Source organism: Mobula birostris, chromosome 5 (genome assembly GCF_030028105.1).
Source record: "Mobula birostris isolate sMobBir1 chromosome 5, sMobBir1.hap1, whole genome shotgun sequence".
Classification (NCBI taxonomy): Eukaryota; Metazoa; Chordata; class Chondrichthyes; order Myliobatiformes; family Myliobatidae; genus Mobula; species Mobula birostris.
Window position 1 is genome coordinate 57890770 of NC_092374.1, and position 54998 is coordinate 57945767.

A 54998-nucleotide genomic window follows, 5' to 3' on the forward strand; every position below is an offset into this window, starting at 1 on the left:
TTCCAAATAGTTCCATGCATTTACCACTCTCTGTGTAACAAAACCTACCTCTGACATCATCCTCCTCAAACTATACTTTCTTCCAATTGCCTTAAAGGTATGATCTCTCGTTAGCCATTGCCACCCTGGGAGAACGGTGCTGACTGTCCACTTTAAGTCTCTTATCATCTTTTACACCTTCATTAAATTTCCTGTCATCCTTCACTGCAAAGTGAAAAGTCTTAGCTTGCTCAACCTTTTCTCATACAACGTATTCTCTAATCCGGATGGTAAATCTCCTCAGCACATTCTCTAAAGTTTCCACATACTTCCTATAATGAGATGACCAGAACAGAACACAATACTCCAGGTGTGGTCTAACCAGAGTTTTATAGATCTGTAACATTATCCAATGGCTCTTGAACTCAATACCCCAATGCACAAAGGCCAATCTTAACCACCCTATCAACTTGTGCAGCAAGTTCAACCTTCCAAAGAGTATTACTTCAAACTTTTCTGGATTGAACTCCATTTGCCACTTCTACACCCAACTTTATTGAGATACAGCACAAAGAGTAGCCCTTTGAGCTGCACCACCCAGTAATCCCGATTTAATCCCAGCCTAATCATGGAACAATTTACAATGACCAAGTAGCCTACCCACCGGTAGGTCTTTAGACTGTGGGAGGAAACTGGAGCACCCAGAGGTCATGGAGAGACCATACAAGCTCCTTACAGGCAGCAGTGGGAATTGAACCTGGGTTGCCTGTACTGTAAAACATTGTGCCACTTTTACACTATGCACAGTATCATCAACCTTCGTGTCCTTACATAGTGGCTCTGGAACTCAGTATCCCAATGCAGAAAGGCCAATACTCCATATGCCTTCTTAACAACCCTATCACGTCAACCTTCCACATTCTCATCTGAGCCATTAATAAAAATCACAAAGAACAAGGGTTGCAGAACAGATTCCTGCAGAGCACCACTGGTCATGGACCTCCAGGCAGAATATACTCATCAGCTAGTACCCTCTGTCTTCTGTTGGCAAACCATTTCTAAATCCTTACTGCCAAGTTTCCTTGGATCCCATGCCTCCCGACTTTCTCAATGAACTTTGCTAAAATCCATGTACACCAAATGCCCCAGTCAATTTGTTTGGTCACTTGAAGAATTCAATCAGGCTCGAGAGACACAACCTGCCCCTCTCAAAGCAGGGCTGACTATCTCAAGCAGACTCTGTTTCTCCATATATTCGTAAATCCTGTCTCTAAGAATCCTCTCCAATAGTTTGTCTTCCACTAATGTAAGAATCATGGGTCCATAATTCCCAGGATTATTTCCATTACCTTTCTTGAACAACATTTGCTCTCCTGCCAGTGATGACGCAAAGATCATTGCCAACCATGAAGTAATCTCTTCCCTTGCTTCCCATGGTAACCTGGGATATATCCAGTCAGCCCCCAGGAATTATCTATCCTAATGTTTTTCAAAAGTTCCAACACTGCTTCTGTAACCTCAAAATGTTCCAGCACATTAGCCTGTTCAACACTGACCTCACATTCATCAAGGTCCCTCTGGTGAATACTGAAGCAAAGTATTAATTAAAGGACCTCCCCACCTCTACCTCCTCTGACTCCAGGTACATGTTTTTACTTTTATTCCTGATCCCTGATCAGTCTTGCCCTCACTCTAGTCATCCTCCTGTTCTTCATGTATGTGGAAAATGCCTTGGGGTTTTCCATAATCGTACATGCCAAGCTTTCTCATGCCCCTTCTAATTCTCCTAAGCTCCTCCTTAAGCACCTTCCTGGCTACCTTACAACATTCAAGAGTCATGTCTGATCTTTGCTTCCTAAACCCGTACCTCTCTTGTCAACAATTGTTCCTTCACCCTACAATTCCTTCCCTGCCTCAATGGGGCAAAACCATGCAAGTGGTCCCCAAAACAACCTCCCATTTCCATTGTACATTTCCCTGAGAACTGTACAATTTATGCTTCCAAGTTCCTGTCTAATAGCATCATAATTAGCCCTCCCCCAATTAAACACTTTCCCACATTGTCTGCTCCTATCCAAGACTAGGCTAAAGGTCAGGAAGATGTGGTCACCGTCTCCAAAATGCTTGTCCCCTGAAAGATGTCACTTGACATCTCAATCCAGCATGGCCTCTCCTCTAGTTGGCTTGTCCATATTGCCTCAGGAATCTGTCCTGGACACACCAAACAAACTCACCCCCATCTAAACCTTTTGCAGTTAGGAGGTGCCAGTCAATATTAGGGAAGTTTTAACTTTACCCATAACAATAACCCTGTTATGCCTGCACCTTTCAAACATCTTGCCTCCTGATCTGTTCCTCAGTGTTTCTTTTGCTGATGAGGTGTGTAAGTGTGTGTGTGTGGTGGGGGGGGGGCAGGGAGGGGATCTGTGTTATATTCCCAATAGAGTGACTGCTCCCTTTCTGTTTTTGACTTCCACACACAGACTCAGTGGCACATCCCTCCACAATCTCCACCCTCTCTGCAGTTGTGATACCATTCCTGATTAGTAATGCCATTCCCCCACCTCTTTTACCTGTCTCTTTTGAAACATCTAAAGTCCAGAAGATCCAGCAGCCACTTCCACCCTTGTGACAGTCCACCCTTTGTACGCAACATCCCCTTGCTCCAAGTACTAATCCATGCTCTAGATTCCTCACTTATGTTCCTAACGCTTATGATTTTGACTGGAAGGTAAACCTGATGAGGAGATGAGATCAATTGCCAGGTTGTTATTAATATACATTGCAACCTAGTATTGTATATGGAGTACTTACCACGTCTGTAAAGACACTTAATTCTCCTTACCATAAAAAAAATCCCCCCCCCCAACATTTTACCTCTTCTTACCTACCTATTACTTGCCCGTGGGTCCCTCCTCCTTCTCTTTCATCAATGGTCCACTCTCCTCCCCTGTCAGATTCCTTCCTCTCCAGCCCCTGACCTTTCCCCCCTTTCACCTTCCAGCTGGCCTCCTTCCCCACCCCCACTTTTTTGTTCTGACATCTTCTCAGTCCCGAAGAAGGATCTCAGCTCAAAATGGTGACTGTTTAATTCATTTCCATAGATGCTGCCTGACCTGCTGAGTTCCTCCAGCGTTTTGTGCGTGCTGCTGTTAAAAAGTGTTCACTAACTTCAGGAATTCAGGGGTAATGTTAATATTGCATTCTGTATATCCACGTACAATGAATGTTATTGTACCCCCAAAACAATTGCGATTTCCTGTAAAATACCAGCCAGAGAAGTCGTTAAACTTGTTGGAACAAACTGTGCAGGTGTAAAGCAATATTACAGGTTGTTGCTGATAAGAAAGATATAATGCCATTGCATTCCAGGCAAGCACACAAACTATTGATGTTATCATTGGAAAAACTATGTTTTTGCAATATGAATTGAATGTTATTTTGTGTGCAATAAAATCCCCAGATATATAGGATGCAGTACTTAATAATCAGAAGGTTGGTTGAACAAGAAACAGTTTTGTGGACATGCAGTGACCTTTCAAATGAATTGATTACGGTCTAACAATTGTGAGTCTCTGGTGTAGGCTTTGATTTTAAGAGTAGGTTCGGAAATAATCGTTCTTTCAAGACAAAAGATCCCAATGAAGCTAATTGCCTCTCTAGTCTGCTTTTCCATTCAATCAGCTGCTGAGCAGTGCCCCCTCTAAGGTGTGTGCGCACGCATCTTTTGCTACTAGCGCAGAAAGTAATTTAAAGTCTGCTTAAAAGGTCATCACACTCTACCTCATTGGCATGTTAAGTATATTTCATGATTGTACACAATCACATTTCCTTTCCCGGTTTCTGATATGGATGGTGTTAACAATTGATTTGTCTGCAGATTTTAGAACTGGCTTATTTATACTGTTTTTAATGAAGAAATTATTCAGTGCACACATGTCATTGGGCAAAAAATTGCACAGCACAAGATTTTTGCGCACACTGGTCATTACAAATTAAGAGGAGAGAACATTGCTGCTGTGTGACCTCAGTCCCACGCTCTAAACACTCACTTTGCCTTTAAGCAACAGGTAGTCCCCGGGTTATAAATACAGAACTTATGGACAATCCACATATGAACGAGCTCCCATAATGTTACCAAATTCAAAAGTCTGATAATGTGTTCACTTTTGCAAATGGCAGAACTAGTTTCTTATCTTTCTCCTCACTTGTAGTAAGTGTTTTAAATGCCATTCATTACAGCACTGGTTACTATACTAAGTGATTTTTGTACATTTTTCAACTTATGGATAAAATTGAATATGGAATGTCTGTGAAAATGGAACCCATTGATTACCTGAGGACAGACTGTACTTAATTCCTTGTACGTTAAAGGTCCCAAGCTGCTTCACAGTTACATTATTAGACATAGATTTAACACAGTTACATGTAACACGAAGTGAAAAACTTCGTTTTGCATCCCACCCACATAGATAATTTTTGAAACAAGTACTTTGAAGGAGTACAAGGGGAAAAAAAAACAAGGGAAGAATCCGAACATAGTGTTATAGTTACAGAGAAGTTGGAGTGCAGGGGGACAATATGTGCAAAGCTTTTTCAAGGTAGATTGTGAGGTCAAGAACCTCTCTTATCATACTGGAGAACTATTCAATAGTGCTGGGATAGCCTATGTTCTTCAGCCTGGTGGGATGTGCTTTCTGGCTTTTGTATCTACGGCTGCCATGAGCAGCGAGGAGCAGTTTGGGAAAGGTCATCGTGTTGGCTGTTTTTCAAAGGCAGTGAGAAGTGTACTCAGAATCCATGGAGGGGAGGCTGGATTTCGTGATGTGCTGAGTCATGTCTATAACTCTCTGCAATTTCCTGGAGTCTTGGGCAGAGCAGCTGCCACAGCAAGCCATGTGTCTCGATAGTTTGCTTTCTGTGGTACATCTATATAAATTGATGATCTAAGGGCGGTAACACAACACTTGCTGAAAGTGATCAATTTCAGTGAGTACCTTTAGGAGAGACAGGGATTTGGGGAGGGAATTCCAGAACTTAGAGCTCTTGCACCTGAAGAGTCAGCCTAATAGTGAAGCAACTAAATTCGTGGATGATCATGAAGTCAGCGGCTTCAATATCTTAAATGGTGGTAGGGCCATTAGATGCGACAGACACAGAGGACTGCAACCATGGAAGCACGTTAAAACTAGGATTAAAATTTTTAAACTGAGGTTTTATTTAAGTGGGTCCCAGTGTAGGTCAGCAAGCAGGAAAATCATGCACATTCCCTTGATTACAAAGATATTTTAATATCTTGTTAGTCTTGATAAATTCAACTGAATTTGGGGGCAGACTGTTCCACATTTAGGCACAGCTTCATTCCCAAAGGATAAATCTCCAATCTTTCGCATACATGTTATAGTTTGCCTAATGATTGTAAATAGATTTTCTGTACTTGATCAATGCAATCCATTTAATAAGAAAAACAATCTTTAATTTCTATACAAAGGCATGATGTTGAACTCTGTCTATTTAAAACACTGTATGGTTGCTAAGTTGATGGTGTTTTAGTAGATTATTATTTGATGTCATAATCAGATATTTTCATCACTTTGGTTTATAACTAGTTTCCATTGACATTTTATAAAGTCAAGATGAATGATAAGGCAGGGTATCTTATCCATGTAAGTAAATACAATTTTCGTCAACAACCTAACTGGTATAACAGATTTCATCTACGCCTTGTGCCTACAGCAAATTGGAAGGACAGGGAGAAAAAGTAGTTTTTGTAGGTTGAGCAAATCAATTTCTTGATCATTCCTAACTTCCACTGCTCTTTCATTGAGATTATCTCTCTAAATCTGTTAATATTTCTCTTTCTTCCTCTAAGATATTCTTTAAAACCTACCTCTGTAACCAAACTCTTTGTTATCTACCCTAGTATCTTTTCGAGTTGCTTGGCATCATATTTGATCAGAACTATGGGACTAATTCCCACATTGTAGTCACCACACAAATAAATGTTACTGTTGTAACTTGGGCCATTAAGTGCAAAGGAATAATTCCTTCGGAAAATGTGACATTATTTGTACAGTCAAGTCTGATTGTTCAGAAGTGTTGATGGTTCAGCAATAATCCCTCCAACACACCAAGGAAAGAGTCCCTTGCTCTCTTTAACACACCAAGGCCCCAGTTCTCGTCCTCCCTTTAACACATTGAAGCTCTGCACCCCCTTGAAATGCATCAGGGCACTTTTCCACACTCTCCTGAAACTGGAAAATGCACCTTAATATAAAATAGCATAGTAAAAATTACGTTGGGGCATTAATTGGAATGATGGCTAATGGTCATTGAAATCTACCAATCTAACATTGGTAAAGTCCTTAGGGGTGGGGCAATAAGGGGTGACAGATAATCAAAGTTTTACTGGATGCAGTAAGTTGCACAACAGAATAAGCTATAAAGGTAACCAATGACCAGAATAAGGTGATCTTGTACCAATTAGATTGGAGCAGGGGGTAGAGAATTTGTGTTTTGCCTCGAACAGTAAATGATTGCAGAACTATGAGTGTAGTCAATTCCATTCTATTCCTGGCATCAGAAAGCAGTAGGGCTGGAGGAGAGTGGGAGATAGAGAGAAAGAGGAAGAGGTGAGGTGAGAAGGAAGAAACTACAGAGGCTTTTGATCTCTTCATGTGTTTTTGAGTTGCCTGGAAAGGATTGGCTGTGTTTAGCTAATGATAGAATTTTTTTTCAAGGAGGTGGCAAAAGTGGAGAAGAAGTTTAAACTGCAGTTGGATATTGAGGGTCTGCTTGACTGAGTGGGAGAGTGCTTAACAAAAGTACAATAATGTATTTTTGGGAGGGGCAACTAGTAAAGAAAATACAAAATTAGCAGAAGGCTATCAAGAGGTGTGGAAAGAACAGAGGGAGTCCGCAGGGAAGTGTTTGTCCTCAGGACCTTAGGGACAGCAAAGCAACTACGATTTATGGGATGCTTTCCTTTATTAACTGAGGCATAGAATACAAGTGCAGGGAGACAATGCTAGAATTGTATACAATTAGACCAGTATTTAAGCACTGCTTCCATTGGAAAAAGAGCAGAGAATATTTATGAGGATGTTGCTTAAGACTGGAAAATTCTAGATATAAGGGAAGATTAGATGGTCTTGCCCTGTTATTTTGACAAGAGAGGAAGCTGAAGGGAAACTTAAATAAGGTACACTCAATGGCCAGTTTATTAGGTACAACTGTTCATTAATAGAAAATCTAATCAGCTAATCATGTGGCAGCAATTCAATGCATGAAAGTATGCAAGCATGGTCAAGATCTTCAGCTGTTGTTCAGACCAAAACATCAGAATGGGGAAGGAATGTGATCTAAGTAACTCTGACCATGGAATGACTGTAGGAGCCAGACAGAGTGATTTGAATACATCAGAAACTGCTGACCTCCTGGGATTTTCACGCACAACGGTCTCTAGAGTTTACGGAGAATGTTATGAAAAAAACCCCCAAAAATATCAAGTATAGTAACCTACATAATGATGCATTATAATAGTGGCGTGCAGAAGAACATCTCTGAATGAACATGATGAACCTTTTAGTAGATAGACTACAGCAGCAGAAGACCATACTGGGTTGCACTCCTGTGCTTAATAAAGTGACCATTATGAAAGATGGATAGTATGAATGGAAGGACTCTCATCACATTTAAAAGGTGCTTGTATACAGAGTTATGATGTATAGGATACTGGACCTGGTTGGGTGGCTTTCTTCTAACTGGTGCAGATACAATGGACTGAAATCATCTATGCTTCTAAATATTACTATGTTAGAAATGCCATAAATAGAAGTTGTTATTAGGGTATATTTACAGTATTTTATTTATGGGGTTAACTGTCTTAAAGTAGCAGTTGTGATGTTCAGCAATATCACAGGAACTGGTACTGCAGTCCTCCTGCTCAACAGCACAGCCAGGTGACGGCTACTGGTACTGCATGTATTCAGAACTGAAATAGCCCCCCCTGCAGGCATCTGGATGTGCTGCTGAGTGTAATCATACATTCTTAAACTGTATAAAAATCACATTAAAATTAAGTGCTTTATGCAGTCCTATTTCACTGTATTTCATTTAGAGGGATATGGTCAAAAAGCAGGCAAATTACACTAACTCGGGTTGCCAACTTAGGAAAAAGCAGCAACCTAGGAAGGTTGCAATACTGGAAACGATAACAGATGGAAGAACGGAGAAGGCTACAGAAGGATATTAATGTTTTAAAACTAAGATTTTTCCAGGCAGGGATCTGATGAAAATCAATGAATAAAGTGATAATAGAGGATGAAGCAAAGAGGAGAAACAGGACTTGATACTGGCAGTGGAGTTTAATGTTCAATACAGGCTGTACCCAGGTCACAAATGGGTTCTGTTTTTACCAACCTTCAGAGTTTATTTTGTCTTTAAGTTGGAAAATATGCAAAAATCACTAGATATAGTAATAATATCTCCACAGTATTGTTATGAATGGCATAAAAAAGACTGATAACAGAACAGTTACTAAAATTGGAGACAGGAAACTAGTTCTGCCCTTCGTAGGAACAAACCTACGTATGCACATCAAACTTTTTAATTTAGTAGTATTATAGGAGCTTGTTCAGATTTAAGGGTATCTGTAAGTCAGTTTGTTACCTGAGGACCATCTTTATCCTTGAATCTGCATCTCCTGGTAACCAGCCATCAAGGGAGAAGATGGGTTCTCCTTATTTATCAAAACTCTCTATAATTTACTATACATATTCCCTTTCCTTTTACTCGGCTACAGTGCCTGAACAATTTGATGTCATTGTCCTTCACGCTTTCAGCCTCTGTGTTATCCTGCTCCCGGAATCTCCTACCTAGAATTTTGTAGATCATTCGGCTCATTCTCCCTGAGCCTGGCACTCAACCCATCAATGTTCCTGGCTTTCACAAACTGCTCATTCAGTGCCCCTATTATCAGTTACCCAATGTTTATTAGCTTGGGAAAATAAAACATGTGTTTACTGCAGCTTAGTTACTGCCTTTTTCTGCATATTATGTTATTTCCTGAACCATATCCTCTCATGAGTGTACAGTAAAATTCTCAACAACCAAGCCCCTTTGACTTGTGATGCAGGACTGGCTGATTTGCTGGACTATTGGAATGTCAATTGTATTTAAACTCCTACACATTTTAATTTACTTTTTTAGGTGCAACAGTAAACTTTCCAGGGAATCAGGTGAGCCTGAAGTGGGTGCGGGGAATGAGCGAAGAAACAGCTTAACCACAAACTACCCAAGTGTCCTGTGTTATGCTCTGCCTTCTTATCCTTTCTTTAGGTGGCACAGGCAAAGCCAGCAATTATTGTCCACCATTAACTAATCATGAGGATGTTAATTAGCTGAACCATCTTGTTCAAATTCTCTTACAGTGCTGCTTCATTGCGAGTTCTGGAAATTAACGCTGGCAACAATGAAGATGATATATTGCAACACACACAAACTGCTGGAAGAGCTCACCAGGTCAGGCAGTATCTATGGAAAAGAGTAAACAGTTGATATTTTCAGCCGAGACCACCTTCAGGACTGGAAAGGAAGGAGAGAAGACAGAGTAAGGGGGGGGGGGAGGAGGAAGAAGTACAAGGTGGCAGGTGATAGGTGAAACCAGGAGGGGGAGAAGACAATATATTTCCAAGTCACAAATGTGAGAGATCTGGTGGTGCACAACTGATTGCGAGATGAGATATTAAAAAACTGTTAATATATAGGAAATGAGCACAGTGAGAAAACCTGCATGTAGAAAGCACAGTAGTGCAGCTCCAGTGACCTAGGTTTTGATCCTGACGTCAGGTACTGTCTGTGAAGTTTGCACATTCTCCCTGCACATTTCCTCTGGGTGCCCCGGTTCCCTCCCACAGTGCACAGTCATACTGGTTGGTAGATTAATTGGTTACTGTAAATGTCCCCGTGATTCGGCTTGAGTTAAATCGGGGGATTGCTGGGCGGTGTGACTCGAAGGGCCAGAAGGCCCTTTCCGTGCTTTTTCTCAATAAATAAATTAATAAAGTTTCAAAAGTATGTAGACCACATTTAAAACTGGTGAATGGTAGAATCCGGATGAATTCATGGCAATTAAATTGGGTTTGTGTAGGATTGGTATAAATGGGTGTCCCAGTGGGCCAAAGGACCTGTTTCCTTGCTGTATCTATGTATACAGCCAATCAAAAAATAGCATGAATTTACTACACCAAAATTCATTCATTGCCTTTTTAATGTTATTTTAAATGGTTTACATCCTTCACAAATAAGTTAGTTTCACTGGCAGTATCTAATATAGAAAATAATTTCAAATCATTTACAAATCAGTAATGTATTCAAGCCAACAAAAAAAAGATTTTTTTTCTCGCTATGATTCATACTTCTGACTTTTATGACATTTGGTTACATTCCTGTTCTAGTTTGGCCAGCTTTCTTTCTAGGATCTTCAAGTTAACTCGATGCATCATCAGAAACTGTCCATTCATGTGGAAAACTGGAATATCATTTTTGTACCTCTCAAACCAGACGGAATTCTTTGGATCGGTGATGTCCACCTCCTGGAGGATAAACTATGAAATGATAAGATTATTAATTCCACAGACTTTTTATGAAACTCATCAGTGGACAGTAGATTAGCTTAGGAAGATGGGCTGAAAGGCCTGTTTCTGTACTGTTCATTTTTGGTAATGGTGGACTAAACTATGAGTGTGCTGAACAAGCTAGGGTTGTGTTTCCTTTAGTATAGAAGAGGGAGGAGAGGCACAGGAGACTGTAGATGCTGGAATCCAGAGCAAAAAATAAATTGCAGGTCGTGCAGCATCCATGGAGGTTGTGGGGCGGGGGGGCGGGTTCTGATTCCCTTTTCCTTTCACAGATGCCGCTCTGGTTGTATTTTGCCCAGTTGTAGACAAGAAGCTAATTCCTTGAGCTTCTGTTGTTTCTCTGGAACAATAAAGGAAGTAGAGGGCCCAGTCCAGTGGGAGGGACAATTAAAGTGACAGCTCTCTTAGCAAAGTTGACTTGAATTTAGTCTCCATCATGAAGGGATTAAGATAGCTACAGGCAAGATAATGCGGACAATTTTTGCAAGGGCGCTTTCCATGAAAGTATTGAAGAGAGAAGCCTTAATTATGGTATCCAGGGACCTGTGCAGAGACTCACGTTATTTCAATACATCTTCAGCTAAGAAGAACTTGAGGGAACCAAGATCTGTTCTACAGAGAACGAGCAAAAGAACTGGAATGAATAGTGTGGCTATGGGTTGAATCATAAGACATTGGAGCAGAATTAGGCCATTCAGCCCATTAAGTCTGCTCTGCAATTCGTTCATGGCTGGCCAAGAACTGAGCGGTTGGACAACACCTGCCCACTCTGACTTACAAGTCCTAGGGTGGGCCTTTGACGTACAGGACGATTACATAGCCTTTGATGGATGGATAGTTGACAACTGCTAGTTATGCAAGGAATGGCAAAGTGTACAACATTTAGTGTGAATATTATGTATCCAAATGGAATGCAATAAAAGTAATCCTTACAGGGGTTGCTTATCATTTAGTAGAAACTTTTCAGGGTTATTAGATGCAGAGGACTAAACATGGTCAAATGTTTCTGTCTGCCATATTCCAAGGTCTAGGACTATGTGCTGAAGGGTGCACTGAACCTTAGTAAAAAAGCTCCATGGGAGAAGGATATTGCACAATGCTCTCCAGTCCCTGTGCACTGAATGTCTGGAACACACATAAAAGGCCCCTTGGACTTGTGCAGTATATGCTGATGTAATGTAAATCTCATAAGCAAGAAGGCAACATCTATCAGCAGGTTGCCACCATCTCTGCCATGGTACCTTCTTACATCTACCATCAGACTTGAGGTACAGCAGGTTCAAAACCAGCTACTTCCCTTCAAGCATTCAGTTCTTGAAATGACCTTAACCAACCTAATTACTACCTCAGTATAGCAACCACATGACCAGTTTCACCACAGTGGACATCCTTTTTCTAACTGTGTTCTTTCTTGTATAAGTTTTAATTTATGATCAATTTATGTTTTCTTTCTTATGAAATGTTTTGTTTCTAATGCTATGTGCCTGTGATGCTGCTGCAAGTTCATTGCACCTGCAGGTACTTGTGCATGTGACGATAAACTTTGACTTTGAGATAGAGTGAATGCCTTCCATTATAAACTTGACAAATAAGGTATAGTTTTGGAGAGCCAGAAAAGGTTGGAATCAGATGATGAGACCTGGAGGGGATGAGGTGAAGGATGGGGCTGTGTGAGTGGTCTATTCCCCTGGATTCTAGGACTTGCGGCCTCCTATTCAATGCAAGTGGACAAAGAAAGAACAAAATAGCTAAGTTAATATAAGGGGACAGTCTGAAAAACCAGTTGGATGAGATAAAGAATAGTCAAACATTGGGTTAAGAAAGCAGAAATGGGTAACATATGCAATTCAGGAGAAATGTCTCAATAGTCTAAAGTGGAGTTGAGAGAAAGAGAGCATTCAGTATGTTGAATCAACAAGGCTCGCTGTGCTGTCAATCATGACTAAACTGTCCAGAAGGAGGGCCACATTGTACATTCCTGCTGACCTCCCACCTCACACTCTGTAAACTTCAGTCTGCTCGCACATTGATACCTGGTTCCTAACTTGTACCACTCTCTGTTCTCCTCTGCACTAACTAATCAAGGGTGTGTCCCAGTCTGGGATGATGTCTTGATCACTACTTTCCTCATACTTCCAAATTTACCCCCTCATTGCCTCATCCCCAAACCCATCTCCACCTTGTAGCTTCAAAATTGACTTTATTGTCACATGCCCAATATATGGATGCACAGAGCAGTGAGAAACTTAGCATCACAGGCACAGAGCATCAGATAAGCTAGGGAAACACAAATTATACACTGCTTTTACAAGAAAGAACACAATTAGAACACAAAAGTAAGTCCACTGTAGTGCAAAGTGAATTTGACCTTTGATCAAGCTGCTGACTTCCTCACTTAATAAACCAAATTAACTCTCGCTTGAAGTCCTCTGAGACACAGTTAATTCCGTAGAGCATATAAAAGATGCTGGTGAACACAGCAGGCCAGGCAGCATCTGACAAAATGTCGACTGTACCCCTTCCTATAGCTGCTGCCTGGCCTGCTGTGGTCACCAGCATTTTTTATGTGTGTTGCTTGAAATTCCAGCATCTGCAGATTTCCCCGTGTTTGCGTTTTTAAATTCTATAGACTGATGCAGGCTGGTGATGCTGTAGCCTTGGTCAGCAAAGTACAACAGAGGTCATAGAGTGGAGCCAGGACACTAAATTCTGGTGATAAAAAGAAAAATTTACAGAATGACCACACCCAAGCATTTGGAATCCCTGTGGGTGAATCATCAAGAATATTTGCAATATTGTCTAAAGGAAAAATAATAATGGGGGGGGTGGAGTGTGGTGAGGAGGGGTACAAAGGTCAGAAAATAATAAGTCTTTGGGAAAACTTTAATCTCATATTAAATGAAATAAAAAGACTATGATCATCTGTGTGTAACTCAGACCCTCGGCCGGCTGGTGGCGCAGTGAGATCAGCGTCAGACTCCGGAGCGAAGGTTCCCGAGTTCGAATCCAGGTTGGGCCACCCCTGAGCACGCTTTCCATCCGTGCCGGGTTGAGTGTCAAGCTAGCCACTCCGCCTCGTAAAAAATACAAGGGTTGAGTCAGGAACATTCGTAATGTGACCTGGTTAATCCTGACACCACATGTCAGACAAGAATAGCTGAATGTCTGGTACGACACCCTTAAAAATAAAACTAAAGATCAACACTTCTAAGTAAGTAAATTTTTAAGGATCTAGATTAAATTTGAAAAGTACTTATTTATTGCATTTAACTTCATACCCTGTGTCGGTATGGCTCCAAAACCTCTTTGGCTTCTTCACAAAGTGTGCAAGAATCCTATGGGCATACAAATTAAAACTTTGTTAGTAACTATTTCTAACAAGAGCAAACTAAAATTTTCAGTAAAATGATTCAATTTATCACCAGCAATTCTGTAGTACTGAATACAAGGGCTAATAGCAATAATGATTTTTCACTGATGGAAAAAAGTATTCCAAAACAATTCACAAATGGAGATATATCACAATGCTGACTGACTCGGCCATAACTACACGGATTAGTTCAGTTTAAAGCAAATAATGACATATGCAGGAAATCAGAAGAGCAGAGAATGCTGGAAATTTGCAGCAAGGCCGACAGCATCTGTGTAGAAAGAACTTTTAGATCTATGAGATATGAATATAAGATTATTTTTATTTTACTTCAACTAGTTCTCTCTAATTCTACTTATTTACTGAGATACAGTGGGAATAGGCCGTTCCGGTCCTTTAAGCCACGCCACCCAGCAGCCCCTGATTTAACTGTAGCCCAATCACAGGACAATTTACAACGACCAATTAACCTACCAACTGGTATGTCTTTGGACTGTGGTAAGAAACTGGAGCACCCAAAGGAAACCCACATGGTCACGAGGAGAATGTACAAACTCCTTACAGACAGTGATGGGAACTGAACCCAGGTCACTGGTACTGTAAAGCATTATGCTAACCACTATGCTACCATGCTGCCCAATAGATAAAATAGCTAAGGCACAGGAAATTATTTGACCTTTGGAAAAGATGTACAGTAGTGAACTCAGCTGAACAATGCTGGTTCAGCTTGTGGAATTTATTTCAATCACAATGGTCAGTGGATCCAACAAGGAACATGTCTGTGCTTGGTCAGAACAAAGTAGAGTTTAACCCAAGTTCAGTAAGCCACCTGAACAAATCAGAATTCTGAAGACGGGACATCCACCTGAAATGGTAACCAGTTCCTCTTTTCAGCACCTGTAGTTTTTTTTTGTTTTCCAAAGTAAAATCAACACTTGGCAGTGGCAGTAAGTTATAGGTTCAAGTCCCACTCCAGCCCTTGAAAACAAAATGATCAGCCAGCACTCCATCATCTATCAGTCTGTGAACTGCACTGTTACAATGAGGCCCATGCAAATTTGAGAATCGACACTTAATCTTCTGTTCGTGCAGGATGCAGTCTTCAGGACTTGATATCAAATTTTACAACTTCAAGTCACTTGATTTCTCGTCTTTATTAATCATCCATCTATGACATTGGCTCACTTTGTAATTTTCTTCCTCTGGGACAAGAATCCCTGCTCAGACTGACCTGCCGGGCATGCCATTCAGCTCTGCATTTAGCAACTCTTATATTCTTCTGTAGTCCTGAAAAGAGTCTCCAACATTGACTTTCACCTTTTTCCTCCACAAATGCTGCTTCATATTCTGAGTTTTTCCAGTATCCTATTTTCTTTGTTCCAGATTGTAGCATCAGCAATTTCTTTTGTCTCTAGTTGCACTCATTTACTCAATGACCAAATAACCTTATTTACAACTTATTCCTAAGGTCACCCCAATTTTACCCTATCAGAGGCATCCTTCTCCCAGACGTTTCCCTGCAGCTTAACAAGTTTCTTTTGTCTCCTTCCAAGTTCTGAGAAGATTCTTCTACCTGTAATGCTAATTCTGTTTCTCTTCTCACACATACAGCCTGACCTGCTGAGTACTTCCAGCATTTTCTGTTTTTTTTCCCTCAATGAAAAGAGATGGTCAGTTTGTATCATACCTTGGTAAACAACGTTAAGGTTGGCAGATCCTTCTTTAATGTAGACGTCCTTCTTAAGAAAAATTCCAATATAGGTTTTGATGGTTTACCCAGTTTTGTAAAATAATGTAAATACATTGTTCCAGTACTGCTGAATGTAATTAATATGTAATTAGATTAAGCATAGATTTGCAGATTAATAATGTAGTGAATTTCAACAAATGAATTATCCAACCTGGTAAGTGGAGAAGGTACTACAACAGATAATTCTTGAAAGATTTACTGAGAATTGGCTAAAACGGCCTTCTGAAAGCAAATGCAAATCAACCAATGAGTTCTGAAAATTCATGACTTGTACTGCAAGTGTGCATGGCTTCAACCCACTGAGAACTTGCATGTGAATAAATGGCATGCAATTCAAATACACCTTTTTGTTCCTGCAAGACTTGGCCACATAGTTTAAAGCAATGAGACTTACGGAAAAGTCCTTGCTTATAACTGATTAGTGATTATCATTAACTTGGCTCCACCTGTCCTTCCTTCTAGGCTTACATGATTAACCTCAACTTTCCCCTCAATTCCTCCACCTCTGGACTTCTGCTCTGGTTCCCACTTCCTAACCACCCCCTACCCCACTGCACCACATAAAATTAAACCCACTTGAGTAACATTAGCAAACCTTCCTGTGAGGTACCTCTCATATTTAGGTGCAACTTCTCCTTCCTGTAAAGGGCCTGCCCTAGACAAGCCCAATGATCTATGTGCCTGAAGCCCTCTCTCCAGCACCAGCTCTTTAGCCATGCATTAACTGTACCATCTTCAGTGATATCTGTTGTTAAGTTTAAAGTTAGAGTTTCAGGCCCCACACGAACTACAGGCTGATGCTTTATTATTGTACTGAGGGAGCACAACGCTGTTGGAGTTGCTGAATTGTAGTTGAAACATAAATCTACAGTTCTGCCTTCTGTCCCATGTGGGCAGAAATGTTCCCTGTATCATTTTGAAAAGGTTTCCATGGAAGTCTAATAAACAAGATGCCAGAAATCTGAAACAAATTCATGGGTGTCAACATCTCTAAGGATCTATCCTGGGCCCAACATATCCATGCAGTTACAAAGAGGGCATGACAGTGACTATATTTCATTAGGAGTTTTGAGGAGACTTGGTATATCACCAAAGACACTGGCAAATTTCTACAGATGCATTGTGGAGAGCATTTTAACTGGTTGCATCACTGTCTGGTCTGGAGGGGCACTGCATAGGGTGGGAAAAAGCTGCAGAAAGTTGTAAACTCAGCCAGATTCATCATGGGCATTAGCCTTCCCAGCATCCAGGACACATTTAAAAGGCGATGCCTCAAAAAAGCAGCATTCTTCATTAAGGGCCCCCATCACCCAGGACATGACCACCATTGCTACCATTAAGATGGAAGTATTGAAGCCTGAAGACACACACTCAACGTTTCAGAAACAGCTTCTTCCCCCTCTACCATCAGATTTCTGAACCCAAAATGAACTCATGAACACTTCCCCAGTATTTTTTTCCATCTCTTTTTGCACTACTTACAGTATTTATTTTTTTAATACATACTACTTGTAACTTGTAGCTTTTTTATGTATTCCAGTGTACTGTTGCTGCAAAACAACAAATTTCATGACAAATCCCAGTGATATTAAACCTGATTCTGATAAAATGCTGAAAACACTCAACAAATCAGGCAGCAGCCATGGATAGAAAAAATGTTAACATTTCAGAACTACGAGAGGTGATTGGTAAGTTCGTGGCCTGAAGTAGAAGCAGTCAATTTTAGAAAACCTAGCATATTTATTTTTCAACATAGTCCCCTCCTACATATACACACTTAGTCCAGCAGTCGTGGAGCATACGGATCTCTTTTGTAGAAGAGATCCAAAGCAGGGGTGATTGATAAGTTCGTGGCCTAAGGAGGAAGGAGATGAGTTATTAACTTCAAGCTTTCTGCGTTATCATGCAAAGAGTTGAACAGCATGTGCGTGTAATGAGCGTCTTGGACCTCCAGATGGTCCATACAGTAGGGGTGATTGATACGTTTGTAGCCTAAGGTAGAAGGAGATGAGTTATACAGCTCTTATTATGCGCACGTGCAGTTCAACTCTGAGTGAAAATTCAGAAAGTTTGAAGTTTCTCCTCATCTCCTCCTACTTTAGGCCACAAACTTATCAATCACTCCTGCTGTGGACCACTTCTGGAGGTCCAAGACGCCGATTTTTACAAATAAGGGATCCGTATGCTCCACGACCGCTGGACTAAGTGTGTAAGTGTAGGAAAAATAAATGTGCTAGGTTTTCTAAAATTGACTCCTTCTACTTTAGGCCACGAACTTATCAATCACCCCTTGTAAGTCGTCTTGTCAGTGATTTAATGTATGAATGCAGCATTTTCTGCTTTTTGATCTCCTTGATCTACCCCTCAAGTTCACCAAAATTCAGTTATAGTGACAAATATTCAAAGAGTTTTTATTAACACAACCACGTGTCTAATTTGATCACATCAATTAAATTTCATGGAGCAACACAGCACAGAAACAGAGCTTTTGGCCCAACTCATCCATGCTGATCTAGAGCCCATCTAAGCAAGTTCCATTTGTCTGAATTTGGCTCATGTCCCTCTTAGCCCCTATCCACCTACCTGTCTAAATATCTTTTAAATACTGTTCTTATTTGATTCTCAATCTCTGGCAGATCATTGCATATTCACACTACCTTCTGCATGTAAATATACTCCCACAGGTTTTTTTTATTCTCTCCTCTCCCTCTCCCCACCCCCAGCTTAAACCTATGCTCTCTAGGTTTTGATTCTCTTTCCCTAGGAAAAGGACTGTGTGACTTCTGTGATATTATACACTTCTATATGGCTATGAATAAAAAATGTTCCAATGATAAATCAAAAGCTAACATGCAAACACTGCTATTTTATAAGTTTTTTTCTGCTTGACCCCTGCCATGACAAGGCTTAAAAATTAACTATAAACTCATGCATTGAAAATAAGCATTATATTCTTGAGAAAGGTATACAGTTGGCAAATATCCAACAGAAGGAACATTTCCTCAAATGACAAAGTCATACATTTTGGCAACCCTACCAAAAGTCTGCTAGTTGATCATCAGTTGTTCAGTTCTCGGGTCCAGAGTGGCTGTCAATCAGACAACGTCGCAACCAACCAGTTCTTCTCAAGCAGTGGTCACTGTTCCTCTTCTATCTGCGAGCAACCCTACATGTTAAATACAATAAATGCTAAGTTTTAAGTACATTTGTGTTACCTTTACCGTCTCTGTCAGAATAAAACTGTGGCATTGCTAGCTCAGAGTCCTCTCTCTCTTTCTCAGATCTTGCGCACATTTGAATCATGTGATTCCTTTTAGCAGTTGTTATCTCACCATCTGCACTAGTTCCACATTTGTAAATTTAAAGTACTTTCTTTGTGCAGACAGAATTGGAATTATTTGCCGAAGAGCAACATAGGTAACAGTGCAATTATTTTGCCATGTGTGCTTACAGGTTAAAGTCATCACAAACTTGCCTTGTGGCATGTGACTCGATCATTTCATTACTGTTGCAAACAAAACTGCTCTGTTTTGCCTCTGTTTTAAGCTTCCTATGAAATGATGCACTGTTTGTAAAATTTATTTAATAATTTAAATTTTGTTTAAATTTAAAAATTCATGAGGGTAAATAATGCAGGTTGTGTATTGAAGATAAAAGTCTGTTTCCAAATCAGTTTTTCCACTTAATTAGTGTCTACAAGTTATCTGCTAACATCAATTTACTAATATTTAAAATTGCATTATTATCCACTGGCAAAAAATAAAACCCAGATGAAAAAAAATGTAAGTTGTTTTATTAATTTATTTTTGAAGATGTCTGAGCACTTGGCAAAATGACCAATTGTCCATTCCCAGTTGCTTTTGATGGGATGATGATGCTTTTAAACCACTGCAGTAGTTCTGGTGAATGCTATTGAGTTGGCAGTTGCAGGAACTACACCCACGATGATGGTGATCTAGTACCAAATTACGAGAAAGGCTGCAGATGATGAAAATCCAAAGCAACACACACAAAAATGCTGGAGGAACTCAGCAGTCCCAGCAGCATCTATCGAAATGAACAAACTTAGGATGTTTCAGGCTGAGACCCTTCTTCGGAACTGGAAAGGAAGGGGGAAGAAGTCAGAATAAAAAAAAGTGGAGGGAAGGGAGTGAGGATAGCTGGAAGGTGATAGGTGAAGCCCATTGTGTGGGAAAGGTAAAGGTCTGGAGAGGAGAGTGGACAATAGGAAAAAAGGGAAGGAACAGGAGATCGGGGGGGGGGGGGAAGGGAAGTAATAGGCAGGTGAAAAGTGGTAAGAAGCCAAAGTGGGGAATAGAAGAGGGGATATGAAGCAGCACCAAGGTTGTCAATGTAGTGGGGGAAGAGTTGGGGAGCATTACAGGGGAAGGCTTGGAACATGGACTGTTCTACACAGCCAACGAAATGTCAGGCATAGCTGGAGCCTGTGTGGGTGCCCATGGCCACTCCTTGAGTCCGGAGAAAGTGGGAGGAGCAGAAGGAAAAATTGTTGAGGGTGAGGACCAGTTCTGCCAGACGGAGGAGGGTGGTGGAAGACTACTGGTTGGTTTTTTTACTGAGAAAGAAATGGAGAGTTTTAAAGCCTTCTAGATGGGGGGATAAAAGTGTATAGGGACTGGACATCTATGATGAAAATGTGGCAGTCAGGACCAGGGAATTGAAAATTACTAAGGAGAAGGAGAGCATGAGAAGTGTCGCAAATGTTGGCAGGAAGGGAATAAACCAAGGGAAATAGAATGGAATTGAGGTATGAAGACACAAGTTCAGTGAGGCAGGAGCAGGCAGAGACAATAGGCTTACTCAGACAGTCAGATTTGTGGATCTTGGTTAGGAAGTAGAAGTGAGCAGTGTGGTGTAAAGGAACTATGAGTTTGGTGGCAGTGGATGGGAGTTCTCTGGAGTTTGTGAGGTCAGTGATGGTGGCGGAGACAGTTTTCTGATGGTCCTGTGTGGAGTTCTCTTCAAGGAGTAGGTATGAGGTATACAATGCTATGCGATTGGGAGCAGGTTTTCCTTCGTATCCTTCTTGGGTGTAGAGATCATTAAAAGTTCCACCAGCATTTTTTGTGAGCATACAGATGGCACACTCTGTAGTAATGGGGTGACAGTGGGAGCAGAAGTGCACATCTACAGTTTGGGATAGATCACCTATCATTTGGGCAGCTGTGTTCCTGGGTGGTCAACTCAAATCAATTTTACTGCCGTGCAGATACAAGTGCAATAAAAAACTTAATTGCAACAGCATTACAGGCACGTAGGTACAGACAACACACAACATATAAATTACAAGAGAACGATGGAGATTCCACAGATACTGGAAATCCAGAGCAAAACACACAAAATGGAGGAATTCAGCAGGACAGGCAGCATCTATGGAAATGAATAAACAGTCAAACTTTGGGCCGAGACCCTTCATCGGGACTGGCAAGGAATGGGGAAGACACGAGAAAGAGGGGAAGGACGACAAGCTAGAAGGTTAAAGGTGAAGCCAGGTGGGTGGGAAAGGTAAAGGGCTGAAGACTGAATCTAATAGGAGAATGAGTGGAGCCATACACAAAGGGAGTGCTGTTGTAGTGTGCGGAGTGACTTCTACCTTGCTGAGGCCAGGCGGCAACTCTCAAACACCTTTTATTTAACCCTTGAAAAGGACCCCACACTAGACCATCAGGCCACTGTCTCTCATACCATCACTAACCTCTTCAACTCTGGAAATCTCCCATCCACTGTCACCAATCTCATAGTTCCCTTACCCCACACTGTCTGTTTCTACCTCCTGCCCAAGATCCACAAACCTAACTGTCCGGGTAGGCCCAGTGTCTCTGCCTGCTCCTTTTGACTCCATTCTATCCTCCACGGTTCAGTCCCTTCGCACCTACATCCGTCACATTTCATGTGCTCTCGATCTCCTCAATAACTCTCAATTCCCTAGCCCGACTGCCTCATTTTCACCATGGATGTCCAGTTACCATACACTTCTATCCCATGTCAAGGCCTTAAAGTTCTCTGCTTCTTTCTCAGCAAAAGATTCAACCAGCGGAAGTGGTCCTTATTCTCAACAATTCCTTCTTCAGCTCCTCTCACTTTCTCCAAGTGGTAGCCATGGGCGCCCACATGGGCCCCAGCTATATCTGCCTTTTTATTCACTTTGTTGAAATGTACTTTACTTATGGTAACAAAATTGCATTTTTGTCTGTAACAAATTGGAATCTATATTGTACCAGAGTGCTTTGCTAATAGTGTTTGTGCACAACTATGCCAATGGACCTTGAGTATACGACAAACTGCAAAAGAGAAGTGGATTTGGTTACTAGAAGAATGCCAAGTACAATAATTAAGCAGGTGAACGGAATGAACCCTGATCTTGAAATGATGTGCAGTACCTAACACTTGGGTACAAAGGAGTGATTATGCTGCTGTTTCTTTGAAGCTATCACTGAATCTTGTGTGGTGTGGTCTTCCCTTGTAGCAAGTAAAATAAATGTGTTTACTGGTAAAACGAGTAAGTAAGAGTGGGAAATGAGCTCTTAAATTTAATCCCTACAGGATGCTGTGGTGAACAAAGGAAAGAGAAAATATGGTAAGTAGGGTGAGGAAGAGAGACTAGAAATTATTAATAATAGGAGAAGGGGAGTCCTTCCCTGTCCCAAATAAAGGGACATCAGCATGGTACATGTTTAATAATTATGGGAAAGGATCGGTGGAAGCATTACAGATGAGGAACCAATGAGTGTATATCAATCTTGGATGGCAGGAGAATTACAGGTCATTGTAGTAGAACTTTTGCCTGATCCGGACACAGGTTTGCAAAAAGCTATTCAGAAACATAAACTATAGTTTTGTGTCACAAACCTAGTATTATGAATTTGAAAACCTTAATCAGGACATGGATAGACTCCAAATTCGAATTTTATAAGGTTAAATTTCAGGATTTCAAGAAAACCGTAATAGTGCCAAGCCAGGATCATTTGTCCTTTGGGGATCCTGATGTAGCCTCCTGTCCATTGGTGAGACCCAACATAATTGGGGGGACCACTTTGTTGAGCACCTTTGCTTCACCCACCAAAAGCAGAATTTGCTGGTGGCTAACCATTTTAATTCCTATCTCCAATCCCATTCTGACATGTCAGTCCATGGCCTCCTCTTGGGCCACGACGAGACCATCATCAGGGTGGAGGAGCAACATCTCATATTCCGTCTGGGTAGCCTCCAACCTGATGACAAGACCATCGATTTCTCCCTCCGATAATTTACTTTTTCTTTCTTATTTTTCCCCTCTCCCTCTTTTCAACACTCTGACCTCTTAACTCTTCTCATCAAATTTCCAATCACCTCCCCCTGGTGCCCTCCACATCCCTTTCTCCCATCGTCCACTCTCCTCTCCTATCAGATTCCTTCTTCTCCAGCCCTCTACCTTAACCACACACCTGGATTCACCTATCACCTTCTAGCTAATCCTCCTTCCCCTTCCCCCATCTTTTCATTTTGGCATCTTCACCCTTCCTTTCCCGTTTTAATGAAGTGTCTCACCAACACGTCGACTACTTATTAATTTCCATAAATGTTGCCTGATCTGCTGAGTTACTTCAGCATTTTCTGTTTGTTGCTCTAAATTATACTAGCGAAGATGGAGAAGCAAAAACAAGACCCTAGGGTAAAAAAAGATGCAATCAGAGGGAAGTCCAGGTTAGCCACACTTCCAAAGTACTATAATGAATGGCATTAAAAGTACAGCAGACTGATAAGAAGGAACAATTACAATTAGTGAAGAGAGGGAAAGGAATCTATTTCTGCCATTCTGCCATTTGTAGGAACACAGAAATGTAGTACATCAAATTTCAAATTTAATAATATTATAGAAGCTTGTGTAGGAATGTCCTTAAGGTGGGCATTTGTAACCCTTGGACGGACTGAAGAGTGGCCACACTGTAGCAGAGCAGGAGGCCATGGCCCATGTTCTTCTCAACCTGCCTATCCATGTACCTGTCCAAATGTATTTTCAGTGTTGTTACTGTACCTGCAATGATGCTCTGTGAGAGAATGGATGGATTTGACAGCGCAATGAATGTAGAGAAATACAAGTCCCAATTATATTTTTGGAGATAATCTTTTCCTCGTGGCGGTAGTAAATTATGTTCCAGACACTAGAATGTCTTTGCAGAACTCACCAAGAGCCATCATTTGGGTAGACAATGTACACTTTGAGAGATGTGGGAAAACGGTTGCCTCCATATTATTGTCAGTCATTTCACACGCTGTACAATTGGGATCAATGTGACGGCCAATTTCAAAGGTAGTAGTGGAGAGAATGAGGATGACACAGAGGTTTGTGATAAGACATGGTACTCAAAAAAAAAATCACCTCTAATCAGCTTGAGAGATGTGATTATCCAGTAGTTTAGAGGGTCAGAAAAGGCATGGCTGTGAGTAATAGAGTATAAGGCAGAGAAGACAGGACCACCAAAGGGAAAGATAGCAAAGAGTCAGTTAATGATGCTGGAAATTCAAATCTAACTAATATTGGAACGTTGAATTCCAGTGGACATATAGATTTGGGAATAGTGGTGGTTCTATAGATAAGGCAAACCCAAAGGTTAATGTGGGTGAGATGCAATGTGAGGCTGAGGAGAAGCAGGGCAATGAGATCATACAGCCAATTGTACAGCACAGAATCCGGCCTTTCAGCCCAACCTGTCCATGTTGGCTGTGATGCCCATGTTAATCTCACAAGCCAGCCTTAAACCCATAGTCCCTTTATTCCTTGTATCTGAACGGTCTTTTAAAGAGTGTGATTATATCCTACTCCACCACTTCCTCTGGCCGCTTGTTCCATATACTCACCACACTGAGATCCCTTTTAAATGTGTCCTCTCTCACCTTAAATCTATACCCTCTCATTTCACCCTCTCCGAACCTAGTAAATAATCATGATTATCTATCCTATCTATGCCCCTCTTAATTTTATAGAAGTCTATAAGGTCACCCTTCAGTCACCTACATTCCAGTGAGAATAAACCCAGCCTATCCAATCTCTCTTGATAAGTAAAGTCATCCACTCTAGGCAGCATCCTGTGAAATACTTCTGCGCTCCTTCAAATGTCATTACATCCTTCCAGTGATGTGGCAACCAGAACTGGGCACAACACTGCAGAACTGTACAACCAGAACTGGGCACAGCACACCAGAACTGTACAACCAGAACTGGGCACAGCACTGCAGAACTGTACAACCAGAACTGGGCACAGCACACCAGAACCGCACAACCAGAACTGGGCACAGCACTGCAGAACTGTACAACCAGAACTGGGCACAGCACACCAGAACTGTACAACCAGAACTGGGCACAGCACTGCAGAACTGTACAACCAGAACTGGGCACAGCACACCAGAACCGCACAACCAGAACTGGGCACAACACTGCAGAACTGTACAACCAGAACTGGGCACAGCACACCAGAACTGTACAACCAGAACTGGGCACAGCACACCAGAACTGTACAACCAGAACTGGGCACAACACTGCAGAACTGTACAACCAGAACTGGGCACAGCACACCAGAACTGTACAACCAGAACTGGGCACAGCACTGCAGAACTGTACAACCAGAACTGGGCACAGCACACCAGAACTGTACAACCAGAACTGGGCACAGCACACCAGAACTGTACAACCAGAACTGGGCACAGCACACCAGAACTGTACAACCAGAACTGGGCACAACACTGCAGAACTGTACAACCAGAACTGGGCACAGCACACCAGAACTGTACAACCAGAACTGGGCACAGCACTGCAGAACTGTACAACCAGAACTGGGCACAACACTGCAGAACTGTACAACCAGAACTGGGCACAGCACACCAGAACTGTACAACCAGAACTGGGCACAGCACACCAGAACTGTACAACCAGAACTGGGCACAACACTGCAGAACTGTACAACCAGAACTGGGCACAGCACACCAGAACCGCACAACCAGAACACGGCACAACACTCCAAACACAGCCTTACCAATATTTAGCATAGTTGCTATATGACATCGCAAATCTTACACTCAGTGCCTCTGCCTATAAAGGCAAGTATGTCGAATGTCTTCTTCACTACCCTATTCACCCGAGTTACAATTCTCAGGGAACTAAAGTGGCAAATTGTTAAATTAAATTGGTTTAGAATAGGAGGATGTCACGACAGGAACTCTGCAGATGCTGGAAATTCAAGCAACACATGTAAAAGTTGCTGGTGAACGCAGCAGGCCAGGCAGTATCTCTAGGAAGAGGCACAGTCGACGTTCCAGGCCGAGACCCTTCGTCAGGACTAACTGAAGGAAGAGTGAGTAAGGGATTTGAAAGTTGGAGGGGGAGGGGGAGATCCAAAATGATAGGAGAAGACAGGAGGGGGAGGGATGGAGCCAAGAGCTGGACAGGTGATAGGCAAAAGGGATATGAGAGGATCATGGGACAGGAGGTCCGGGAAGAAAGACGGGGCGGGGGGGGGCACCCAGAGGATGGGCAAGGGGTATATTCAGAGGGACAGAGGGAGAAAAAGGAGAGTGAGAGAAAGAATGTGTGTATAAAAATAAGTAACAGATGGGGTACGAGGGGGAAGTGGGGTATTAGCGGAAGTTAGAGAAGTTGATGTTCATGCCATCAGGTTGGAGGCTACCCAGACGGAATATAAGGTGTTGTTCCTCCAACCTGAGTGTGGCTTCATCTTTACAGTAGAGGAGGCCGTGGATAGACATGTCAGAATAGGAATGGGATGTGGAATTAAAATGTGTGGCCGACATGTCAGAATGGGAATGGGATGTGGAATTAAAATGTGTGGCCGACATGTCAGAATGGGAATGGGATATGGAACTAAAATGTGTGGCCGATATGTCAGAATGGGAATGGGATGTGGAATTAAAAGACATGTCAGAATGGGAGTGGGATGTGGAATTAAAAAACATGTCAGAATGGGAATGGGAATGGGAAAGTTAAGGATGTCACAGGTAGGTTTAGGACACAGAGAGTGCTTTGTGCATGGAATGCATTGCCGGGAGTCCTGGTAGAGGCAGATACATGAGGACCATTCAAGAGAATCTTATACCAGCAGAAGGATGGACGGCTATGCGTGAAGGAAGGGTTAAATTGAAACGAATTTGAATATCATATGCTGAAGGACCAGCACTGTGCTGGACTGTGCTATGTTCTGTGTTCTTGCCAGGACTAATGAAGATGTAAAAATCTGTTACAGAGTCAGCGTTCTCCTCCCCTTTTTTCCCCATTGTATTTTCTGACTGATCCGGTCAGGCCAGGTTTATCAATCTTAATGTGTGCCAATATCTCTAACACTTCTAGCCAAAGACATTTTCCAAATTATCAGTGTACCCTTCCCCTAATTCTCCACTCTTTACTTCCGCCTCCATATCTACACCAATCACATTTAACAGCACTTGATCCACAGCCATCCGTGGCTTGGTCAAAATTACAGATTGTTTAATGTCATTTCCAGTACACAAGTTCAAAGGAGAACGAAATAATTGATACTCCGGATCAAATATAGCACACAAAATCTTAGTAATAAAAACACGCTATAAATATAAATACATAAGATAACTTGTATACATAGATTGATTGTATGTATTCGGAATGTCTGCACATAAGGTGACTGACAGGAAATGATAAACTAGTGGTGGTTGGTGGGTGGAGATGTTGCTCAGTCTTACTGATTGGGGAAAGTAACTGTCTTTGAGTGTGGTGGTCCTTGGATGCTACGTAGCCTCCTCCCTGATGGGAGTGGGACAAACAGCCCACGAGCAGCGTGGGTGGGATTCTTCATGATATTACTGGCCTTTTTCTGGCACCCTGACGGTGGTTAAGCTGTTGCTGGTGATGCGTGGGCAGTTTTGACTACTCATTGTAGAGCCTTCCTGTCCACTGCTGGTTCCATACCATGCAGTGATGCAGCTTGTTAAGACGCTTTCTACCAGGCATCTGTAGAATGACCTGAGTACAGATGTGCAAAGTCCAGCTCTCTTCAGCATCCTCAGCATGTAGAGGCGTTGGTGAATTTCCTGATTGTGTAGATTGTGTTCTCGGACCACGAGAGGTTGTGTGCCAGGAATTTGAGACTATTTGCAGTTTCCATTGTTATGCCACCAATATAAAGAGGGGTGTGAGTGGTGCGAGTTCTGGGATAATAGCGTTGAATGCTGAAATTAAATCCACAAAGAGCATTCTGACATAAGCGTCCTTGTTTTCTAGGGGTGCCAGGGCCAGGTCATAGAGCAATTTTGTCAGAGGGCATATTGATGAGTGCCCAATTTGGTAGGAATAGAGTTTTCGATGTGTGCCATTACTAGTCATTCTAAACACTTCAAGATGATGGGTGTCAGTGCCACCAGGTGGTAATCATTAATTCTGAAGGTGTAGAGTTATTTGATACAGGGATAATGGTGGCAGACTTGAAGCATGCGGGGACAGCAGCTTTCGGTGAGTGATGTGTTGAAGATGTCCATAAAGACGTCAGTGAGCTGGTGTGCACCTTCTCTGAGTACTCAGCCTGGGATGTTGTCTAGCCCAGCTGCATTACGGGATGATTCAAGTCCAGTATCTGCTACAGAGGGAACTTAAGCAGATGTTTTGTCAAATAATGTTGATGTGGATGGTCAGATAGTGAGTATCACAGAGGAAAGAAAAGTAAATTCTATCTCACTTGCTCAGTTGAACTGTTATGTTGGACAATAAATAAGACAAGAGTATTAAGTTGTGGTAGGCTGACCTAATTAATAATTTATTTTGTAACTGAGGTAAAGATGGCATCGAGGAAGTTAAGGCGGAGAGGGTATATGCCAAGAATGATGGTGAGGGTGTTCAGATTGACAAGTGAAAGTGTCAATGGAGCATAGAGAGACAAGGAATTGGTATACTTGGAGTCAATTTATATTGACACAAAATAGAATATGCACAGTATAAGCCTGTAAGGGAAGCAATAGACAGGTTGGTGATAGGTAGGCTTGATGGTATGACCTGGCCATTATTGATTTCTGACCTTCAGGAATACAATGGTCATTAACAGCAGGATGGTATCAGTACATTTGATCTACCGTATGTCTGAATGTTGTTAATAATAAACAATTATTTAAACTTACAGAAGTTGCAGAATTAAGGAAGCAATTGTCAACTTTAAGAGAAGTTAATTAAAATCAAACATTGCTTCTTAACATTCACTCATGATCCTTGTACTAATAACTGAAAGCAGATTATGATTTGATAAATTTTATTACAAGCTTTATTAAAATTCTATCTAAAAGATGATCTAATGTATTGATACTAAACCAATGAAGTTGCAATGGTTGGTTGCAAAAAAAATATTAAATAAAATAGTGGGAGGTAAAGAAAAAGCCATTTTTCCTCTGTGGTTTTTGTCAGCTTGGCTAAGAATTTTGATTCCAATGTGTATAGTTTAATATGCAAGTCACTGACTTATCAGGGGATTAGTAGAACTATGATGGGTCATGTTGGTGACATTTACTGCAACTCTGAGCGAAGTCGGGCTGCGCTGATGATGATTCCCACCAGGGTGTGTACAGGACAGGATGATCTGCCATCACCTGCTTTAAGTTACATCGTGATAATTACCCTGCTTTGCATGTTAAACAGTGAAGCTTCTGCTTTTTAGTCTTCTGAAGGCATGGTTTGGGGCACATTTTTCACTTCTGTCAAAGCTGAAAATTTCATGAAAGGGCATGTTGAAGAATTTTAATAAATAGTGCTGTCTTGTGCAAGAACAGGGATGAATAAATCTCTCATGTTTTGTATGATATCCAAAACTAAACACTTGTTTTCAATAATGTATAGATCTGCCAGATAAATATTAAAGAACTAGATTTTGTAGATCCTGGCAAAATCTGTGTGGATGTACGCACCCATGGGTTGGCTAAATTACATTTGAGTGGTTTGAAAAACTAACCTGAAGACTAGAATTCTTAATGATTCCTGGTCTGTGTTTGATTTTTAACTGACACTTCACAAGACCAATTTACAGCTTTCAATGGTATTATGAAGAATGCTATTAAAGGGTATTTTTGTATGTAATTCAGATGATATAATGATGTTTTACCTTCAAAAGTACAGTGGTATGCAAAAGTTTGGGCACCCTGGTCAAGATTTCTGTTACAGTGAATAGCTTAGCGAGTAAAAGATGACCTGATTTCCAAAAGGCATAAAGTTAAAGATGACATGTTTCTTTAATATTTTAAGCAAGATTACTTCTTTATTTCCATCTTTTACAGTTTCAAAATAACAAAAAGGAAAAGGGCCTGAAGCAAAAGTTTGGGCACCCTGCATGGCAGTACTTAGTAACACTCCCTTTGGCAAGTATCACAGCTTGTAAACGCTTTTTGCAGCCAGCTAAGAGTCTTCCAATTCTTGTTTGGGGGAATTTTTGGCCATTCTTCCTTGCAAAAGGCTTCTAGTTCTGTGAGATTCTTGGGCCATCTTGCATGCACTGCTCTTTTGAGGTCTATCTACAGATTTTCGATGATGTTTAGGTTGGGGGACTGTGAGGGCCATGGCAAAACCTTCAGCTTGTGCCTCTTGAGGTAGTCCATTTTCTCATTGCAGCCAGAAAGTTCTATTTTAATTTCATCAGTCCACAGGACTTGTTTCCAAAATGCATCAGGCTTGTTCAGGTGTTCCCTTGCAAACTGCTGACGCTGAATTTCGGCCGCAATGAGCAGAGGTACGTTTGGAGAAAAAAGGGTGCAGAATTTCATGAAAAGTACACCTCTCCAACTGTTAAACATGGGGGTGGATCAGTCATGCTTTGGGCTTGTGTTGCAGCCAGTGGCACGAGGAGCATTTCACTGGTAGAGGGAAGAATGAATTCAATTAAATACCAGCAAATTCTGGAAGCAAACATCACACAGTCTGCAAAAAAAGCTGACGATGAAAAGAGGATGGCTTCTACAACAGAATAATGATCCTAAACACACCTCAAAATCCACAATGGACTACCTCAAGAGGCACAAGCTGAAGGTTTTGCCATGACCCTCACAGTCCCCTGACCTAAACATCATTGAAAATCTGTGGATAGACCTCAAAAGAGCAGTGCATGCAAGACTGCCCAAGAATCTCACAGAACTAGAAGCCTTTTTGCAAGGAAGAATGGGCAAAAATCCCCCAAACAAGAATTGGAAGACTCTTAGCTGGCTACAAAAAGCATTTACAAGCTATGATACTTGCCAAAGGGGGTGTTACTAAGTACTGACCATGCAGGGTGCCCAATCTTTTGCTTCGGGCCCTTTTCCTTTTTTGTTATTTTGAAACTGTAAAAGATGGAAATAAAGAAGTAATCTTGCTTAAAATATTAAAGAAATGTGTCATCTTTAACTTTATACCTTTTGGAAATCAGGTCATTTTTTACTCACTTAGCTATTCATAGTAACAGAAATTTTGACCAGGGGTGCCCAAACTTTTGCATGCCACTGTAAGCAATGGTGGGTTTATTATCTCATACAGATTCTCACTGGATTATAAAAGCCTGTCCTATGGACACACTGTATATATAAACAAGCATTTGGGAGATTTGCTTGCTGAGTCAATGAGGTCTCTGCAATGGAGCTCTGTTGTAACTCAGGGACTCACTGTAATGAAAACACAAATAATATTGTGATCATTAGGGAACAGGCAGGTTTCAGTAACGTAACTGGTTTGCTTGTTTACATTTGCTGAGATCCATGTTGTGGGTCATTTAGTAGAATGATAACATGAAAGGCCATAGATGCTGAAAATCTGAACCAACACACAAAGGCACTGGAGGAATTCACTGGCCAGGCAACATCTATGGAGGGAAATGGACAGTCAACATTTCTGGTCACGAATTGTCATCCGGACTGCAGACTTACTTAGTAATCTTCATTAAAAAAAAGTATCGGATCAAATGGTTCAAATGACTCAATTTAATATCAGAGAATATATACAGTATACAACCTGAAATTCTTACACTTCACAAACATCCACGAAACTAGAAACTCCATAGAATGAATGACAGAAACATCAGAACCTCGAAGTCCCCCTCCCCTCCCATTGCACAAGCAACGGGATGTTCAGAATCTGAAATAAGAACTGAAAATGGTGGAAACACTCAACAGGTTAAGTCAGCTTTCTACTGATGTTACCTGACCAGTATTTTCTGCTTTTTATTATTGTAAGCTTAGGAATCTGAAATGCCTGAAGAGAATTAGGAATTTCAAACAAGTTGAGAATAATGAGGTGGATCGTTTAAAAATAAAATGGACTGCTGGAGCAAATCATCAAGCCACATAGTACCTTTAGCACAAAATGCTTAGTTGAGGTTTTAGGTTGAGAATGACCCAAAATGTTGTCTGTCCAATTCTCTCCACAGACACTGCTTGACCCACTGAGTAAATTGTTTGTGGCTTCCCGTTCCAGTGTCTGCAGTCACATATGTTTCTGTGACCTGGATTGCATTGGGTATTTTTTTTTGGTGGGGGGGTGGAAAGAAGAAATAGAGAATTTGATACCTCTTATTCAATGCTCCACCACACTGTTAGTACTGGATGTTTTAAGAAAGAGTTATATTCTTTTGATTAGATGAGGTTGCTCAAACTCATCAAGCAGTTCAAGTTTAGTAGCAGAGTACATATGAAGGTGAATATATATCCAACTACAGCTAATTTCTCAGTGGAGAGATGGTCACGTACAGATTAAACTTGTAGGTGCTATCAACTTGCAGTTGACACCCTTGGACTTAAGAATGTCAGGATCAAACATCACAAGTCCCAAAGAAGGGTCTGGACCCAAAATGTTGACTGCTTACTCTTTTCCATACATGCTGTCCGACCTGCTAAGTTTTGTGTGTGTCACAATTGCTATCCTCCTTTGTGATGAGTCCCTGGTATTTGCTTGGAGTCTGTTCACGGGCAGTGAAGTATGGATTCCAATGTTAATTTAACTGAGGATAGTAGAGTTGTGATTGTGATGATGGATACCCACAATTAGATTAGAAGATAATGATAGAGAGCTTGTGGCAACATAGAAATAGAATTTTAAACCCACAAAAGTGGCCCAATTTAATAAGGTTTTTTAGATTTATTGTTGGTACGAAATGAAAATAGTGTCTTGGCAATGATTCCTTAATGAAGATTTTACAAAGTGATCATTTTAAGCCGTTTTGCTGCTTCTGTCTCCATGGTGCTCCTGTACTTCCTTCCCTCTTCATGGCAATGTTGACGTTACACAAGTTTTACAGACTTTTCCCTTGTAATTTATTTTAACTATTGAATAATAAATTGCGGTTTTAATTTTGTATATTTTTGTGACATTATACATTACAAAATGTTATAATGCTCATTAGTCAATGGTTGAAGTATGCTTCATACTGCTGGTTGATGTAATATTATGCTTTTAAGATTTGCTGGATGGCATTTACAAATGCAGAAGAGCCTTGAAGAAGTGTGTAAACGTACGTTACAATTTATTAAAAGCTGATTGCTTTATTATCCAATTATTGACAGGTGACTGAGAGATTGAGAAATGGGAGTGAGGTGTCAGTAATGAACCAAGTGAATTTAAGGGCAGGGTGGAAGTTGGAAGCTGGAAGCAAAGTTGATGAAATTGACGAGCTCAACATGGGTGCATGAAGCAGCTCTAATGCAATCATCAATGTAGCACAGAATGTATTGGTAAGTGTTACCACTGAAGGCTTGGAGCATGGCTACGTGGTGCAGTCCAACAAAAAGGCAGGCAGAGCTGAGGTCCATGCGAGTGCCCATGGTTACACACCTTGGGTTTGGAGAAAGTGGGAGGAGCCAAAAGAGAAAATGTTGAGTGTAAGAACCAGTTCTGCCAGACAGAGGTGGGTGGTGGGGAGGATCAAGAAATCAAGAAATTGGATCTGTTGTCAAGAAAGAAAAGAGAGCTTTAATGCCTTCTTGATGTGGGATAGAGGTGTTTAGGGACTGGCCATCTATGGTGAAAATGAGGTGTTTAAGACCAGGGAATTTAAAGCTGGTGAAGAGATTGAGAGCATGTGAAGTGTGGTGCATATAGGTGGGAAGGAATGGAACCAAGGCTCATGGACCTCCAGCTTCTCCTCCCATAGTCAATAATCAGCTTTTTGGTTTTGCTGACGTCGAGTGAGAGATTGTTGTTATGTTGTGGTGTTCACTGAGCTTAGCAATTAGCTTGCAGATGTTTCATTATCAGCCAGGGTGACATCCTCAGTGCACTGATGTTGGTGTTTCTCTCTGGCAGTGCCCACATCTATATAGGCCCCTGTTCACTTGCCTCAGTCCTGATTGGCTACCCCTTAAGTTGACCTTTGACTTCTATTGGCTCTCATTTCTTTGGCTCTTAGGGGTTCATAGATGGCGTCTATTTCAATATGTTTGCTACAGAGTTATCAGAAGAGAACCACACTTCTAAAAATTCTCGTGCCTGCTTTCATGGTTGCCTGTGCCAGAACTTCCATAGTGTTCCAGTTAATGTGATCTCCTTCTTGGTCTTCATATACTGAGATCAGTGACGATGGATCATGTCTCCATACCGTCAATTTGTGTTCCCATAAACGAGTTGCCAGCCTGACTGACATAGCTGTTGTCTCCACGGGTGATCCTGTACACCACGTTGCTTTTGTCGGTTGTCTTTACTGGTACCTTGGTTCTTGAGATAAGCTTCCTTAAAGTCACCATTGGTTTGTGCGTGATTGAAATACCATGAGGTTCGAGCAGTCAAGCTGTCATTTCTGATATATTCTTGATATAGGGCAAGTTTACATGTTGCAATGCGTGTTGAGTCAGGTCTGTGCGACCTTCTCTCCTTATTAAGCATCTCCTGATGAAATTCCATGGGTAACCATTGTTCTGAAGCACATTGACTAAGTGCTTCTCTTCCCTGGCCTGATGTTCAGTGGTGCTGCAGTGTAGTAAGGGCATCAAAGGTTACAGAGACAATGCAGGAGAATGAGGTTGAGATAGACAACAAATGGCAGGGCTGAATGGCCTAACTCTTCCGATTAAGATGGCACTACTGAATGTGTGCAACAGCTCACTAGTAGTTAAAAAAGGCAGGAAATTCAACTGAAAACACCTTTCCTGAGACGCAAACAGTAAGGGAGCGAGCGATGGTGAGGTGAGTTTGATGGATGAGCCAAGATGGTTTGTTGCAGAATCGATGCAGATAGAGTGAGCCATTCGGAGAGGAGAAGTCAGGGCATAGAAGATTTAATTCCCATTCAACTGACCCAAGTACGAGGTTGGATCGCTCTGGGCACTGAGCAGATTTGAAGAGCTTAAGAGTGGCTTCAGGCTGGGCAGCAGAATCTGGGCCTGGAGCAAGTCACTGGGTGGCGTGGTTTAGGCCCCGAGCCGTTCGCAGTAGACGGGTCCTAGTGTGAGGTAAAAATCTGCTGTTCAGACAATTTAAACGTCGCCCCAGATTGGAGACGAGAATCGATTTTTCTCGCTCTCTGCGACATTCATTCCTCTCTCCAGGGTGTTGGAGCCTTTCACTGTCCGTTGTTTGGTCAATTTAAACAATGGCCCAGATAGACTGAAAAGATGGTGCTGAGATCCAAGGCGAGAACCGATTTCGCTCATTCTCCATAATGGTCACTCCTCTCTCCTTGGTGCTGAGGCTATGAAGACTACCCCGACTGCTGTGCTCTGTGCCCGGTAATATAATGAACTGATAAACGAGACTTTGGGCCTACACTGGGCTGCTCTGGAGTTCAGATCTGAGGACCAGATTTGGTTCGGAATGCTGTTGTTCCATTTATTTGTTTGCACGATTTGTAATTTTTTTTCCCTTTCTCTTGTACATCAGGTGTTGCTTTTTTTTTCATTAATCAGGTTCGTTTGGGTTTCTTGCTTTGTGGCTACCTGTCACACCACGAGGGACAGAGCAAAGTGATGATGATGCTAAATGGCGACTCCTCTGCTTGCATCTTTGGAAACAGCTCCATTTCCATCTTTAATACCTTTATTTTTCCCTTTCAGGGTTCTTTTGAAGACCCTGACCTGAAATTACATGCTGACTATGGTTCTTTGCGGGAATGGAACCCGCTCTTGGGGTTTCTTAACTGACTGTTGTTTGGCCCGCCAAGGGCTCGGCTTGACTTTGGAGGCCTAAGACCTCAGGGCTCTGGAGACGGGTGGATTGAAGGTCGGTGTCACGACAGGAGATCCGTATGTCGCCGGGAGAGTCGGAATATCTACAGCTGTATGCCCAGACTCGAGATCTTTGGCCCAGAACTCTAAAAGGTGTAACGGACTTCTAGCATCATGAACCAGCAAGTTGTTTGTTAGGGCTCCCCTCTCGCTGTGAGATGGAGACACCTCTTTCTCCCTCATTATGGAGAGAGAGAGCCTGTGGTATGTCAAATACCAAGTGAAACGTGAAGTCTTTGGGGTAACTGCAAGTCTGTGTCTTTGCTGCTGCTTTTCTCACACTTGAGTGCTCAGTGGCAGGTGCCGATACCTTTTTTGTCAGTGGGGGAGGGGCGATTGTTGCTTGCTGCCACATTCGCGCAGGAGGGGGGAGCTTGCAGGGGTACTTTGGGGTTCTAACATTTACCTGTCTTTCATTCTTTGGGGCACTCCTCTGTTTTCGTGGATGGTTGCGAAGAAAAAGCATTTCAGGATGTATATTGTATACATTTCTCTGACATTAAATGTACCTTTGAAACTTTGAAACAAATGATTCTCAAGTTTGTACAATTTATACATTCTCTGATAATAAATGTACTTTGAATCTTCAATCTTCTGCTCCCATGCCTTAAGGTCTTTAGTAGTACAAACTTAAAAAAATCAACAACAAAAATAGCACCATTACCACTTGCCATTTCCCTTCTTGCTTCTCTGTCACCCCTGCCAGGTAATTGCACTATTTTGCTGGAACGATGAACATCCAAGCTTAAATATTACTCCTGAACAACAGGGTGAAAAGAACATTTTTATGATCTACTTCCAATCATTCCACAAATGCTCTTTACAAGAGGTTAGGTTTCATGCATACTTTGTAATTTGCTTGCTGCTTTGTCATAAGGTATTACCATTGCCTTGGAACACCTGGCCAACTGAAATACCTACGTCAGCCTGCTGTTTATTGTTTATAGTTCAACACAATCATGTCCTCCGTAACACCTTTGCAACTGGATCTTTCACTTCCTCACACTAGGACAGCACAGTCTGTGCAGATCAGAAATGACATCTCCTTGCTGACAATCAACACTGCGGCACCTCAAGGATGCATGCTAACCCCACTACTTTACTCCCTCTGCAGCCATGATTGTGGGGCTAGGTACAGTATGAACGGCATCTATAAATTTGCCAATGGCTCAACCATTGTTGGCAGCATTTCAGATGGTGACAAAGAGGCATACTGGAGGGGGGACAGATCAGCTGGTTGAGTGGTGTTGCAACAACAACCTTGTGCTCAGCATCAGTAAGACAAAGGAATTGATTATGGACTTCAGGAAGGAAAGTTGAGGGAACATAAACTAGTCCTCATCGAGGGATCAGCAGTAGAAAGTATGGACAGTTTCATATTCCTGGTGTGAACATCTCAGGAGGTCTATCCTGGGCCCAACATATTGGTGCAATTACAAAGAAGGCAGGACAGCAGCTGAGCAGAATTGTTATTTCACCAAAGACTCTTGCAAATTTCTACAGATGCACCATGAGTGCATTCTAACTTATTGCATCACTGTCTGATATGGAGGGGCTACTGCACAGGATCGAAAAAAGGTGCAGGAAGTTGTAAATTCAGCCAGCTCCATCATGGGCTCTAGCCTCCACAACACTGAGGACACCCTGACAAGGGGATGCCTTCAAAAGGCAGCATCCATCACTAAAGACCCTCATTGCTACCATCAAGGAGGACGCACAGGATCCTGAAAAAAATGCACACAACGTTTCTTCCTCTACGCCATCAGATTTCTGAATGGACAATGAAACCATGAACACTATCTCAGTCTATTTTTGCCCCTCTTTTCCCACCACTTATTTTATTTTTTTAAGTAAACAGTATACTGAATATACATTTTATTGTAATATAGTTTTTATTATGTATTGCAACATAATGTTGCAGCAGAACAACAGATCCATGACATATACCGTGATATGAAGCCCAATTCCAATTCATAGTTTTGGTGACATCCTGCCAATTGATTATTTGCACAGCTTCCAAAACAATGAAACCAGGCCTCTGTCTGCAAACGAGCAAATGTTCATTTCTGAATCTAACCGCAGGGTGGCTCTGTGGAGATGGGTGATGGTTCCTTCAAGAATTGCAGGGATCTGTCAGAATGGGAAAGGACCTCATACAAACTGAACAGAACAATCCCATTCATGCCTCCAACTCTTAATCTGGGACCCAAGGTCACCAAACATCCAAGACAAGATAAAGATGGAAACAAAGGATTCTAGGGCAACAGTTACTGTTGGACAGTTATTTTACTAACTCTCAAATATTACTGCCTTTAACACACAGATTTAATCGATTATTAACACCAGAAATAAGTATTTTGTTTGGTACTTATATATGCACATGATGAGATTCAGAAGTGCACAAGGTTTCTATTGGATCAATATCTGTATACAACTAGTCAATTTCAGCATAAAAATGGCACTTCTTTGCTCAAAGTTCAGAACAGTTTATTGACAGGAGCTGAACCGTTCTAGTGCACAAGTAAATAAAAGTGTGATTGCGGAACAAGTGTGAGTTGTCAGAGGCCAGTCAATCGGTGACAACAGCTCGAGCAGCGTCTGAGGAGGCAAGGGGATGCACGCCGTTTCAGGTAGAGATGCTGATTCAGGACCTGAAACCCTGACTAACTCTTTAGCTTCACAGAGGTTGCTCAACCTACTCTGCTGCTCCCACAGTCTGTTTTCTTTAACTGGATAAGGTGGGTTTGTTTTCCTCGGAGCAGAGGAGGCTGAGGGGAGACGACTGAAATATACAAAATCATGAGGGACATTAATAGGGTAAGTAATAGGAAACCTATAGCAGCAACTAGTAATTGGTTTATTTCAGTCACATGTACTGTTTGCATGCCACCTAGGCAAATCATTCCATAAATACATCAAGGCACTCATAATGGAAAAATAACAGACTGCAGAATATAGTGTTATAGTTACAGGGAAAGTACAGTGCAGGTAGGCAAATAAAGTGTAAGGGTCACAATGAGGTAAACTGAGAGATTAAGAGTTCATCTTTATCATATGAGGTGCATTCAGGAAACTTATAAGTTGTCCTTGAATCAGCAGATACATGTTCTCACGCTTTTTTTTAATCTTCTGGCCGATGAAAGAGGAGAGAAGAGAGAATGACTGTGGTGGGATAGATCTTTGTATATGTGGCTGCTTTTCTGAGGCAGTGGGAAGTGTAGATGGAGTTGATAGAGGGAGAAGGTTGGTTTGCATGTTGGACTGGGTTGCATTCACAACCTTCCACAATTCCTTTCAAATTTATGAAGAACAGTTGCCATACCAAGCTATGATGGACCTGGATAAGATGCTTTCTATGGTGCATCTGCAAAAAGTTAGGAGAAGTATCTAAAACTGGAGGGCTTTGGCTAATAGAGGCCCAAGAGTGCCACGGTAGTACAGTAGTTAATGTGACGCAATTACAGCTCCAGGCGTTCCAGGGTTCACAGTTCAATTCCAGCACCATCTGTAAGGAGTCTGTACATCTTCCCCATGGAATACATGGGTTTTCTCCAGGTGCTCCAGCTTCCTCACACAGTCCAAAGACCTGCCGGGTAGGTTAATTGGTCGTTGTTAATTGTCCCGTGATTAGGTTAGGGTTAATCGGGTTTACTGGGGTGGCATGGCTCAAAAGGTTGAGAGGACCCACTCTGTGCTGATTCGCTAAATAAAACAAGGAGGAACTTTTTCAGCTAGGGAGTGGTTGTAACCTGGAATGCATGCCCTGTGGGTGTGGTGGAGACAGGTACTCTAAGGAGATTTAAGAAGAATTTGTTTAGACACAGGACCAAGATACGGAAGGCTACAGACCAAGATCTGGTAAAGGGGATTACATTAGGGAAATACTTGATAGTTGGTGTGGAGATGGTGAACCACCACCAGGTTCAAGAACATTTACTACCCCTCAACCCCTCATCAGGCTCTTGTACAAAAGGGGATAACTACACTCATTTAAGAACTCTTCTAACTTGTTATTTCATGCTCATTACTTATTGCTATATATGATTTTCATTTGCAGCTTGTTTACAGTTTACACATCCTGTTTACTGTCACTGTTCTATAGATTTGCTAAGTATGTCTGCAGAAAAAGAATCTCAGGGTTGTATGGGGTGACATGTATGATAATAAATTTCACTTGGAACTTTGAAGGACTGGTGTGACTCTATGACTAAGAACGCTTCAATGCAATTGACTGCTCAGTCCACATGATGGTATCAGTGTCGTTTGATGCCATCAAGTGATCCCTGTCAACAAACTTATTTGTCATCTTTGACTATGTGAGCCACTTTGTCTGATCTGCTGGTTCTCTGGTTCCTCACATCCCATTGGCATTCAAGTAGCTGCCTGGTGGGCTGTAAAACGAGGCAGCACAGTTGCACAGTTAGCAGCGCCGTTGCTCCATAGCTTTAGAGTCCCGGGTTCAATCCTCACCACACGTGATGGCAATATGGTGAGCAGCTTCAAGTTCCTGGGTGTCACTATCTCAGAGGATCTGTCATGGATCCAACACAATGAGTGATGTAATCATGGAGAAGGTATGCAAATGGCTCTAGTTTGTTAAGATCTTGAGTAGATTTAGTTTGTCATCTAGACTTTCAAAGTTCTGTACACGTATAGAAAGCATTCTGACTGCTTGCATTACAACCTGGTATGGAGGTTTTAATGGAGAGGAACGCAGAGGGTGGTAGACCTCGCAAGCTCCATCGCGGCACAACCCTTCCCACTATCGAGGCCATAAGAGATGGTGCTTCTGGAAGTTTGTGAACCCTTCGCAGTACCTGGTTTTCTCCATTAATTACTCATAAAATATGGACTGATCTTCATCTAATTCACAATAACAGACAAACACAATCTGCCTAAACTAATAACACACAAACAATTGTATTTTTTCTCGTCAGTACAGAGTGCACCATTTAAACAATCACTGTCTTGGTTCAAAAAAGCACATGAACCTCTGGGGTAATGCCTTCTACAAAAGCTATTTAGAGTCAGGTGTTCCAGTCAACGAGATTGGATTAGAGGTGTGGTTTGTAGAGGTGCTCTGCCCTATAAAAAAGACACACAAAGTCAGGTTACTGACAAAGCCTGCACTTTTCAATAAAGATCTGTTTATGCGCAAACATGCCTCGATCAAAACAACTTTCAGTGGACGTTAGAAGAATTGTAGAGATGCACGAAGCTGGAAAAGGCTACAAAAGCATTTCTAAAGACCTGAGTGTTCGTATATCCACAGTAGGAGAAATTGTCTACATAGAAACCATAGAAACTACAGCACAGAAACAGGCCCTTTGGCCCTTCTTGGTTGTGCCGAACCATTTTCTGCCTAGTCCCACTGACCTGCACACGGACCATATCCCTCCATACACCTCCCATCCATGTATCTGTCCAATTTATTCTTAAATGTTAAAAAAGAACCTGCATTTACCACCTCATCTGGCAGCTCATTCCATACTCCCACCACTCTCTGTGTGAAGAAGCCCCCGCTAATGTTCCCTTTAAACTTTTCCCCCCTCACCCTTAACCCATGTCCTCTGGTTTTTTTCTCCCCTTGCCTCAGTGGAAAAAGCCTGCTTGTATTCACTCTATCTATACCCATCATAATTTTATATACCTCTATCAAATCTCCCCTCATTCTTCTACGCTCCAGGGAATAAAGTCCTAACCTATTCAACCTTTCTCTGTAACTGAGTTTCTCAAGTCCCGGCAACATCCTTGTAAACCTTCTCTGCACTCTTTCAACCTTATTTATAACCTTCCTGTAATTTGGTGACCAAAACTGAACACAATACTCCAGATTCGGCCTCACCAATGCCTTATACAACCTCATCACAACATTCCAGCTCTTATACTACAAATGGAAGAAATTTAGTACTGTTGTTACTTTCCCTAGGAGTGGGCATCCTGCAAAGATCACATCAAGTGCACAACTTGCAATGCTGGAGGAGAAAAAGAATCTAACGGTAACAGCAAAAGACCTGCAGAAATCCCGAGAACGTGCTAAAGTCTCTGTTCATGTGTCGACTATAAGAAAAACACTGAACAAGAATGGTATTCGTGGAAATGCATGCCAAAAAAAAAACACTGCTGCACATCTCAAGTTTGCAAAAGACCACAACGCTTTTGCAATGCTTCTGGGACAACGTTCTGTGGACAGATGAGACAGAAGTTTAACTCTTTGGCAGAAATGCACACCGCTATGTTTGGAGGAAACTGACACCAAAACCTCATAACACCAACGAAGCATGGTGGAAGGAGTATCATGGCTTGGGGCTGCTTTGTTGTTTCATGGCCTGGACAGCTTGCATTTGTTGAGGAATATTGATGAACAGAAACATTTTTGTACGGAGGAATGGTCTAAAATTCCTCCTAGCGGTTATGCAAGTCTGATCAGCAGCTACAGGAAATGTTTGGAGGAGAAGATCTACCAATTACTAAATACAAGCAATCACATACCATTTCCAGCCTGTACTGTGAATGATTAAACAATGCGTCCAATAAAGACATGAAAAGTACAATTGTTTGTGTTATTAGTTTAGGCAGATTGTGATTGTCTACTATTGTGACTTAGATGAAGATCAGACACATGTTATGAGTAATTAATATAGAAAACCATGTAATTGCAAAGGGTTCACAAACATTTTCTTGCAACTGTATCTCTAAGGATCCTCACAATCTGCGACATGCCCCTCCTCTCATTACTACCATTGGGGAGGAGGTACAGAAGCCTGAAGACCCATACTCCCGATTCAGAAATAACTTCTCCGCCATTAGATTGCTGAACGGTCCATGAACCCAAGAACACTACCTCGTTGTCTTTTTTTGCACTATTTATCTATTTTGTAATTTATATTTTTATGTATTTGCACTAAATAAATTTCACATCACTAAGTCAGTAATAACAAATAATTTATTTTTTGTATCGTTCCCAAATTTATAAATAAAAGGACATTCATCTATCATCATTCACTGTACCAAACATATTATATTTGCTGATGATATTGTTTTTATGCCAACATGTAGTCAATTTTTTTTTTAGTCAGAAACATTTCAGTAGTTAAGTGCAAAAGGTTATTACACAGGGTCTAGAAGCAGCAAAGTAGTTGATGCTTTTGCTGCTACTTATGCATGGGGGAGCTTCGTCATTGTATACATTCTCTGATATTAAATTGAACTATTGAACCACTGAACTGCATGAACATCACAAAATTGAAGTTATTGCTGCTGAATCCTGAGTGGCAAGTTATTGCAAGAGAAATTCAAGAAATTCAATAATGTTGATAATTTCATCTCTTCGAAATGAAGTTAGTACCCTAGTGTCAATGTTAACATCATGTTGCTAAGTAAATTCCAATAGAATTGTTCCTTCAGAGACTGTGTATCAGGAAGTATTTACTCCCACCAAAAGTCAACGAAATTTGGAACTTCCTCTCCTCTAAAACAGCTGAGGAAGCAGAGTAAAAATACACTAACCCTACATCGATTTTATTTTGTTCTCTCGACTTTGCCATCAGCTTATCAAGATGGTACCACTCACCTACACACAGTGGGCAATTTACAGTGGCCAATTAATCAACTAATCCGTGTATTATTGGGATGTAGGAGGAAACTTACACATCTCAGAGACAGTATGCACACTCCACACAGACCGCACCGGACATTAAGATTGAACACCGGCTCAAAGTAAACTTATTATCAAAGTGCATATATGTCACCATATACAGCCCTGAGATTCATTTTTCTGTGGGCATACTCAGCAAATCTATAGAACAGTAACTATAACAGGATCAATGAAAAATCAACCAGAGTGCAGAAGACAACAAGCTGTGCAAATGCAAATATAAATAAATAGTAATAAATAACGAGAACATAAGCTGAGATAAAGAGACCTTAAAGTGAGATCGTTGATTGTGTGTAATCAGCTCGAAAAATGGCGGTACTGTGCCAACCAGCTTCTTGTGCATGTTCTACTATTCAATGAGATGTCTTCAACTGCATCTGAACTCTTCCTTATGAAAGACCCTGGTTTCCTTAGCTGTTTAAATCTACGGAAGACACTCTCAAGTCCCGCAAACCCATGAGATCCATCTGCTTTTAATACCCTGCTGAACAAACAATGTAATATAAGTTTTGAAACAAACCCTCCCAGCCTCAAGTGCGTTATTGCGATGTGAATCCCAGATTTTGGTAGCCAATTATAAGAGTAAGAGTCTACTGTTTACATACAGTTGTACAGCACAACAGACCCTTCAGCCCACTATTTCCATGCTGACCGTACTGTTATCCCAGACTGGAATGGCCTGGATCTATTTATCGTATGCAGTCTCCCAGAGGAAGTAGAGTCTCCATCACTCCTCTGCCTACTCCTCAGCAAGTGAGTTCTCCTCACTGGTCTGTGGTTTACATACTGCCAAAGGCTGATTTTAAGCAAGCACTCGATACATTGAGTGCCGCAATAAGCAAACATGAATCAGCCTACCCCGATGCCATTCAAATCATATTCAGGGACTTCAATCAGGCTTGTTTGACAAAATCTCTACTCAAGTATCATTAACTAATCACCTGCAGCACCAGGGGTACCAACACACTTGACTACTGTTACACTATGATTAGGAATGCCTACCATTCCATGCCTAGACCACATTTCAGGAAATCTGATCACACAGCTGTCCTCCTCCTACCTGCATACAGGCAAAGGCTAAAGAGCAAGGCTCCAGAGAAAAGGACACCAAAGAGGAGGTGGAGGAGTGACTATGGGATTGCTTCGAGTTGGTAGACTGGACTATATTCAAGGACTCAGAGGATCTGAATCAACAGACCACGGTTGTCAGACTTTATAAAAACAGTTATAAGTGGGTGTGTCCCCACAAAATCATTCAGTCTTCCTGAACCAGAAATCTTGGATGAACCACAAGATCTGCATCTGCTGAGGGTCACATCAGTGCCACTTAAGTCTGGTGACTAAGTTAAACCCAAGAGGTCCAGGTACAATCTCGGGAAAGCCATCTGATGTGTGAAGTGCCAATTCCAGACCAAACTTCAATCACTGAGGGATGCTCGACAGCTGTGGTAGGACTTGAATGTTATCACTTTCTACAAGGTGAAACCAGGCAACAAAGACTGCAACAAGGCTTTGCTCCCAGATGAGCCCAATGTCTTTCATTCTCACTCTGACCATGAAAACATAGAGGCACTTTCACAAACTGCCACAGCCCCTGATGACTCTGTGATTTCAGTCTCCGAGTCTGACATGAGAGCACCCTTCATGAGGGTGACCCCATGGAAAGCATTCGGCCCAGACTGGGCACCTGGCTGAGTACTAAACACCTGTGCAGATTAACTGGCTGTAGTGTTCACCAATATCTTTAACCTCCTGCTTCGACAGTCTGAGGTACCCAACTGCTTCAAGCAGACTTCAGCTATGCTGGTGCCAAAGAAGAATGTGGTAACCTGCCTCAATGACTATCGTCCAGTAGCATTTACATCTACAGTGATGATATGTTTTGAAGGGTTGGTGATAAAACATATCAACTCCTTCCTGAGAAGTGACTTGAATCCACTCTAACTTGCCTATGTGTCAAAACAGGTTAGCAACAGATGCAATTTCAATAGCTCTTCATTCAACCCTGGAACATCTGGACAGTGAAGATGAATACATCAGGATGCTCTTCACTGGTTTCAGCTTAGTATTCAAAACCATCAACCCCTTAAAAACTAATCAATAAGCTTCAAGTCGTAGGCCTCAGTACCTTCTGGTGCAACTGACCCCAGTCAGTTCAGATTAGCAGCTTCTCCTCCACAATCTCCCTAGCACAGGTGCACCAGGAGGCTGTGTGCTCTTCTGCCTGCTCTACTTGATTTATCCTTATGACTGTGAGAATAAGGATAGCTCCAATGCCATATTTAAATTTGCCAATGATACCACCACTGTTGTTGGCCGAATCAGCATATAGGAGGTCGACTGAAAATCTGGCTGAGTGGTGCCACAAGAACAACCTCTCACTCAATGTCAGCAAAACCACGGAACTGATTATTAATTTCAAGAGGTGAAACCAGAGGTCTACTTGCCAGTCCTCATCGGGGAATCAGAGGTGGAGAGGATCAGCAAATTTAAACTCATCGGTGTTATCAATAGAACCTACTCCCATTTGGATAAGCAGGGCAGTACTGTGAGAATTATGTTTTTTGATATCTTAAGTGCCTTCAATACCATGCAGCCCTTGTTGCTGGGGGAAAAGCTCCATACAATGCAGGCTGGACTTTCATCGTATCCTGGATAATGGACTAGCTGACAGGCAGACCAGATTGTGTGGCTTTGGAACTGTGTGTCAGACAAGGCTATAAGCAGCACTGGGGCTCCCTTCCTGTTTACCCTCTATACCTTGGACTTCACATACAACACTGAGTCATGTAATCTGCAGAAATTCTCTGATGACTCAGCAATAGTTGGGTGTAGAAAGGGAGGATGGGAAGATGAATATAGGGCTCATTGAGGATTTTGTCAAATGGTGCAAGCTGAGTCATCTACAGCTCAACATCAGTAAGATAAAAGAGATGGTGATGGACTTTAGGAAGACTAAGCCTGCACTGCTTCCTGTTACTATTGATGGTTGAGGACATGGATGTAGTGAGGACCTACAAGTACCTGGATGACAGATTTGAGTGGAGCACCAATACAGGCTGTGTAATAAAGCACCAGAGTCACCTCTACTTCCTGAGGAGACTAAGATTCTTTGGAGTATGCAGGCCTCTCCTTTACATGTTCTACCAGTCTGTAGCCACCAGTACAACCTTCTATGAGGTGGTGTACTGGGGCAATAGCATCAACACAGGTGATGCCAGCAGGCTCAATTTACTGACTAGAAAGGCTGGCTCTGTTATAGGAGTCAAACTGGACACACTGGGGGCTGTGGTAGAACAAAGGACCCTACGGAAAATCCTGGCAATTCTGGACAATGTTTCTCACCCTCTGCATGCCACCTTGACTGAACAGAGGAGCACTTTTAGTAATAGACTAAGACAACTGCACTGCTTCACAGAGCATGATCTGAGGTCATTCTTGCCCTCAGCCATTAGGCTCTATAATGAATCAACCTTTAGCTGGGGAAGTGATGACCCCCTCCTGTTAGACTGCTTTGAGTAACTTATTTTTTATTCTTACTTCTGTTAATATTTGTATATCTGAGCTCTTGTAATGCTTCTTTGACATTGTAATTTCCTTTGGGACCAATAAAGTATCTATCTATATATCTATGCATTTCAGAGGATCTATCCTGGGTCCAGCGCACAAGTGCTATCATGAAGAAAGCACAGCAGTGCCTCTACTTTCTTAGAAGTTTGTGAAGATTTAGCATGTCATCTAAAACTGTCAAACTTCTATAGATGTGTGTTGGAGAGTATACTGACTAGTTACATATCGGTCTGGTATGGAAACACCAGTGCCTTTGTCCAGAAAAGTCTACAAAAAGTAGTGGATACAGCCCAGTGCATCACAGGTAAAGCCCTCCTCACCACTGAGCACATCTGCAGAGTGGTGCCACAGGGAAGCAGCATCAGTCATCAAGGATCCCCACCATCCAGACCATGCTCTCTTCTCACTGCTGCCATCAGGAGGAAGGCACAGGAGCCTCAGGACCCTCACCACCAGGTTCAGCAACAGTAATTGCCCCTCTAAATCAAGCTCCTGAACCAGAAGGGATAACTTCACTCACCTCATCACTGAACTGTTCCCTCAATCTATGGACTCACATTCATGGGCTCTTTGCCTCATGTTTTTGATATTTATTACTTATTTATTATTATTATTTCTTTATTTTCTCTCTTTTTTATGTATTTGCAGTGTGTTAAATATATATTTTTTGCACACTGGTTGTTGTCCGTCCAGTTAGTTGTGGTCTTTCATTGATTCTGTTGTGTTTCTTGTACTTACTGTGATTACCCAAGGAAAATGAATCTCAGGTTGTATATGATGACATACACATACCTTGGTAATAAAATTATTTTGATCTTTGCGTTTGATATTAGATTTAGCAAGTATACTTGTTTTTGTAGTAGACAGTCCATGCTCATTATTAAATTATAAATATACTGACTTTTGCCAATTCTGGTTACGTATTCACTGGGTCAGCAATATACTCAGTAAGATAACACACACTTGCTGCTGTAGTAGATATTCACTTCTTGCATGTTTGCTAATATTGCTTTCTAAACAGAACAGCTGTAAGATGAAACAATTGTAAGCAATCTTCCAACTAATATTCCTTTGGCTTCTAGTTGTAAATGGAAGTCAGTTTTCCACTCTTAAAATGTAAATGGAAAGTAGTTATTCAGCTTGAAGTTAAAGTGAATCCAGCTTTGCAAACATGCTCTGTCAATGGAGTAGACAGCTACGCTCACTGCACCTACTTTATTACTACCGAGAGTAGAGTATAAGACAGTGGGTTGTTTAATTTGGCTTGTTTCAAAACAGACAAGCTGACTAAGTTGCTTAGTTCAAGGAAGGTTGCAGACCAGATGGATAATATCATTTAGCGTAATAAATAACTGATGTGTTTATAGGTAGGTTTATCTACTCAACGATGTTAGCTTCACAGCATTAATGGAGGTTGCTGAGAATTATATCTCCAAGTGTGAAAAGGGTACCTAAGGAAATACCTCACATATTTGAAATCATTCTAGTAGTAGAGAAAGGGTATAAATGTGGAGCAGTTCAGGCTTATTAGAAATGGGGTGAGGAACGTCAAGAAGCTATGGAAGAAACATGGGATGAACTGGAATCCATTCCTCTGGCTTCAGTTTTTGTGATGACTCATTTATCTGTATCTTCGGTATGTCTTTTTAGTTTACAGGGACTACACCTGCGTTTTGGAAATAATTCGTGCTTTGTGTTTTGTCCTTTGTGTTTTCAGAATACTTTGTGCTTTGTGTTTTAGAAATTGTAATTTGATAATGTTTTGTAAGATGGAAATCCTCTGTGAGTTTTAAAATCTGTTTTAAGAATGCTGTTTGGATTTAAACGTGTATCATTGAAAATACACGAACTGTGTTTTAATCTATTTTGTTAGCTGGAAGTATCTTTCCCTTGGCAGGGAGTGGGTCCCCCCTCTCTTCATGACAGCTAAACTCACTATGAAGGATGAACAGGGAAATGAAGCAGCTTTTGAATCTTTGGTAGTTACATATAATCTCTCTTCAGTGAGAATACCCATAACTATTTGTGTCTGACAGGGCTCAAGTTCTTTGTCTAAGTTTAGGACTTCAGTCAACAAACCCAATTCTATCACAGTTGGTGCCCAACGTGGACATGTTACACAAAAAATATTATTTTATAAAAAAAATTATTTAGCAGTATTCCAACTCAAGAGAGCTTTCGACAAATACGGCACCCCACCTAGCACTATAAATGGTTGACATCCTGGTTTCCAGCAGTTACACAGCCAAATGCTGGTCGATATTATGAATGTATTAATAATAGCAGAAATATGGGAGAATACCCCGAGTGCTTCTCGAATCAAACGTGATGAATATTTTATATTTTATACCTCAATTCAGACACTAGAATGAGGAAGGGATAGAACATAAAGCAGGCTGCAGATTAGGCAGATCAAACCCCGCTGTACAACCGGCTGGACTCAGACCATCACAATTTGTACTAGATCCCAACAATGTAACAATAATTTACGCACGGAGACAACAAATTGGCCCCTTTTTAGATTGAATTCAAGCACTCAGGTGGGAACTACATGGTTATATGTTAGAACCTGATGACCCCTATCTCAATCATGGGGATAACGTGCATTCCTTCTACGCACGTATTAATGTCACAAGTACAATAAGGCATGGGAGCTAAATAGGACACTTGGCCCATTGAGTCTGCTCCAACATTCCATCAAGGTTGATTTATTATCCTTATCAACCCCACTCTCCTACCTTCTCCCTGACCTTTGATGCCGGCTCTTGTCTAGACTCGCCCAGTATAGGACACACCCTCTCCACATCCACTCTATCTGGGCTTTTCAACATTTGATAGGTTTCAATGAGATTTCCCCTCATTCTTCTAAACTCCAGCAAGCTCAGGCCCAGAGCCATCAAACACTCTTTATATGTTAACCCTTTCATTCCCAGAATAATTCTCATGAACTTCCTCTGGACCTCGCATTTGCCAGCACATCTTTTCTTAGATAAGGGGCCCAAAACCACTCACAATACTCCAACTGCAGTCTGACCAATGCCTTATATAGCCTCAGCATTACATCCTTGCTCTTATATTTAAGTCTCTCGAGCCCTCTTCCATACTCCCTTTTCACCTATGACTGCGTTCCTGTACATGGTTCTAACTCCATAATGAAGTTCGCAGATGACACCACGGTGGTTGGCCTGATCAGACGGGATGACGAGACGGCCTACAGGGATGAGGTCCAGCACCTGGCCGCACGGTGTGCCGACAACAACCTGGCCCTTAACACCCAGAAGACCAAGGAGATCATTGTGGACTTCAGGCATGCTAGGAGCCACACTCACGTCCCCATCTACATCAATGGAGCTGTAGTAGAGTGTGTATCAAGCTTCAAATTCCTTGGTGTCCACATTTCTGAGGATCTCACCTGGCCCCTGAACTCCTCCATCCCGGTCAAAAAGGCACAACAGCGCCCTTATTTCCTGCGGAGCATCAAGAAAGCTTACTTCTGTCCCAGAATACTGACGGACTTTTACTGCTGTACCATTGAGAGCATACTCACCAACTGCATCCTCAGTGTGGTATGGCAATTGTCCCGTATCGGACAGCAAAGCACTCCAGTGTGTGGTGAAAACTGCCCAGTGGATTATCGGCACCTAATTGCCCACCATTAAGAAGATCTACCATAAACGCTGCCTGGGCAGGGCGAAAAGCATTATCAAAGATGCATCTCACCCTAACCATGGACTTTTTACTTTCCTCCCAGCCGGTAGGTACTACAGAAGCCTCTGCTCCTACACCAGCAGGCACAGGAAGAGCTTCTTCCCTGAGGCTGTGACCCTGCTGAACCTCATATCACAGTGCTAAGCAGTATTGCACCCATATTGCACTGTCTCAGTACTTTTATATCTGTGTGCTGTAGCACCTACTTTTTATTTGCAGTTATTTTGTAAATAATGCTATTCTTTGCATTTCTGGTCAGATGCTAACTACATTTCATTGGCTTTGTATCTGTACTCGGCACAATGACAATAAAATTGAATCTAATCTAATCACTTGCCTTCCTCACCACCAACTCGACTTGCAGATTAACCCTGAGGGAATCCTGCACAAGGACTCCCAAATCCCTTTGCATCTCTGATTTTTGAATTTTCTCCCCATTTAGAAAATAGTCTACACCTCTATTCCATCCACCAAAGTGCATGACCATACACTTTCCTACACTATATTCCTCCTGCCACTTCCTTAACCATTCTCCCAATCTTAAGTCCTTCTGCAGACTTTCTGCTTCAACACTAACCACCCCTCTACCTATCTTTATATCGTCGACAAACTTGGTCTCAAAGCCATCAAGTCCATCATTCAAATCATTGACATAACAGTACAACGTGAAAAGCAACGGTTCCAATACAGACTTCTGCAGGATACCACTTGGCACCAGCAGCCATGCACATGAGGTAGCACCCACACCAGTAAACCCTAGAGAACAGATTCTTGGAAATATACACTAGAATTACTAAGAAGATTGACTACAGTCAGTAAAAGAAGAATACAGGGACAGATACCTGTGTACAGGGAGCTGCTGTGGGTTCGCCAGTACAAACTCTCCAATAAGTTTTCGGACCTTTGACTATCCAGAGTTTGCAGGCAGTGTGCCCCACGCCTCCAGCTGATGCTGAAGGAATTCTGAAGTCACTACTTCAGAACGCCAGGAGTTTAAACACCTTCTGGGCTAGTCACGTTCCCCAACATATTCAGCAATACCTATTAATGTTATTTCCCATAGCTTTGGTACCACTTCCACACGTGTGGAAATGCATATCAGATCTATGTGTGGATTTATAAACGAATAACTGGTGGAGAGGTACGCGAAGGACTTAGCAGCGAGTAAAATAGTCAAAAGCCAGGGCTTACTCACAGGTTGTAAGATCAGAGAACAAATCTCAGGGGCAGACTGGGACCTAGTTCACCGTCTAACGTTACCCCTTTATTAGAGTGAAAACCTCCACACCACGTGTGGAATACCCTTAATCACCACACAATACATGACTGATTTCGGGTTGTTGAAGAGATCGTGCGCACCCACACGGTGATAGCAGGATTACCGCTCGTTGACAATGAGGTGGAGACACAGGGTCCTCCCACTTTCCCTCTGAAGGGAATGTAGGGTCAGTAACAAAGTCAAACCAACCTGATTCCTCTGGTCGATCACATCCACCGAGTTCACCTACATCAGAACCTCGGCAGGGAAGACGTAATTATCAAATCAAACAAGTTCCCTGGAGACCGCTTGCCTTAGGAAGAGATATTTACATCGATGACTAGACACTAGGTAGAGGTCACGGACGGTAGCTCCACCCCCTTCTCTACGCGGAAGAATGTCTTAGACCAAGATAGTCCTTCCGGGACACAGGGAGCATTTAGAGGCGACAAAATACTGGAGCAACTCAGCAGGCCGGGGGTGGGGAAGGAGGTGAAAGGGAGTGGTTGGACTGGAAGCTGGCTGTGTTTTGCTTGATGCGTGAATGTGGTTTGGAACCTGTTGAGGGAAAGAGAGTGGGGAAGGAACGGAAATTGCTGGGAGGGGGTCGTGTTTGTCCGGTAATGGTGGACAAGATAAGAGGTGGGGTTGAGGGAAAGAAAGTGGAGAAGGAGAGGGATAGAGACTTGGGACCAGAGGTAGGCAGCTGGGGAGAGGTGGATTATTGTGAAGGGAGAAATAAAAGGAATGAGGAGGTAGTGAGGGGTCGGATGAATAAAAACCAAGACAAAGGGAATAAAAGAATAAGAGATGATAGTGGAGAAAGCTCTGAAAGTGAGGAAGATGAACAAGCTCAGAGAGGAGGTGTTGTCATAATTAGGTTTAATGAGAAGGCTCAGGGACATATGAAGAAAATTAACCCGTTTGTGCTAACAACAACTCTGACAAATAAGGTAGGGGAAATAGTATTTGCAAAAGTCCTTAATGATGGCAACTTATTGGTAAGATGTGCGAATGAAGAACAACTTGAGAAAGCACTCAAGCTAAAAGAGATAGGAAAATGCAAGGTGGAATACACTGGGAGGGTGGGAGCACAAAACAGTGGTTGTAAAGGAGTGATCACGGGGATACCAATGAGTATAAATATAGAGGAGATAAAGAGGAATATCAAAGGAGGGAAAGTAATGAATGTTCAAAGACTGAAAACAACAAAGGAGGGAGTGAAAAGGGAAAGTGAATCAGTATTGATTGAATTTGAAGAAGAAAGAGTGCCAAGGAAGGTGTTCCTGGGTTTCATGAGTTACCCAGTAAGGGCGTATGTGCCAAAGCCACTGAGGTGCTATAATTGTCAAAGGTTTGGACACGTGGCTAAAAACTGTAAAAGGCAGAGGAGATGTGCTAGATGTGGGGGTGATCATGAATATGGAAAGTGCGGAACAGGAGTTCAACCAAAATGCTGCAATTGTGGAGGAGCTCATAATGTTGCATATAGTGGGTGTGCGGTTGTAAGACGGGAGACTAAAATTCAAGAAATAAGAGTGAAAAGAAAGATCACTTATGCAGAAGCTGCAAGAATGTCAAGAGAACAGAATAATGTTCCTAATGAACAGGGAGCAATAGGGATACGAGAGATGCAACAAAGAACAAATGACAGGATTTATGTAGACAAAAAGGCTCTAGTAACATTCATTGCAGGAGTGATTAATAGTACTGCTGAGGTAAAGTCAAAAAGTGACAAAATTCAGCTGGTGGTAAAAGCAGCAGTAAACCATTTAGGGTTAGTATGACTGACATGGGAGGAAGTGAGGGAGAACCTCAGTAATCAGTCAAGCCAGGAAGTGTCATGTGTTGGTTAATACTAATTATGGTGATTCTTTTACAATGGAATGCAAGGAGCTTACTGGCCAATAGCCAGGAATTCAAGCACTTTATTAAAGAAATGGTTGTAAAACCGGATGTAGTGTGTATTCAGGAAACTTGGTTGAAACCAACTTTAGACTTTGTGGTATATGGGTATACAATGATAAGGAAAGATAGAAACCTAGGGGGAGGAGGGGGTTGTGCTATGTTAATCAAGCAAGGTATACCATATAGGGTACTGGAAAAAGATGATCAGGAATACATAGTGGTGGAACTGTGGGAGAGAGGGGAGGGAGTGGTTATAATTAACTACTACAATCCATGTAAAAGGTTGGATTTGGACAGCCTATTAAAGATACAAGGACAAAACAGACATAAAGTAGTGTGGTGTGCAGATTTCAATGCTCATAGCACAATATGGGGGGATCAGATTACAGATCCAAATGGAAAGGTAATTGAAGATTTGATGGAAGAAAGGGAGTTGGTGTGTATGAATGATGGTAGCGGTACAAGGATAGATATAACAACAGGAACTGAGTCAGTGTTAGATATTACGTTAGTGTCTAATACCTTGGCTGGCATTAGTAACTGGGGAGTTTGGACTGCTTCAACAGTAGGCAGTGATCACTACCCAGTTTTGTGTTCAGTGGGTGAAAGAGTTGAAGTAAGACCAGGTGGCAGAACCCCAAAGTGGGTGTTTGAAAAAGCTGATTGGGGTAAGTTCCAGAAGTTGAGTGAAGAAGGGTTGATAAAGATTGATATTTCTGGAAATGTAGATGAATTAAACAGTCAGGTGACTTCAGCAATTATCATGGCAGCAGAAGGATCTATACCTAGGAGTAAAAATAGGATGAATAGAAAACTGGTACCATGGTGGACAGAGGAATGTTGTCAGGCTGTAAAAAACAGAAATAGAGCATTCAGGCTAGTTAAAAGAACCCAGAATATGCAGCATTTGGTTCAATATAAGAAAGCACAGGCAGTGGTGAGAAGAACTATACGTCAAGCTAAAA

The 54998-nt window shown here is 41.8% G+C and overlaps 1 protein-coding gene across 5 annotated transcripts; it reads right to left on the bottom strand.

The window, feature by feature from the left end:
• Positions 1–10231: 10231 nt before the first annotated feature.
• On the bottom strand, positions 10232–52509 carry c5h5orf63 (chromosome 5 C5orf63 homolog). Of its 5 annotated transcripts, none has more exons than XM_072258060.1 (6): positions 52336–52509; positions 18777–18905; positions 15891–15958; positions 15677–15803; positions 13898–13954; positions 10232–10586 (listed from the first exon to the last, which is right to left on the bottom strand). In XM_072258060.1, exons 4-6 carry the CDS (start codon positions 15791–15793, stop codon positions 10407–10409), a joined length of 354 nt encoding a protein of 117 aa, XP_072114161.1. In that variant the 5' UTR covers positions 15794–15803; positions 15891–15958; positions 18777–18905; positions 52336–52509; the 3' UTR covers positions 10232–10406. The 5 variants fall into 5 exon arrangements, with proteins under 5 accessions (XP_072114161.1, XP_072114159.1, XP_072114160.1 ...); XM_072258058.1 differs by having other exon boundaries at positions 15891–15961; XM_072258059.1 differs by having other exon boundaries at positions 15677–15806; positions 15891–15961.
• Between the last annotated feature and the right edge of the window lie 2489 nt (positions 52510–54998).

Bases quoted from the DNA above. Each gene is read 5' to 3' on its own strand.
- c5h5orf63 (XM_072258061.1), bottom strand. From the start codon at position 15,793: ATGTATTTACATTATTTTACAAAACTGGGTAAACCATCAAAACCTATA. The intron at 13,955-15,676 runs GTATGATACAAA...GTATGCCCATAG, and splicing joins CCTTAACGTTGTTTACCAAG to GATTCTTGCACACTTTGTGA. The intron at 10,587-13,897 runs GTATGAAGTTAA...ATCATTTCATAG, and splicing joins TGGAGCCATACCGACACAGG to TTTATCCTCCAGGAGGTGGA.